Source organism: Euphorbia lathyris, chromosome 1, assembly GCF_963576675.1.
Source record: "Euphorbia lathyris chromosome 1, ddEupLath1.1, whole genome shotgun sequence".
Taxonomy (NCBI): domain Eukaryota; kingdom Viridiplantae; phylum Streptophyta; class Magnoliopsida; order Malpighiales; family Euphorbiaceae; genus Euphorbia; species Euphorbia lathyris.
In genome coordinates, this window is record NC_088910.1 from 67,179,324 (window position 1) to 67,251,412 (window position 72,089).

The 72,089-nt window shown below is 34.6% G+C and overlaps 4 protein-coding genes, 1 long non-coding RNA gene and 1 other non-coding gene across 7 annotated transcripts; 3 read left to right on the forward strand and 3 right to left on the reverse strand.

Moving 5' to 3' along the window:
* Positions 1 to 3,591: 3,591 nt before the first annotated feature.
* On the forward strand, positions 3,592 to 6,139 carry LOC136200700 (protein POLLENLESS 3). The gene is made up of 5 exons (XM_065991125.1): positions 3,592 to 3,956; positions 4,170 to 4,382; positions 4,795 to 4,943; positions 5,039 to 5,107; positions 5,194 to 6,139. Exons 1-5 carry the CDS (start codon positions 3,753 to 3,755, stop codon positions 5,960 to 5,962), a joined length of 1,404 nt encoding a protein of 467 aa, XP_065847197.1. The 5' UTR covers positions 3,592 to 3,752; the 3' UTR covers positions 5,963 to 6,139.
* A 2,972-nt stretch (positions 6,140 to 9,111) lies between these two features.
* LOC136200709 (tubulin beta chain) lies at positions 9,112 to 11,837 on the reverse strand. Its single transcript, XM_065991136.1, has 3 exons — positions 11,367 to 11,837; positions 10,410 to 10,679; positions 9,112 to 10,023 (listed from the first exon to the last, which is right to left on the reverse strand). Exons 1-3 carry the CDS (start codon positions 11,758 to 11,760, stop codon positions 9,353 to 9,355), a joined length of 1,335 nt encoding a protein of 444 aa, XP_065847208.1. The 5' UTR covers positions 11,761 to 11,837; the 3' UTR covers positions 9,112 to 9,352.
* A 4,256-nt stretch (positions 11,838 to 16,093) lies between these two features.
* LOC136209093 (uncharacterized) lies at positions 16,094 to 18,751 on the forward strand. 2 transcript variants are annotated; one of them, XR_010677408.1, is made up of 3 exons: positions 16,094 to 16,201; positions 17,020 to 17,181; positions 18,287 to 18,751. It is a non-coding gene; the product is annotated as an uncharacterized lncRNA (long non-coding RNA). The 2 variants fall into 2 exon arrangements; XR_010677402.1 differs by having other exon boundaries at positions 16,142 to 16,410.
* A 23,676-nt stretch (positions 18,752 to 42,427) lies between these two features.
* LOC136200725 (uncharacterized) lies at positions 42,428 to 44,086 on the forward strand. Its single transcript, XM_065991154.1, has one exon. It carries the CDS (start codon positions 42,591 to 42,593, stop codon positions 43,875 to 43,877), a length of 1,287 nt encoding a protein of 428 aa, XP_065847226.1. The 5' UTR covers positions 42,428 to 42,590; the 3' UTR covers positions 43,878 to 44,086.
* On the reverse strand, positions 43,223 to 45,802 carry LOC136200717 (pentatricopeptide repeat-containing protein At4g14820-like). The gene has a single exon (XM_065991146.1). The coding sequence runs from the start codon at positions 45,683 to 45,685 to the stop codon at positions 44,084 to 44,086; it is 1,602 nt and encodes a 533-aa protein (XP_065847218.1). The 5' UTR covers positions 45,686 to 45,802; the 3' UTR covers positions 43,223 to 44,083.
* A 13,205-nt stretch (positions 45,803 to 59,007) lies between these two features.
* Positions 59,008 to 59,114, reverse strand: LOC136215900 (small nucleolar RNA R71). Its single transcript, XR_010682903.1, has one exon. It is a non-coding gene; the product is annotated as a small nucleolar RNA R71 (small nucleolar RNA).
* Between the last annotated feature and the right edge of the window lie 12,975 nt (positions 59,115 to 72,089).

Consider the following 72,089-nt stretch of genomic DNA (forward strand, 5'->3'; position numbering starts at 1 on the left):
ATAGGGGAGGCCGAGTAATGGACATCCCCTCAGGTAAGATCTGAGTTGTTTGGTTTCCTGGGAGAAACCGAGTGCTATTTTCGCCCATAGTGGGGATCAGCTCAAGGTGGTTAAACCTTTTACAGTGAGCTTTTAGGCTCTGATACCACTTGTTGGTCCCTTATGACGTTACAAGTATAGTTCCAAAGGGGGGGGTTAGGAACTATTTAAAATTTTTCTCTAGGGCAGACTTCTTTTTCTTCAAGAAAAAGGTTTTAACAGCGGCACTGAGTGAATAGCAAGACACTGGCTTAGTCAACTGGTGACTAGGTCAGTTTCTTTACTTGAGTTAGGAGATAGCACTTAGGGTCTATTTCTGAGCTCAGATATTCAATGCGCACAACTCAGCTTGACCTCTTTACTTGGTCAGTTTTGTTTAAGCAAACAATATATATATTAAGGAGTTTAAGGTTAGAAAGATATTACTCAGCAGATTTATCCAGGTTCGGCCTCCAAGTCTACGTCTTGTCCCCGAAACACGTTCCGAGATTTCGAATTCTCTACTGAGCTCTTTAACGGTAGAGCATCAAACCTTTTACAACTTAGAAGCTGAGTATAACAAGAGTACCTTCCTCTATACCTCTACTCACTCCTAATCTCTCGCTGAGTACTATAACCGAGTACTCAGCCTCTCCTTTCTAATCTCTAGAAATGATAAGTGTTTGTCCTAAACAACAATTGCTAAGACACCTTAGATGATTGAATAATCACTCTAGACTTTTACACGAAAGATATGAAATTTGGTGTAAGATTGCTTTGCTTTTTCTTGCAGAACTTTGAGTAGAGTTTTGGTCAGCGTAATGACTTGTTCAAGTTCTGTGTGGAATGAAGCAACTGAAGGGCTCTATTTATAGAGACGTCTGAGACATCGGTCATTTCGAATTTCGAAATAACCATTGGAGGGAAACGGCTTCCTGTCGTTGTCACTCAGTCTTGCTCAGAGCTCTCGGCCAATCAGATTTGAGTATCTTCTGTCCTCGGTCAGTGTTGAGCAGTTTTTAGTCAGCTCGGCAGATTGTCTCTCCATTTATGGTAAGGTCAACTAGATCGCGTTCTGTGTCTTCTGAACTTTACCCAAAGTGGAAACACTTTGTCTGGAAGTTGTTCTTGCTCAGCTGCTGTCTTGTACTCTTTGTTGATTCAACTCAGCAGCTTCGTCCCGAAGTTGTTCAACGAAGGTCTTCTAGATCCTTCTTCCGTTGAGCTGCATTTTGTATATAACGACAGCGTTTTGACATACGCGGGCCGAGTTGCCTTGAACTATTTGACTTGGGCTTTGACTTTCATATTGGGCTTTGGGCCTTTTAATCTTTATGTCTTATAAACAATTTAACTCAACATTGAACAAACATATTAGTAGAATAAATCAAAGCATTTAAACTTAGTGTGTTTAGAATATTTTTAATTACATTTAAACAATTTTGTCAAATCAAAATTATGTGGAAAGATGTTTCAACATATATGTAAATCAACCAAATTAAGCCTTAAATCAACATAATCAAGTAAAATCTGAAATTCACATAGAAGCATAGTCAATAACTTCATTTGAATCATAATTTCATAATAAAAAGCAAAATCGTGAAAAACCCAAGTTTTACAAAATTCCTGCATAACCTTAAAATATCAATTTCTGCAAATTCTTTGATTATATATATATATATATATATATATATATATATATAAAACTCAAAATATAGTTGATAGTTACTTACCTTGGCTATTAATTGAAGAAAACACACCCGTTCAATTCTCCTCTAAATTCTGTCTAAGACATTTCCCTCCAAACACTGCCGAAACTTAAAAACTCTTCGGTTAGGACTTAGATCTATACCTAAGGATGTTATGGTTCCAATTTCTGCAAATTCTTTGATTCGGACGGTCGAATCTCCGTAAATCAAAGAAACGGTGGAGAAATAGTTCAGAGAAAACTGATGAATTTAAAAGGAAAAGAAAAGAAAAAAGAAGATAATAATTCATCGTATTCTCTAGAACAATTTAGAATATATATCCAAATTTAACAAATATCACGTTTGATCCTCCATCTTTCTATAATCTTTTTAAAATTACTCTAAACTTTTAATTTACACATAAAACCATCAAATTAACTCCAAACTTTTTCTATAGCACCAAATAAAAATCACACACCTAATAATTATAATATATATTACTATCAATATATAAATTCTAGAAATTTAGACACGGACGTGACAGTTGTTTTTGCCCTAATTTAGGTTTCTATTTCCTATCTTTTGTTCGTTTCTTGCTGATATTTCTTCATATTGAGTTTTTATGTGTTTCAAACCTATCTCTGTACAAATCATGAACAAACAAGTGAAATCTTTTCAAAACATATACTAAACCAAGCTAAATGCATACATATAAATGTGAATATGCATACGAAAACACGTAAACTTAGTATTTATCAGGATTCTAGTCTATTTAGGAGAAAAATGACTTTGTATTGGAATATAAAAAGGTCGAGAAAGGTGGCTTTCCTCTTTAGATATGCATTATCTACGCGCTTAAGAATTCTTCTCTTAGGAAGAAAATCTTGCACCCGACCTTATACAATGGAATATTTTGGAAGCGCGTCCTAGGACATCTGGTAAGCATGTGAAAGTGATTCGAGTTTGCTCATAACCAAATCTAGTATTTACTTATGTTACCATGAGGAAATTCTTTTACAAAGAATGATTTGGTTACCATTTTCATAGAACCACGTATGAATTCACAAGGTATTAAAAATCCTTCTCCCATATTTCTCCAATGGACGATGAAAATTTCAAATTTCCAATGTAGATGAGTTAATGATTTTTTACTTTAACATTTTCCATTAGTGAGAAACAAAAGGCAACCCCAAATATGGAAGGAGATAAATTGCAATAAAAAGTTGAAGTAGAAAAAAAGTAAATATCGTTACAGAAAGGTAAAAAGCATCATTAGACCTCTGATTTTTATTTTTTGGTTCATTAAGGTCTTGATCTTTTATTTGGATACAGTAAGTCCCTAATCATTTATTTTTTATCTCATTAAGCCCATGATAACAAAAAAAAAAGTAATTTTGAACATAAAATTCAGATAATAGATTGTTATTCATTTCACCTGCATTCGAAATATGCAATTTTCATTGTATGAACGCAGTTTTGGATTGGAAATATAATGTGACTATATATATATAAAAATTGTAAAAACCTTAATTCAAACTGTAAAAAATATATATATATTTTTTAATAATGGAGTTATCTAATCCGTTAAACTATTAAACTATCAAACAATACTTTCACACACTTGTTATAGGAAGTGTATTACATTGTCGTTATCTCACTTATTAAAACCAACAACAATTGATCAAGAGATGTATGTCATGGGTTTAAGTATACTTTTTTGTCAAATAAATTAAAAAATATATTTAAAAATAGCAAAATTTTTCCTTTTTATTTTTTTAGGAATAACACTAAATTGTGAGTAGAAGAATAATTAAAGAAAATGGCGGAAACGGTACGTGTGAAAGGCGAGGAACACACGTATCTAAAAGGCCAACGGCTAGTAAATATAAAACGGCTAGTTGTTGAATTTGTGTCTTTGGAAGTTGCTCTGGAATCATCACACCTCCTCTTACTTTCTTGATTCTCTTTTTCTTTTCTGGTAAAATTTGACAGTAAACGAAGAGTGGAATTACACTTTCTTGAGAATTCAATAACAGGGTTTTGACGATGTGGTCCAACCACGACAATAATTTTGCGGCAAAGGGTTTCTCTACTCCGCCGGCATGTTGGAAATCCCCACATGCATTACCGGTGATGCCAATGTCAGAGAGAAAGAGTAATTTTCCATCTGGCTGCAGACGTGATCTCTTTCATGTCGTTCACAAAGTGCCTGCCGGTGATTCTCCTTATGTCAGGGCTAAACATGTTCAGGCCAGTTCTTGTTTTAACTCTGCGTTTTGGAACTTGTGTTTCTTGATCATTTTCAATGCAAATTACTGTTGTATACTCATGGGTCTGTTTTCTTCAATTTGAACAATTGTTACTTCTCATCCAATCAAATCTTTCCATTCTATGAACTCATTATCATTTTGATTTAGTTAGGGTTTTCTTTATATGTTGATTAAAGTCTTTAATTACTTACAGTTGATAGACAAGGATCCAAGCAAGGCTATTTCGTTGTTCTGGGCGGCTATAAATGCAGGGGATCGGGTTGATAGTGCCTTAAAAGACATGGCAGTAGTGATGAAGCAATTAAATCGATCTGATGAGGCCATCGAGGCTATCAAATCCTTTCGTCATCTCTGCCCCTTTGAATCTCAGGAATCCCTAGACAATGTTCTTGTTGAACTCTACAAGGTAAACTCATGCATGCTTTTGCATCTTTGATTTCATTTTTAAGATTACTTGTTCAATTATAATAACTAGTTTTTCAAAAATTTAATGGCTCTATCTAGTTTTTCATGAGAGAATGGTTAGACAAATCTCACAAGATATAAGTAAATATGAGCATATACTCGAATTGAAGAACAATTGCTAAAGTGAAAGTTTCTTGCTTGAATCTTAGAGGTTTGGTAATTTAGCAGATTATAACTAATGCTTGAGCTGCGTTTCTTATTTGAACTCATAACTTTATCCTGATTGAACATTTATGTCATACTCTGCTGCCTGCTTTTAGAGCATGAAAAACATTGATAACTATTTTCTTACATATAAATGAAACATCCTTTAAGGGAAGAGCAGCATCATATTAATGTGCCTGTTTTAGCAGAGGTCTGGAAGGATTGAAGAGGAGATTGAAATGCTGCACTGCAAACTGAAGAACATAGAAGAAGGCATAGCTTTTGGAGGGAAGAGGACGAAGATTGCCAGATCTCAAGGCAAGAAGATTCAAATAACTGTTGAACAAGAAAGATCAAGGTGCCCTTTTTTTTATTTTCTCCTATTTTCTTTTTATTTTCTTTTTGCTAAAGAGCATTGAACTTTAATTTCACACGGAAACTTAATTGTGGCAGGATATTAGGGAACCTGGCCTGGGCTTACTTGCAGCATCATGATTATGGTTTGGCTGAGAATTTCTACAGGTTAATATTATTATTATTATTATTCCATTGAATCTGATGCATGAAGAAGTTGGTTCAGTTTTGATTGAAAATGTATTGTTCTGCAGGAAAGCTCTGGCTTTGGAGCCAGATAATAACAAGCAGTGTAACTTGGCAATCTGCTTGATGCATATAAACAGAATTCCTGAAGCAAAATCTCTGCTTCAGGCTGTGAAAGGTTCATGTGGAAGCAAAGAGATGGATGAGTCTTATGCTAAATCCTTTGAACGGGCTGTTGAGATGCTTACGGAAATGGAGTTGAAATCAACAGGAGATGATGATTGGAGGAAACTGAATAATTCAAAATGCTTATCATCTGGAATGAATCATGCAGGTGTTTTATACACACAACCGAGGAAAGTTTCTTGGAGGTTTGGTGCAGGAGATGATGAGACAAGGGGAAGATGCAATGAAGATGAAATTAAGATACCATTTCATACTATTCGAAATCTTGATGGAGAATTGCTACATTCAAAATCAGATTGTGCAGCATCAAGAAATGTGGTTTCACCTGGTGAAAGAAGTTGGACTAGTGTGGTTGAACCATTTTCTCAAGCCAGGCAAACAAGTTGTGGCGAAGCAACAGAAAAGAAGAGCTGGGCAGATATGGTTGAAGAAGATGAAGAAAGGAGATTATTAGCAGGAGGAGAAGATGTTAGCCCATGTTTGAATAATGAAAATATAGATTGGAATATGGATCATCAAAGTCCAAGCCAAAAACTAGAAGCATCAAGAAATCAATCAGTTAGGCGTTCTTTATGCTTTGATTTGAACATGAAGAAGAAGAACAGGCTTCAGGTTTTCCGCGATATAACTCCATCTCAAGATAGTCCATGACTTATGTAAATATCATTTCATTGATGAAACTTATTACTTTGTGAATACCACTCTCTGAATCAGTTACATGCTGTTCACTATTTCATTCATTCTTTCTTTCTTTCTCGTAAACCACAATTTAAAGGGGTGTATTTCAGTCTCTATATGCATATAATCAAAATGCACAATTTTTAAGCCTCTTTAATTTACTAGTAGATTTAAACATGTCGTTTTGAGCATTGTTGTCTGACCCATACTGGTTCAACCAGTCGAACCGAAAACCGGCTTCATCTCCAATCTTGGTCATCTTACCCGGTAAGAATTGAGGTGCCCAATGTGACCCCGTTTTTTATTGTTATTTAAAAATGATAATTAATAAACTATTATATTTAATAAACTTTGGATCTTAAGCTTTATTAGTTTCACAATTCCTCAGTTTGATGCAGAAATTATTATAAATTGGTTTATATTTTTAAATTATATATATATATATATATATATATATATCCGATCCGACCATATTGAGTTATTTGGTTGAACCAATTGGCTCATGATCATGCTATAAATACAGTTTGATGTCCAATTTGATTCTAGCAAAATTGGTTTTGAGAGTGGTTAATTAGGGAGACAGGGATAAAGTGAGATAAATTTTAATCTAATTCTAAACTTACGTGGTTAGTTAGGGAGATAGGGATAAGGTGAGATAAATTTTAATCTAATTCTAAGCTGACGTGGCGTTGCTAGATACTTTTGATTGATAGAACATAAAGAGGAGTCTGTTACACAATTCGTTATTATAAAAAAGATGATGGTAACTCCACTCCACCATTAACTATTTCGTTTATAATGGAAATAAAATGCATGTTACTAAACCACCTAAATCACCATGTCATTTATTTAAAGTTTATGTTATAACTTTAGAGAAAATATAAAAATAAACCTTGTGTTATACCTTCTTTTGATGGACATCCTTGTGGTTTAAAAATTTATAAAATGGTATATTGAGATTCATTCCGTTAGTAAACACAGACCAATTTAACTAACGGTGTTAAAAAAAAGTCAAAAATCAAAGAAAAAAGAGTTAATTTTATCCTTATATTTATTTATTTTATAAATTAACCCCCTTATTATTTAATTATCACAAACAAACTCCAAAATAAAAAATAAAAATCAATTATACCATGTTATCTATTTCTCTCTAATTTCTTATTTTTCTTCTTCTACTTTCTCTCTCTTCTCTTTGTTAATTTTTCTCTCTCTAGAATCAATTCAATATAAGAGCAATGGATGTATGTGTTCGGATATAACTATTCTTCTTGTCTGCAGACCATTATTACCTCCACCTCAGGTCGTCTTCCCCTCCATTCACCTGCAACTAGAGGTGTCAAAATGGCTAAAAAGATTGACCCAACCTATTTAATAAATGGGTTGACCCAATCCAACCCATTTAATAAATGAGTTGTAATAACCTATTTGTATAGAGGTCAAAATGACACAACCCATTTATTAAATGGGTTACATGGGTTGACCCATTTAACCAATTTAACTAAATCTAATTAAAAATTTGTTCATTTGAATTTCAATTAACATACACGTAAAAAACTATTAGTCCAAATAATGTAATGTTCTATAAAATAAAACAACAATATAGTAATCATCCAAATCATCAAGAATTTTTGAAATTCCAGAATTTTCAAAATTTCAGAATTTTCAAAATTCCAGAATTTACGGAATTTCTGAATTTTTGAAATTTTAGAATTTTTGATATTCCAGATTCTGAAATTTCAGATTTTGGAATTTCAGAATTTTTAAAATTTTTGAATTTTTGAAATTCTAGAATTCTTCAGATTCTGGAATTCTAGAATTTTTCAAAATTCCAAAATTTCCAAAATTTCAGAATATCTGGAATTTCTGAATTTTTGAAATTCTAGAATTTTCAGATTCTAGAATTTTAGAATTTTGGAAATTCTAGAATTTTAGAATTTTGAAATTCCAGAATTTTCATATTCTGGAATTTCAGAATTTTCGAAATTCTAGAATTTCCAGATTCTGGAATTCTATTGTTTTTCAAAATTCCAAAATTTCAGAATATCTGGAATTTCTGAATTTTTGAAATTCCAGAAATTCCAGATTCTGAAATTTCAGAATTTTGGAAATTCTAGAATTTTAGAATTTCTGAAATTCCAGAATTTTTGAAATTCTAGAATTTTCGAATTCTAGAATTTCAGAATTTTCATATTCTGGAATTTCAGAATTTTTGAAATTCTAGATTTTCCAGATTTTGGAATTCTTCAAATTCTGGAATTCCAGAATTCTTCAGATTCTGAAATTTCAGAATTCTTCAGATTCTGAAATTCCAGAATTCTTCAGATTCTGGAATTCCAGAATTTTTGAAATTCTGAAATTCCAGAATATGAAAATTCTGGAATTTTTGAATTTTTGAATTTTTGAAATTCTAGAATTTCTGATCTATGAAAACATGAAACCATGTGTTTTTTTTAAATTAACCCTTAATTTTATAAGTTTTCTTTTGAGAATATATAATTTAATATTTCATGGAATTAGAGAATATTATTTTTTGTTTTAGACGTTTTGTATGAGAAATAAAAAAATATATTTATTAATTATTAAATAAATGAATGTTTTGACGAAATTATTTATTGGGTTGTCGTCACAGCCTCACATCCTCACATTTTATAAATAAATAAATATATTATTTCAAAGGAAACTATATATAATGAATTGAAAAATCTACTAATATTAAAGAATAAGTATGAAAAGAATAATATGAAGAGAATAATTCTGATTTAGTGGATGAATAATTCAAATTTCATTCAATAATTCAGATTTACTAATATTAAAGAATAAGTATTTGTGGTTGTTTTAAGATGAATAAGAAACTAATGGGTTATTGGGTTGACCCTGCCAAAAACCTATTCAACCCTTTTATTATATGGGTTAAATGGCTCAACCTCTTTATGACCCAGTCCATAAAAGGGTCAATCCTAACCTATTTAAATGATGGGTTAAATGGGTCAATAAATGGGTTATGACTCATTTTGACAGCTCTACCTGCAACTTCCTGTTACTGACAAAGCTTAAGAGCATCGTGAATATCACTCCAAATAAAAGCATTGCCTAGCAAAATTTCAGCCGCCTCCATAATGAAATTCTTCACAATATCAATAGTTTCAATTCATTATATCAATCTACTACATACAACCATCCACCATTGATTTTCATATATGTATATATATATTAAGAGAAAAGAAAATCAGCCACAAAACCCCTCTCTAATACAAATAATACACATACATACATACATCCACATACATGAACATGGCAAGCCAATTTGACCCTTGAACAACATAATCACTCAGACAGATACCTTAAAAGAACATACAAGGTGCCTCAACCAGCAATCTCCTCTTCTTCCTCCTCGTACTCCTCTTCATCAGCAGTTGCATCCTGATACTGCTGATACTCAGCAACCAGGTCATTCATGTTGCTCTCTGCCTCAGTAAATTCCATTTCATCCATACCCTCACCAGTATACCAGTGCAAGAAAGCTTTGCGCCTGAACATTGCCGTGAACTGCTCGCTAACACGCCTGAACATTTCCTGGATTGACGTTGAATTCCCAATAAAAGTTGATGCCATTTTGAGACCCTTGGGTGGGATGTCACACACACTAGACTTCACATTGTTCGGTATCCACTCAACGAAGTATGAAGAGTTCTTGTTCTGTACATTTATCATTTGCTCATCAACCTCCTTGGTGCTCATTTTTCCACGGAACATGGCCGAAGCAGTTAGGTAGCGCCCATGACGTGGGTCAGCAGCACACATCATGTTCTTGGCATCCCACATTTGTTGGGTCAGTTCAGGCACAGTCAGAGCTCGGTACTGCTGTGATCCTCTTGAAGTCAAGGGAGCAAATCCAACCATAAAGAAATGAAGACGAGGGAAGGGGATCAGGTTAACTGCAAGCTTCCGAAGATCAGAGTTCAGCTGCCCAGGGAACCGAAGGCAGCAGGTAACACCACTCATGGTAGCAGATATAAGGTGATTAAGATCCCCAACTGGGACATAGCGAAACATGCAAAATGGTTAGATAATACTAAAATGATGGATCAAGAATATGTCATGGTAATTTTATGCAGGGAGATAAAGGAAATTAGGGTTGTCTAGATTTGTGTTTGGAATATGAGTGAGAGAGACCAAACCATGTGAAACTTAACCACCAATTAGTAACAAGATTAACAAGCAGCACATCCATTTTTAACTACCAGTGAAAGTGACTAGATACCTACCAATGCCATGACCATAAATTTCATCAATCTTTGCATGCAAGATACCAAACAAGTAGGTAGATCAGTTTATCCTATTGTTATCTTAAGTTTCAGCCTAAAAGGGGAACACATATTCATTAATTATCAATTTCACATATCGAGCAGGCGTAACTTACAAGTTGGAGTAGCAAGCTTGAGAGTCCGAAAGCAGATGTCATACAAGGCCTCATTGTCCAAAACCATACATTCATCAGCATTTTCCACAAGCTGATGGACAGAAAGTGTGGCATTGTATGGTTCAACAACTGTGTCGGATACCTTGGGAGAGGGAAAGACAGAAAATGTCAACATCATGCGATCAGGATATTCTTCTCTAATCTTGGAAATAAGAAGAGTTCCCATGCCAGAACCAGTACCTCCACCCAATGAATGACAAACTTGGAATCCTGTTCAAAAATATAAGTGACACCTAAGACGCAGGAAAACTTAAACTGTAACATTTATATGCTCAAAAAAATTCTGAGCCATAAAAGGGTTCCAATTACACGACCAAGAATAATGAACCAAAAAGATTCGATGAAATTAAAAAGTAGAAATCCATCATGAAAAGAGAAAGAAACAACCAATCAAAACAAAAATCCTTACATTATTAACTATAAGCATCAATAGTATATATGAGATGCTGAAACAAATTGCATAAGACATTGTCCTCTAAAATCATCAGTAAACAAGTCCAGGATGCAAGACTGAATTTGGGGAAAATTTTCTGACTTAGATAAGGAGCTAATGTAGGGGAAAAAAGAGAGAGAAAGTATATATAAAATTATAATATTCAACATTGAACAACATCAACAAAAAAACAAACGATATACTAGTATCAGCTCAAAGGCAATTCCGAGTAACAACGTCATATACATTTAGAATAAATTACAAGAACACAATTAAAGGGGATCCAAATTCAAACGAGCTCGAACAATATGTCCAACAAACACCAAGAAAATTAAAGTATACATAACGCAAAAAGAGAGTAAAATCGATCCTGGGTGGGTGTAAAGATATGAATAAGCAACCATCATTGAAAAAAGCATGAGAATCGAACAAAAGAAATATAAGTAAAAACAGCATCAGAATACCTTGCAAGCAATCACAATTCTCAGCCTCTTTCCTGACAACATCAAGCACGGAATCAATCAATTCAGCCCCCTCAGTATAATGACCTTTAGCCCAGTTATTCCCAGCTCCAGACTGACCAAAAACGAAGTTATCAGGCCTGAAGATCTGGCCAAAAGGGCCAGATCTAACGGAATCCATGGTACCAGGTTCGAGATCCATAAGAACAGCACGAGGAACGTATCTGCCGCCACTAGCCTCATTATAATAGACATTAATTCGCTCAAGCTGGAGCTCGGAATCCCCACTGTACTTTCCAGTATGATCAATCCCATGCTCGTCGCAGATCACCTCCCAGAACTTAGCCCCGATTTGGTTGCCGCATTGGCCGCCCTGGATATGGAGAATTTCTCTCATTCTTTAAGATGGATAATCTGTTGTTGTTTTTTCTCGGGAAAGAAAATGAATTATGGATGGGAGTAGAAAAGAGATGAAAGTAGTGTATAAATAAGGTTGTTGATGATTGGTTGGGTTTATTTATTTTATTTTATGTTTCACTTTCGCTGTTGTGTTGTGACTGGGGTAACTCCTAAATAGAACACCTCAAATTTACCTTCATCAAATAGAACACTATTTTTTTTTTTTTTTTGAAACTACCATTACACTATTCTCGTACCTTCTTTTTCTTATATATATATATATATATATATATATATATTTTGTGGATAGCGTTTTGTAATTAATTAATTGTTATATATATTTCCCAAGTATAGGATCCAAACTATACTTGCCCGTCCAAGCGATTTCTTATCAAACATGAGAATTGTTAGTGTTCCAACTTAAATATTTAAGTTAGTTATACTCTTATAATGAAAAAAATATTGAAGCTAGTTTTTTAATATACTTAAAAAGATTTTAATTAAACTCTCTATTTATATTTATATGTTGTTAAGGTTGCTATTCGGATTTTAGAGTATTGTCTTCTTACCAAGTGTTTCTATCTTTTTGGAATTGTGTGAGCACGTCATTAATTTTATAAAAAAAAGTTAAAGAACGAAAAGTTTAAAGGTTCGAAATTAAAACCGTAAAAAAAATTTACTTAATTAATATGAAAGATACCGAATTGAGAATAAACGTTTGAATACTTGAAATTGAGACTGAAATTGAAGGGTTACAAATATAGGAATTGAATTGTAGAACGTGAGATTAAAGAGAAGGTGTAGAACTAAGGATTAAAAATTAGAAATTGAAATTGGCAGAGACTTGATTTTTGAGTCTGATTTTGGTTGATTGTTGTTGAACGTTTTTTTTTTTTTTTTTTTTTGCTGTTGTATTTATGCTGTCAAAATTATGTAGGCAAGGAAGTTTCACATTTCACCAAGAACACTTCACGTTTCAGCAAGGAAGTTTCACGTTTCACCAAGAACGCTTCATGTTTGAGCAAGAAATTTATGTAATTGCCAAGGATACTCTCAACTGCTCTCCTCCACTATCTCATGTTCAGCTCCACTACCTTTTCTCCAACTTCCACGCTAATTTTGTTTCTGATGTTTGTGTTTTTAATTGTCTAATTATACATTTTAGCCAAATTTTTTGGTAAATTACCAAATTAGTCTGAAACTTCAAATGATACATAAATTTTGATGGAAAGAGTAATTAATAAAATAATTACAAATTCAAGCCAGATTACTTGGTAACATTGCCCAATAGGTCCGAATTTCACAAATTACATAATTCATACGAAAATTGGCTCAAATTAAAATAAGGATGAAACAATTGCCTCTAATCAGTTTAATTTGTGAAATAAATAAACACGTGATGATGAATTGAAAAAGAAATTAGAAACTCAAGGGAGGGAATATGAAACCCATCATGGTGTTGGAATTCTTGATCAAGCCTTTTTTAATGCTAATTGTATCCAAAACAGTAGGTGCTTGTTGGAATCTTCTCTTAAATGGGTGCATGTTTTTGTGGTACTCTTCCAAATATTGTAGCTCCAATGGACGTTAGTTGACCTCTAGCAAGCATAGGCTTGAGAAGTTTAACAGCATCAATTTTCCCATTTGTTCGACCAGCTCCAAGAACAGTATAACCTTCCCCTTTGCCTCTTCCACTTCTTTTAATACAATATTCAACCATTCCTCAAATTCCCCTCTATATTTCGCACTAGTAACCAATGCACCCATTCCAATGCAATAAACCTCACTTCAGTAATATTAATTGGCACATTTTACTTCATTTGGCCGGAGATTTAGAATTTTTCGGCCAAGCTTCTCTTATTTCTCTGTTCTTTTTAGGTTAGGGACATAAAAACATAAAACTAACAGTCGGCTATAATTAACCCTTTATTTTTCTTTTTTCCCAACATGCTTTTAAGTAATATCTTCAAACAATAAAATATCCATTGGTATTTGCCTAGTCCAAATGAATAAAGAATCATAAATATAAACATAAATGCAGTACCTTAGAACCAAATAATGCACATTTGTTCCAATGGTAACTCACATTTAAGGATGCCCCTGCCTCAAATGAATACTAAGGATTTTTCTTAGTGAGATCCTCCTGCTTCTTCTTGGGAAAATTTTTTATGGGGAGTTTATGTTCATTTTTTTACACTTGAACCGATATCTCAAACCTGCTTTCTCCTACGCGGCTTGTATTTACATTGTTCGGTTCATTTTTTTGACAAAGGAGCGGGATAACGTTCCAATCAGGAACTGCTATGAATTTCACCAACACCCTTTCTTTATTGTGGTTGGTTAAGCACTAACAGATGTTGATTTTCTTCTAACACAATTCTGAATTGTGTTAAGCATAAGCTAATGACATCAACATCATCCAAATCATGTTTAAAACATTATGACATCTTGCTTTTAAACTGCTCCTCCTCATGTTTCATTTGTGTCAAATTCATGGCATTGTGCGCCATTGCTATGACCGGAGAAAGTTGCCTAACATGTCCTTTTTTTTGCATCTTGCGACACAGTAGAACTTGATTTCTTTATAAATTCATAATTGAGTGATGGCATTCTTTCAGTTTCACCAAGCGTGTCAAAATTGTTTTTGCCTTTTTGGAATTATGCGTGCGTACCAGTAATTTTGTAGAAAAATTACAAAAGTGTGAAATCTGACTTCTAATCAAAGACTGTTTAAAGCTAGAGTACGGAAAACTTAAAGTTTCGAAATTAAAACCGTAAAGAATAATGACTTAATTAGTATAAACGATGTCGAATTGAGAATAAACGCTTGAATACTTGAAATTGCGACTGAAATTGAAAGGTTACAAATATAGGATTTGAATTTGTAGAACTTGGAATTAATGAGAAAGGTCTAGAACAAAGGATTGAAAATTAGAAATTGAAATTGGTAGAGACTTGATTTTTTAGTCTGATTTTGGTTGATTGTTGTTGAGCGTATTTTTTTCCAACTGATTTCTATATTTATGCTGTCAAAATTATGCAGGTAACTTTCCAACATGAAGTTCCACGTTTTAGCACGAAAGTTCTATGACTACCAAGGATGCTCCCAACTGCTATCCCCCACTATCCCATGTTCAGCTCTACTATCTTTTGTCCAACTTCCACGCCAATTTTATTTCTGTAGTTTGTTTTTTAATTGTTTAATTACACATTTCAACCATAACTTTTGATAATTACCAAATCGGCTAGAAACTTCAAATGCTATACAAATTTTGACGGAAAGAATAATTAATAAAATAATTATAAATTCAAGCCAAATTACTTGGTATCATTGCCTAATAGGCCCAAATTCCACAAATTACATAACTTAGACCGAATTAAATAACTAATTATGAAAATTTATCCAAATTAAAATAAGGGTGAAACACTGGAAGATCGTATTATCTCAATAAAAACCCTTCATGTATATCGCATTATCTTCATTATATTCACACTAACCTTCTCTAGATATATGTCATGTGGTCTATGCCTTCCAACTATCAATTTCTACTATATCTACCATGCATTCTCGCCTTCGAAGAACTTGGAACGTTACCACTTGGTTGTTTGTCGGATGTCTTGACATCCAGTTCCAAAACATCCTTATGCTGCTTGCCAGTCTGTATCGAAACATTCTATAAGGATCTTTATGACATTCGGACAAGACTTCCTTGAGCTAACCTAAAAAGTAATATTCGTATGTTATCAAAAGCCACAATTAGAAGGAAAACATCTTTTAACACTTTATTGACGCTTCGATTTTTGTGCCACAACTGTCTTGACTATGATTTGACAGAGGTGACCTTAAAGCATCTTGAATGCAACCAACTTCAAAGGTTGTCAAAACTTAACACATTACTCAAAAATATAATATTTTATTTTCTTTCTCATCCACATCATTTTTAACAACTTCTTAAAAAAATATGCTCCAATGTCAAACAACTTTAAAAGTTGTCATTATGATCTCACAAATCATTGTTTTATATATAATTTATTTTTATTATAAATATTGTCATAAAATTCCACCAATAGTAGACAAGTAATCATATTTTTTATATTTAAAAAAGAAAAAGTAAGAGTGCAAAAAATTGGCAATATTGCCATAATAATTTAAGAAACAATTGTTACTCCAATACAAGATAATCTTTCGAGCACCCTCCATTTCAAGCACCTCCTATTGGAGATGCTATAAGGACAAAGGAATATGCGATAAGTGTAGGGTGCATATGAGAGAGATTCAAGAGTCATTTCTTCAGACTGTATTAATTGTCCTCTTCATTATAAATGGGAACTAACCATCATCCCTTTCTTCTTTCATGCTATCTTGATTTCCCAAATTCTTCTACAACTTTTCTCTCTTATTTTGCATTCACCGGACAACCAGATCTACATTTTTTCTGGTGAGTTCTTTGATATGTTTTTAATTATATTTCAACTCACTTCCTTATTTTTGTTCTTGAATGTGGCTACGAAGCACAATGCAAACACACAAGGTTTTGAATTTTCATCGTGGTCGATGGTGTGTGTGAACTCTTCTCAAGATCAAACTGTCTTTCAAGCTTTTTCCAAGGAATATGACTACGAACCTAATGATTCTAAGAAAAAATGGGTAATTGTAAATCCCACTCCTAGAATTGATGATATGGCTTCTTCGATTTCTCACTTTTATATCAACAAACGCTAATTATTTATAGTTTGATAGAATGTCAAGTATATAATTCCATCTTTTGGATGAAGAATGCTTAATCCTCCTAATAGATACTTCTCCACCTATATTGTCTAGATAGAAAGTGAATTTACTTATCACCTTTGAAGACCCATTAAGGCTTACAATTTATGTCCCGACCAACTTCACCTGAGTGCCTTGATGGATCCGGTATGCCTCCATACCAGACGTGAGGCAGAGGACCATTCCAATTTTTTTTTTTTTTTTTGAATAAAAAGTAGTCTTCAAACTTTCCACAAGGACAAGCCCTCGTGTTAAAAATAACAAACGCACAAGCGAGAAACTAACCCAACCCATGGGGAAGAGGCCTCCATACAACAAGTTTATAAGATAAAGGCGTGCTCCTGGAATAAGCCCTTCACTATTATGGATACCAAAACTATGTGTCTTCTCCACTTTCACAATCGTGACTTGTCACTTTGATTTTCATATTTTGTTTTTATTTTTCTGTGGGGGATTGCGGCTCACACTTTCTATGTCTTGATTTTTCAGCGCAGTGTAGGGCAGGGAAGAGAAGGATCACTCTTTATGCAAAGGAGGAAGTTGTGCTTTTGGATAACTCTAATTAGAGGTAAATGTGTCCATAAGGCTGGATGTTTCACAAACCATCGAGGATGCAGATGTCCTCACCTTAGCTCAAGGGAGCGATTAGAGGTGCGTCCAACTTCCACGATCTCCTCCTACTTTGTTGACAAAAGACCTCTAGAACTATCCCTAGTGGACCTCTAGCCCCAACAATATGGGCAAGAGGTTCAGATATCAGACAATGGAATAATTCGATATGTCCAAAAAGGTTCCTTGCTCGAGATTACGCACTCTAGAGTTTTTAGAGTTTACACAGCGAACACAATGACATCACAGGGACCAAGTCCTCCCACGACTTGAATCAGTGACACCGTTCAGGGGGTTTCAAACCCACTCTCTAGTGGAACCTCCACTTTTCCAATTAACCATATTATTCAAAACCGAATGGATCATTTTTATCAATTATTATAGTTTGAATATGGTATTATTTCATTAATTACTTCTTTCCGTCAAAATTTATGCAAAATATAAAGTTTTGGGCTGATTTGGTAATTTATCAAAAGTTCTGACTGTATTGGATAATTATCCAATCAAATATACACAAATATCAACAGCAATTTCGTGGAATTTTAGGCAGAAATTATTGGAGCTGAGACATGGGTTAGTGGGGAAGAGCAGTTAGGAGCTACCTTGATTAGGAGTTACATAACTTCCTTGCTGAAACATGGATCTTTCTTAATGGAAAGTTTCCTGCATATTTTCTACAGCAGAAAAACATAATTTAGCAGCAAAAAATAGTAAGTGGAGGAGAGCAGTTACGGAACTTATTGGAACTTCTTTGCTGAAATGTGGAACTTACTTACTGGACAGTTATCTACTTATTTTTACAGCATAAATACAAGTTTTGGCAATAAGAAAAAGGACTCAACAATCTCAAAACAAAAACTCTCAACAAGAATCAACCTTAATTTGTGAATTTCTTTCAATTTTTACTCTTTTGTTCTACATTTCCCTTGTAATTCTTAGTTCTACGTTCTTTTCAATTCTTAGTTATACATTTTCAATTCCTATATCTGTAACTTTCAATTTCAGCCTCAATTTCGATTATTCAAATATTTTTATTCTCAATGCAGCATCGTTTTCTTCTATTAATCTCAATCAAGTAGATTTAGTTGTGAATCTTAAGCTTTTACACAATCTTTTGATTTAGTAATCAGAGTTCCTATTTTTGTAGGTTTTCTACAAACCTTCTGGCACGCTCACACAATTCCAAAAAAGGCGAAACATTAAATGGGACGCCTGGCGGGACTAGAATGATGCCATCAGAAAAACACAAATTTAAAAGTGAATTCGAATTCTGTTATGTCTCATGATGCAGAAAAAGTACTTGTTAACACAGGACAAATCTCTCCAGTCAAGGTCATGGCGAAAAATTCCAGAAATTTGACTTAAAAGAAACGCGATGAGGAGCAGTTTATAAGCAAAGTGTCAGATTGCTTTAAACATTTGGATAATGTTGATGGCATTACTATGCCTAAAATAATTTCAAATTGTTTTAGAAGAAAATGCGCATATGCTAGTGCTTAATCAACCTTAATGCACCCCTTTTTCAAAGGAAGAGCCGAACAATTCAAACACAAGCCGCGTGGGAGAAAGCAAGCTTGAGGTATCAGTCCTGGTGCAAAAAATTGAACAGAAATTGCCCACAAAATATCTCTCCAAGAAAAAATAGAAAGATCCAGCAAGGAAGAAGCCTAATGACTCATTTGACTCGGGGGGGGGGGGGGGGGGGGGGGGGGGGCATTCTTGAACCAATTGAATAGAGGCACATTTTGTTGGTTCTAAGGCACATTTGGACTAAGCAAAGACCAATGGATATATAATTATTTGAGGAGATTACTTAGAACTTTGTTGCGGAGGAGAAAAATAAAGGGTTAATTGTAGCACTATTGTCAAACCCGACCTAAATTAAGATCAGATAAGACGGTGAGACATTACCACTGACTTATTATTTAATCCAGTAGCAGTATCTCTCAAATAAGGCGAACAATATATATATATAAAACTCAAAATATAATTGATAGTTACTTACCTTAGTTGTTAATTGAAGAAAAGACACCCGTTCAATTCTCCTCTAAATCCTGTCTAAGATGTTTTTCCTCCAAACGCTTCCGAAACTCAAAAACTCTTCGGTTAGGACTTAGATCTATACTTAAGGATGCTATAGTTTAAGTTTCAAGTGATTTGGACGGTCGAATCTCTGTAAATCAAAGAAACGGTGGAGAAACGGTCGAAGAACGATGAATTTGCAGAGAAACAGAAAAAGAAGAGAAAAGCAAAGAAAGAAGATGATGCTCGACACATTCTGGAACTTTGGGATTTATATCCCAAATTTGACCAATATTCATTTTGGTCCTCCATCTTTATATAATCTTTTAATAATTACCCTAAACTTTTAATTTATACATAAAACCATCAAATTATCCCCAAACTTTTCCTATAGCACCAAATTAATTTCACACACCCAATAATTATAATATATACTAATATCAATATATCAATTTAGACACGGACGTGATAACTATGTTAGTTTTGTTAGTTCTATATTTTTATTTCTAGGTTTTTATTTCCACAAACTAACAAAAAGTAGAAAAAAGAAAAAGGAGAATATTGCAAATGTTATGGATTCGTCGGGAGAGATGGAGAGTTTGTGATTGAGACCAAATGTGTACATATACACCATTTGCAGCAGAGTTATATTTGGAAGGAGCAGGAGCACTATAACAAAAATGAGCAAAAAATGTATTTAAAAACAAGGAAGAAGAGTGACGTATTATTGTTTGAGCCATTTACGCAAAAATATCAATCGGTCCCTTGTGTTTTTTTATTTTTCAATTAATCATCATGTGTTTATTTATTTCATAAACTAAACACATGGGGCAATTGTTTCGCCCATATTTTAATTTGAGCCAATTTTGTAATTAATTACTTGACTCGGTCTAAATTAATTTCATAATTAATTACTCAATTCGGTCTATAATTTCATGAGATTCGGGCCGAATGGGTAATTTTATCAATTAGTCTGGTTTGAATATGGTATTATTTCATAAATTACTTCTTTCCGTCAAAATTTGTGCAAAATATAAAGTTTTGGGTCGATTTGGTAATTTATCAAAAGTTCTGGCTAAATTAGATAATTATCCAATCAAATGTACACAAATATCAGCAGCAATTTCGAGATTACTCGGTCAAGTTAGGGCTCATTCATTATAGTACAGAAAGGGAGATTCTCCAAAATTGATTCTACAGATTCGAACCCATTCTCCTCTATGGATCACAAAGGGGTTTTTTAATGCGTGCTCCTATTGAAAAAGCACCTAAAAAGGCGAACAATGGTAAAAGCTCCTTCTGTGGTAGTAAAAATCATGGGTGCGAAAAGGTGTTGTCAAAGATACATTCAAAGGTTTACTTCTTATTCGATATAATGAGAAGCACCTTTATTGAACAAAAAGCCCCCAACCTTTTCCGCAACAATATAAGGAAAAACAAATAGCATATTCAGCACTACATTACTTATTTTCGAAAGCGAAAGAAGTACAATGGTCCTCCTTTTTTGTTTTGTAAGTGGAAAAGTCTTGTTAGCAAACCGTAAACTACTTATAATGAAAGAAGATGAAGCAAATCATTCTCATTTTCAGACAAAGAAGACGTGACTATTGATCGAAACGAAAAATCTTAGAATGGGGCAAAGCTGCAAACCTTGAAGGTAATGGCATTAACAACCCTTATGTAACGACCCGGTCCGAAATGGGCGGCGCTAGGATAGAAGGACTGAGCAAGGAGCGGCCCTAAGGGATAGCGATGGGGGCAGGAATGAACTGAATCCCACATCGGAAACGGAGAGAGAGAGAGTGATTGAGGCTTATTAGTAAGATGAGAATCCAATACATGCAGACGCGTTTTAAACCCGTGAGGCCCAAGGTGTTGGATTTGGGCCAAAGCGGACAATATCTACATGGTATTGGATCAGGGTGTTACAATTGGTATCAGAGCCGACTCTCCATGTACGATATGTGGTTTAGGGACGAACCAGATGGAAGCTGGTGGGCCTATAATGACTCGGTCCGAAATGGGTGGCGCTGGGATAGAAAGCATGAGCAAGAAGCGGCCCTAAGGGATGGCGATGGGGGCAGGAATGAACTGAATCCCACATCGGAAACAGAGAGAGGGTGATTGGGGCTTATTAGTAAGATGAGAATCCAATACATGCAGACACGTTTTAAACCTGTGAGTCCCAAGGTGTTGGATTTGTGCCAAAGCGAACAATATCTACATGGTATTGGATCAGGGTGTTACACCTTATATACTCTTTAATGGTTATCTTTTTCGGGTAACTCAAACTTACCTTTTTTCATTGAAAAGGATTTTTGCGCTGAAAAAGCTTTTTTAAAATATTAGTAAGGTATACATAAGTAAGTAAAGAGTGAGCAGCCCATTCATCATATCATATATATGATTAAAAACCGGGTAGGCGCAGATGATTTCTTAAAAACATTTCCTGTCTTGACCTTTGACTACTCCTGAGAGATATAAGAATTAATGGAGCTGAAACATGGGTTAGTGGGGAAGAGCACTTAGGAGCAACCTTGATTAGGAGTTACAAAACTTCCTTGCTGAAATGTGGATCTTCCTCGTTGAAACGTGGAAGTTTCTTGGTGAGAAGTTTCCTGCATATTTTCTTCAACAGAAAAACATAATTCAACAGCAGAAAATAGTTAGTGGATGAGAGCAGTTACGGAACTTATTGGAACTTCTTTGCTGAAACATGGAACTTACTTGCTGGACAATTACCTATTTATTTTTACAGCATCAATACAAGTTTTGGCAGCAAGAAAATTGACTCAAAACTCTCAGAACAAAAACTCTCAACAAGAATCAACCTCAAATTGTCAATTTCTTCACATTTTACTCATTTGTTCTACATTTCCCTTGCAATTCTTAGCTCTAAATTTCCCTTTTCAATTTTTAGTTATAAATTTTCAATTCCTATATATGTAACCTTCAATTTCAGTCTCAATTTCGATTATTCAAGCATTTTTATTCTCAATGTAGCATCATTTCCTTCAATTAATCACAATAGATTTAGTTGCGAATCTTAAGCTTTTTAGTCCTTTAAGGTTTTTCACAATATTTTGATTTAGAAGTCAGAGTTCCTAATTTTTTTTTTACAAATTTTCCGATACGTTCACACAATTCCAAAAAAGACGAAACATAGTCAAATCCGCTTTTTCATAATTTTTATAACGCATGGCTAAATTTGATTTTTCTTAAAAAAATTAAAGTTAAATTTAATTTAATACATTAGGTCTAAATTTGAATTTCACCAAAAATGTTAGGATTAACTCTGTTTATTTAAACCGGGAGAATAATTATTTTTTTTTCCTTTCAAGTTACTCGAATTGACTGTCTATTAAATTGCATATTTCTCCCTTTTCTTTTATGGTTAATGCATGTTCAACAATTAAAAGGTAGTTCCATTCAATTCAAGTGGAAAAAGTAAAAAGTATCTTATAAAATATCTTTATTTTTTTTTTGGTAGACACAAATATCAAATATCTTAACATTTACGTAGTCTTAAAAGATATTTTTAAAGAAAGTAAGCTAAAAAAATATAAGCTTTATGCATCAATCAACAGGTGCCCACTACCCTCACTTCCTTTAAAAATAAAGTAAAATTACTTTACCATTTTTAAACCAATGACATAGAGACAAGTCACATGTTATTTTTTAAAGCTTTAACGGATCAACTTGCTACCTTCCCTTCCGGTCTCTTCCAATTTTCCTTTCTCCTCTCTCTGATAGTGGCGAAGTCGAAGAAATACATACTTCTTCTTCTGAACTAAACGGAATTCTTATCCCTACACCTTCATCTTTGACTTCGAGTTCACACCTCAACCTCTCCATCCTTTACATTCAGACTCCTTAGCCAATTTCTATCATTCTCAAGTTTGAGCAGCAATAAACAAGGTGAAAAACAGTAAGAGCTCCTTCTGTGGAAGTAATAATCGTGGGTATCTTGACTATTGATTCAATTGCGACAAGAGCACATTCGATAGCATCCTCTTCTGTAATTTCAGCGTGAAAAGGCCCCTTCCATCATCCTGTACTCCAAAAAGAAGGTGAGAAATCTGAGCAATTGATTTTAATCTTATGGGATTCATTTACATTGAATTTGAATGTACAATTAGGCTTTAATTTGTTAGGAGAACAGATTTAGTAGGTTCTATAGGGCTTTTTAGATTGAAATTGAAATTGAAGGTTAAGTAGGGGCTTCAAATAATGTGGATGACTCTATCTATAGGAAAAGGCATTTGATCGAGTGCTTTCATTTGCTTTTCCAGTTGCTCTAAAACAGCAGTTTGCCTGAAATTCTGTGTTTTTTCGGCTTGACAGTCCACTTTATAAAAGGCCTCTTCCAACTTTCGGGCTTCTTCTAATTCAATTATTTTCTTTTCGAACTCAACGCCTAAAGATTTAGGAAGTTCTTCATATAGAAGAGCAACCTTTTGTTTAGCTTCAACAAGCATCCTTTTAAGTGAATGGGATGACTCTATCTATAGGCTGCTTGGAGTGAAAGATTCATTACCTCAAGCTTGGTTTTTAGACATACCTGCTAACCTGCCAGCCATATCGTCTCTTCCTGTGAGAAAACCAAACCAATTCCTGGGCCATCCTTTCTCTTTTCCTAAGGCTAAATTTGAGCTAAGCTAAGATGTATGGCTTTAAAGCTTCCCAGACATATCATATGGATTTGTAAACTCCGATCAATTCAAATAGATGTCATAACTAAATAATCATGCCTCAATACCAGAACAATCAATGAAAAAATGAGACTGAGCGCTTACCGATGACATGAACATTATTGCGTGTTTTGTGGCTCATAATCTTGTACAAAAGACCAATCCCAGATAAGCCAGGCATAGCCACCTCTGATAGGACAAGGTCAATCTGATTATTCATATCTGCTAGTATCTTCCACGCTTGTAATCCATTTTGCTGCTTCAGTAACTGACACAAGAACAATAATGAGAAGAACACTTATATCATATGTAAAGATAAAAATATTAGAATTCATAAGACATTGTACATTTATTTTGTATGTGAACATATTGATGTCAAGAGTAGATAATCGCCCATGTTGAGTCAGCTTAACACACCATATCATATAGCCTAATCAGATATTCAGATCAAATGTGCACATCAAATCTTTACTGGTTGGACTTTTAGCAAACAGAGTTTGGGTTAGACAAAAGATAGGAATTAGAAATAGAGTTTTAATTCATAACGGTAGGAATTAAACACCTAATTGAACCGAACTTGAATAAAAACAGGGACCAAAATAAACTTCGAAATTTTAGAGGAATGGTTGCGTAATAATTACTTAGAAGTAGGAAAGAAGCAATACCTCATCATGGAAAATGCCTAACACCAAGTCATGAAGCAATACCTGATCACGAAGCAGAACAAACAAAAATTCAAAGAGAGAGTTGTATATAGTCATGATCTGGACAGGCTTAGCAAATTGGTTATTGGGTAGTATGTTCCCCTTATAGTATGAGGGAGGGAACAAGTGCTAGATTTCAAACCCAGCACCCTAGGAATCGAAACCTTGCCCACTTGATCAAAGATGCTCTGATACCATGTCATGGAACCGTTTCAACTAAAAGCTTAAGCCCATAGTTAAAGGTCCAATATCCGACAATAACCAGTAGCAGCATCAAATAAATTTGACAATAAAAGCAGCTATTATCTTACTCAAGCAGTGAAACTGTTATTCTTAGATCTTTCTTTTTTTTCAGCTTCACTTTCTCTCATTCTTAATCTCTGATGAGCTCATTCTTCACAGTTGGTTAAAAAAAGCATAAAATAAAGATTGAGAAGGAATAATGAGCTCATAACTCTGTATGCATATCTGTATTTTCATTATAATCATTAGCTGAACAAAGCATAAACTATTCAGTCACAATGAGTCAAAATCCAAACCTTCATAACTGCAATTGCGAAGCAGGGCAGTGATAACATGGTGTGTAGAATAATCATTTTCCACCAACAGAACCTTGAGGGTTCTCAGATGGAGAAACCTCTCCCAACAAACTATTGACCCTTGAGACTGCTATTGCTGAGATATTTGCAGTGAAGTTGGAGGGGATGCCTATCTTTTATTTTATCTGCTGCAGTGTCATGGACTTTAAAATCATCCTCAACTGTCTTGTTCTGACCCTGCAATTGATGATCCAGTCCCCTCAATTTGTCCCCAACACCATCAACGCTCATCTACAATCTCTTTGTCAATCAGATTCAAAATAGCCTGATAACATCAATAATAAATAAGGCATAGGCTCAGCAGTGAAAACCCTTCTTCAATCCACAAAATGAATGGTGCATAGCTTCCTCTTCTAGAACCTAACCACCACAGATCCAAACATTCTAGAAATCACCTACTGGGCAACAAGACATATCATGTATCCATAAGCAAACAAAGTGCATCACTTAAGATAAGACTAATTGTGTAGAATCTGCTTAAAGTGTTCTGAATTTACCCTGGAAGAACCTAGCACGATACCAACTCATCCAGATGGATAACCACAACAGAGAAGTAACCATATCTTCTAAAGAAAATGGTGAACTTTGGTGATGAATCCTGAATAAGTTCTTAGGCTCTCTCATGGCAAGGGATTGGTCATCCTTTGTTATCCTTCCTTGAGATTTTTTTCCCTATCGCTCTTAGATCTGAACAATGCATCTGGTGCAATTTTTATGTCTAAACTTCTTTCCTATCATTTGAAAGACCTCCCTTCTCTGTACAGCCATGTAATTTGAAGATGAAATCTGCATATAGAGCTTTTAGAGTGCTTTCTTTGGCAGAATCTTGGCTAAACTGAAGAATGCTTTTGCATTACCCAATGTATTGTGGATTCTCCTTGAAGTGTGTAATTACTAATTGTTATTGAGCTCACTAAGTTCCATGTGATGCCATAATTACTGATAACTCACCTATAGGATACGAATTTTTGCAGCTAACTCCAAGGTTTATGTTCTGATTCTACGTTACTTGTATGCATTTCCTGATCTAATGAGGTGACAAATGGATGAATTTTTGATGTCAAGTGCCCTGGGAGTAGATAACTAAAATACTACATGAAGATATGTTTTCATATTCTTGAATTGTGTGGCAATGAATTGTTATTATTAGGTTCGTCGAAGAATTTAAACATTCTTTCTCCTGATAAATGTTAATACTTATTATTTTTTTATTATTATTTTTAATTTATTGCAGTTAGACATTTCAGGTAACTGAGACCTGAAAAACCTGCTGCAAGGAACAACTATCTCTTGGTTAATGAGTCATCTTGGAGGCAGCACTACCCGATGGTATGTTCTAATGTAATGTTTATATGCCTTTGATCAGAAAAATTTGTTGCACATGCTTAGATGAGAGAGGGAAAAAATTACTTATTGTGTCAGATAGTCTTTCTTTCTTTTTCTCTATGTGTTCCTTGTTAGGAATCCTTATGCTTATGCTGCAATTTAACTTATTGACTAATGTGCGCCAGAGGGTTCCTAATCTCATTGGAGGTAAATTTGTTGATTCACAGTCTTTTGCATCAATGGATGTTATAAAGCCTGTAAGTTCGGATAATTCCCTCTCAGGTTCATCAGTCTAAACTTGGTAAATGCGTGGATCATTACTACATCAATTCTGTTTTTGATGACATCCTTTTACATTAATTCTCAATTTCTGAATTTTAAGCTCCTTAGTTGGTTTTCATTATTCTTATGGCTTATATATTTTCGTCTTTGCTTTGAGCATACTTGGTTTTGATTACTTTCTGAAAGAAAGCTGCTATTTAATACTTCTACATTAAAGTTGAAAAGAAAGCTATTGGGAGTTCAGTCCTGATCCATCTTATTACATAACACTGTTATGTTCTAAGGTACCTGTGAAACTTTCTTGTTAGTTATCTATGTTTTTAAGTCTTATAACTGGTGTGTAATTTCGTTAGTGTTCACATTTTGGAGCTTTTCAGTATATGTTTACAATAGGACACATTAGTCAAAGATTCTTTCCACAATAAGACTTCACACTAAAATTATTAACATTAACTTCCTGGTTTACAATATAATGACAAAGTAAAAGCTATTAGCAAGTCCTAATTTTTTTTCAAATTGGTATTATAATAGGCGTTTGCTGCAAATGCTTGCTTTGCTCAATGCAACACTAGGGTGCATAGGAAAATATAAGGTCCTTCCGATAATGAAGTCCCATAGATGTATCTTCGTACTAAGAAGTAACTTCATGTATTAGGAATATTAAATTTTGATATCAGAAAACTTGTTCAGGCATGTGCACTCATTTTTGTGTTGCCCTTATTATATTTTGATATCAGAAAACATGTTCAGTCATTTTTGTGTTGGCAAATGACTACCGATACACTGATACCTTTCTGGTGTATGTTAATTTTGGTAAAACATGGATGCAAATGACGGACATAAGCTCATTGCAACTAATTCGGTTGTAGTTAGAACCCCTCTTTCTTGTAGTGGTTATAGTCAGTTGAAAATGAATGTATATCACAAAATTGAAAAATCTGGGTCATTGTTTCAATCGAGATTCTTAGCTATTTTCACCTTCATTAAACCAAGTTTATTTCAGTCGAGATTCTCAGCTTCAAATCTATAAATTGAAGTAGTGGTGAACATGGGTAGTGATTTTAGGATATCACAATTTTAAATAGAGCTTCATTCTTCATCTTTATGGCATTATCAAAATCATTAATCTCAATCCATCAATTTCATATTCCAAGCTTTCAATCTCATTTCTTACTGTTTAAACAATATTCATTACTCAAATTTCCAACCATTACGTTATCTTATAATTGTTAAATGTATAGTTTGATATACGGGAATATTATGGAGATAGAGAGAGATAATTGATAACACAATAATGGTTTGAATCACCTTAGTGATTATGGCTCAGAGGCCTTGTATTTATAGTGAGCCAATAGTAGTTTGTATAGGAATACAATACACAAGTATAATCGTATTAGAACTCTACCTAGCTAGGGTTATAGACAAATTGAAACTCTAACTAGATAAGAATCTATTTATAGAGATAATAGGAACATTATCTCTAACACCCCCCCTCAAGCCGATGGCGGGCACGAACAAAGAGGCGAGAGCGTAGCATCGTGAAGCGAGCCGGAGCTAGCGGCTTGGTGAGTATGTCTGCAACCTGATCATCGGTGGGAATAAATCTGACACTGAGAAAACCTCTGTGAACTTGTTCATGAACAAAATGATAATCTAGCTCAATGTGCTTCGTATGGGCATGGAACACTGGATTTGAGGTGAGATAAATTGCTCCAACATTATCACACCATAGCTGAACCGGGGTGGGTAAGGGAAATCCGAGATCCGAGAGAAGAGATTTGAACCATAGGAGTTCCGTTGTGGCATTTGCCACTGCCTTGTATTCACTTTCTGTTGAGGATCTGGCTATTGTGGGTTGCTTGCAGGTCTGCCATGATACAATGCTGGATCCAAGGTAAACACAGAAGGCACCCGTGGATCGTCGATCATCAGGACACCCTCCCCAATCACTATCTGAGTAACAATGGATGTGCTGTATTGGTTTGATGGACATGACTATGCCAAAGTCTGATGTGCCCTGAATATAGCGTAAGACCCTCTTAACTCCTTTCCAGTGCTCATCAGTCGGACAGTGCAGAAACTGACCTAATTTGTTAACTGCAAATGCAATGTCAGGACGAGTGAATGTTAAGTATTGAAGTGCTCCCACAATGCTTCGATATTCATCTCCAGAGGTTAAGCTGGTGCCTAGCTCCTTTGAAAGTGTTGGCGTGGTGGCCATGGGCGTTAGTGTGGGCTTGGAGTCAATCATCTTCACTCTGTCTAGGATGTCAGCCACATACTTGGCCTGGCACATGTGAATGCCATCCTTCTCATATCTGATCTCAATTCTGAGAAAGTATTCAGCCTTGCCAAGATTGCGAATGGGAAACCCATGTTCGATGGCTGCAATAGTGTTGGTGATGTGTGCAGGGTGGTTACTTGTTATGAGTATATCATCAACATAGCACAGAATGTAAGTCTTTTCAGTGTCGGTGCGTCTGATGAACAGAGAGTTGTCAGCCTGTGACATTTTGTACCCAAGGGAGAGGAGGAATGTTCAAAGGCGTGTGAACCATTCTCGCGGTGCTTGCTTTAATCCATAAAGACTCTTTTTGAGAAGACAGACATGATCTGGTCGGTCACTATCCGGAAAACCCTACGGTTGTTCCATATATATTGTCTCTGATAAGTTTCCATGAAGAAATGCATTAGAGACATCCAGCTGATTGATGAACCAGTTGTTTGCTGCTGCAATGGCAAAGACAGGCCTAATGGTTGTAGCTTTGATTACTGGACTGAATGTTTCTTTGTAGTCAATCCCAGCTTTTTGAGTGAATCCCCGTGCTACCAAACGGGCTTTGTGACGATCAATGGTTCCATCAGACTTCTTCTTTGTACGAAAGAGCCACCTGGAGGTGATGACATGCTGATCATGTGGTCTCGGTACAAGTTGCCATGTGCCATTGTCCAGAAGAGCTTGAATCTCTTCAGACATTGTTGTACGCCATTCGGGTTGTTTGTTGGCTTTACTGAAGCATGTGGGATCCACTGTGCCATTTGGATATGTAGCTAAAAGTCCCTCAAACCGTCCTCTTGAGTGAAGAGACGACTGTCGAAGTTGCATATAATGTTGTCGTGGACCAATCAGCGGTGCATTGTGAGGTCTGGGCCTTTCAGTTTGAATAGGACCAGGTGGTGCAGTTTCAGGAGGAGGAGAATCTGTTTGTGGTATGATGTTCTCTTCATGAGGTACTGCATTATGTACTTCCGGTGTGGTGATGTTCACAACATCAACTGGTGTGCTAGGATCATTCTGAGGAACAGGTGTTGATGCAGCAGTGACCACTGGTGACAAACATTGACGTGGAGCTAATGGAGCAGTGTTTGTGGCTTCAGAGTCAGGGGGAGTAATTGGGGTACCGGGATGAGGTCTAGAGTGGACAGGTGTGATGGATTGGGAGCATGGAACTAAGTTAGAAGTAGATAATATAGGATTGTGATTAGAGAAATTACCTGGATACGGGCCGAGTAAAGATGGTAGTTGACACGATGTGCTTACCCCCGAGTTGCTAGATGAAGGTGATGATGCAGTTACTGCTGATGCAGGAAATACTTCTTCATTGTGCTGCACAAATTTGCAGATGTATATGCGTCCGGTGGCATACTCAAGACAAATATCCCCAGAATGATTTTCTGATGGACCAAGGTAGACACATAGCTTGGAGCAAAAATCAAATTTGTGCTGGTTGTATGGACGAAGAAGAGGATAGATACCACTGCCAAAAATGCATAAGGCCTTATAGGCAGGCTGTTTCTTGTAGAACAAGAAATATGGTGAATTGTTGTGCAGGATTTTGGTGGGTAAGTAGTTGATTAGCCTAATGCTGTGTATCATGGCATAGTTCCAAAATTTTAGAGGTAAAGATGCATTGGCTAGCAAAGTAAGGCAGGTGTCAACGATATGTCTAATTTTTCTCTCAGCTATACCGTTTTGTGCATGAGTGTGAGGGCATGCAATTTTGTGTATAATGCCATGTCGTTTGAAAAAAGGTTGTAGTTTTTGAAACTCTCCCCCAAGATCAGAGTAAATATTCTTAACCCTTGCACTATACTGATTAGAGATCATGGCATAAAAATCACAGAAGGTTGAAAAAACATCACTCTTATTCTTTAAACAGAAAATCCATCCAAATCTAGTGAATTCATCAATGATTATTAAAAAATAACGGTGACCAAGACAAGAAATAACTGGAGCTGGCCCCTAAACATCCAGATGTAAGTTCTAAAAAATAAATGTGCTAGAGCGACTAATAGAGGGTAAAGGGCTTCTAGCAAGCTTGCCTAATGGACAAAAAGAACAATTGCTAACTGGTTTTGAAGAGGATAGATTGTTTCCTTTGAGAACTGAGCTGACTGTCTGATTCTAACAATGTCCAAGCCGTGCATGCCACCTTTCAAAAGACACCTTCTCTCCAACTAGCGCCTCCTTCAGGATGGGTGTAAGCACATAAAGCCCATCTTTACTCGGGCCCCGTAACAGGATTTCCCCAGTTGTTTGGTCCTTCACAAGAAAATGGTTAGGCCAAAATTCAAAGAAACATGAGTTGTCACGGGTAAATTTTTGAACATATAGTAAAGATTTGGTAAGCTTAGGAACAAGTAGGGCATCATTAATTTTCAAATTATTGATATTTGAGTTTCCAAAGTGAGAAATTTACAAACCTTGACCATTGCCAAACTGAACCGTATCATATCCTGGATATGGCTGCATTTGATGAAGTTGAGTCGGATTTGCCGTCATGTGATTACTTGCTCCTGTGTCAGGATACCACGACCGATTAGGACCCATGAATGGATTTGGTGGTTGTTGCCATGCCATGTGTGCTTGTGGTCCAGGATTGTAGTTTGATCTTGAATTGTTCTTTGGTCTTTTGCACTTATCAGCTCAGTGACTTGGATCACCACAGTTGTAGCACTTGCCACTTCTTCTCTTCTTTGGATTCTGCTTCTTTGATTGATTTGTTTCCATGGTGGATACATTAGCCTCCCGGTGCGCTGATATACCGTCGGATTGAAGCAGTGTAGTCTTTCTGGTTAATTGGATCATGCCTTCAACTGTTTTCAGGCTGTGCAAGATCTCCTGATAATTGATGTTAGTACCGCGCTGAGTGACAAGATTCTGGACAGTGGAGCGATACTCTTCTCCCAAACCCTTGTAAAGAACTGACGGTAGTAAGTGCCGAGGGTAAGGGTTCCCCGAGGCAGCCAGATCATCAAGAATAGACTTCACTTTTTGCATATACGCAGTAACTGACATCCCTCCTTGCTCAAGTTCATGCAGTTTGACTCCCATCTGAAACTGCTTGCTTCCTGTAATGAGCCCATAGGCTTCTTCCAATGCTAGCCAAATGTCATGTGAGTATTTGAGATAAGCAATATCAGGAAACACCTCTTCGGTGATTGAATTTAGGAGCAAAGTCCTAACCATATTTTCTACATCATCCCATTGAGAAAAAGATGGATTTATGATTAAATCCGCAGTAGATGTCACAAAACCTGTTCTAGAAATAAATTTGGGTGGAGGAGGTGTTGAACTAAGGATGTGAGAAAGAAGATGATAGGTTTGAAGGGTAGATTCCATGGACATTCTCCATGCTTTGTAGTTGTGAGGGGTTAATTTGATGTTAATGTTGATATTTATGGGTGGCTGTCTTGGTTGTTCAATATGAGTGGAAACAGGTTCTGGATGGACAGGATTGTTTGTAGTAGGAGGGATGGAGGAGGAAATAAAATTGTGTCTAACATTATTAGACGGTGCATCAACAGTATTATGAAACGAATTTGAGAAGAAAGATGGTGAGGGATCACGGGTTAATTGAGTATTGTAACAAAATGGTGAAGTATTAGATTCAGAAATAACCTGATGTTTGTTACTGGCTTCAGCTGCCTGATACGCTGCTAGGGCAGCAAGAATTGATGGAGAAAATAGAGTTGGAGGTGTCGCGGATTGTTGCAATTGAATAGATGGATGCTGAACCGAAAGTTGTTGATTCCGAGGAGGCGGAACAGCCGCCTGATATGCCGCAATGGCGGCTAGTACCACGGCGTCGGCGGCGGACGCTGTCGGTATCGCGGTTTACACAAACCGCTGATCGCATGCTGCTGTTGCGGTTGGAATGGGCGCGGGTTGCGCAAGGACAGCAGACGAAAGAAGCGCCTGGGCAGCGGCAGCCGCGGCGAAGGGCGCAGGAGCCGCGGCAGAAGGTGCGGGAGGCGCCTGTGCTGCAGATGGAAGTTGCGCCGGGGCAACCAACGCGGAGAAAGTTGGCGCAGGACGCGCCTGGGCATTGGCTGCCCTTGCGCTGGCCACCTGGTAGGCTTCGAGAGCCGCGCGAACCTCCGGCGGGAAGGTATCACCGACTGTGTGCTGTGGAGGTGCGGCTGCCGTGGCTGTTGGTGCGACAAGGAATTCAGATTCGCCGGTGATAAATGGCGAGGTGAACCGCCATCCCGACGATGCGAACGATCCACTGAAGGCGTCGTTCGTGTTTTGGGCAGCCGCGGAGTTAGAGGCGCCGGTGGATGCGATCTGTACGGCGACGACGCCGGTGGCGGCAGCGGCTTTGAATTGTGAATAGGTGGGTGATTGAGGATGATCAGAGGATTCGGAGGATGCGGAAGTTGATACTACTGATACCATGTTAAATGTATAGTTTGATATACGGGAATATTATGGAGATAGAGAGAGATAATTGATAACACAATAATGGTTTAAATCACCTTAGTGATTATGGCTCAGAGGCCTTGTATTTATAGTGAGCCAATAGTAGTTTGTATAGGAATACAATACACAAGTATAATCGTATTAGAACTCTACCTAGCTAGGGTTATAGACAAATTGAAACTCTAACTAGATAAGAATCTATTTACAGAGATAATAGGAACATTATCTCTAACAATAATTAGTTTTAGTCTTCTAATTTCTTTTGTATTAGTTCAACAAATATAATGTGTTTGGCTCATTCCTAATTATTCACTGCAATTTGGACTTCTCATCAGCTTGCATCATTAAATGGAAGTCAATCAGTTTGCTGTTATAGTTTTGATTATTTTCTGAAAGATGCTATTTAATACTTCTACATTAAAGTTGAATACAAAGCTATTGGGAGTTCAGTCGTGCTCCTTAATCTTATCCATCTTATTACATAACATTGTTCCGTTCTAAGGTACATGTGAAACTTTCTTGTTAGTTATCTATGTTTTTAAGTCTTATAACTGGTGTGTAATTTCGTTCAAGTTGTTTGTTTGTTTATGGGATAAGGTACCAAAATAGGTCTAAGGTTTTTGGGAAAGTATCAATTTAGGCCCAACGTTCAAAATAGCACCAATATAAGCTTAACGTTTACAACATAATATCAATTTAGGCTTAACGTTTACAATATAACATCAATTTAGGCCTCACATACAAAATAGCACCAATATAGGATTAACATTTACAAAATAATACGAATTTTGTAAAACGTTAAGCTTAAATTCGTATTATTTTGTAAACGTTAAGCCTATATTGGTGCTATTTTGTACGTGATGCCTAAATTGATGCTATATTGTAAACGTTAAGCCTAAATTGATATTATGTTGTAAACGTTAAGCCTATATTGGTGCTATTTTGAACGTTAAGCCTAAAATGGTGCAATTTTACCCCTAACGTTTATAGCCAAGAGCAATTTTACCTCTAACGTTAATAAATTGGGACAATTTCAGACACTATTATAAAAACAGTCTTTTTTTCATTGTTTTGCACCAATTGCATATCAATTCGTTCTAAAAAAAGATATCATGTTTTTTGTAATTCGAATAATAAAAATGGAGATTAATATTTATAAATTCGGTGAATTTTTTGAATTTTTTTATCTAACTCGTACAAAAGACAATTTATTTATTTATTTATTTTTATTTTTTTCACATTCCAACATATGTTTGTGATTTGTTACTGATAAAATAACGAATGCGTGAAGTGTATATGACAAGATTCATAACCGAGAAGACAGTTTGATGAATTATTTCTCAAATTGACCCAATTTATCAACGTTAGGGGTAAAATTGCTCTTAGCTTCCAACGTTAGGGGTAAAATTGCACCATTTTAGACGTTAGGGGTAAAATTGCTCCTGACCCAAATCGTTAGGGGTATTTTTGCACCTTAACCCTTTAAACAAATAACACGTCAAATTGCTCAAGTGGAATAAATAACTCATCAAGTTGCTTATTTAGAACAAAAAACTCCTAAAGCCTAAAAAACATTCAACATAATGTTACATCAGAAATAAAAGAATTCAAAATATTGGTTGCTACATCTAACTAATCTACTTATACAATAACTAAAGCGCACAAAAAAAACTCCCGAAAAATTACTTTACGTAAAATTGTACAAATGTTACGGAAATTTGTAAAGATTTTATGGATTTTACGTTAAGTATTGCAATTTACTTAAAATAGTTTAGTGGATAGAATTAAAATTATTTTTATTCATATTTTACGGAAAAATAATTGCTTTACGTAAAATTGTACAAATGTTACGGAAATTTGTAAAGGTTTTATGAATTTTACGAAAATTAGTGTCAATTTACGTAAGGTGGTTTGGTGGATAGAATTAAAATTATTTTTTATTAATAATTTAACAAAAAAAATTACTTTACGTTAAATTCTAAAAATGTTACGAAATTTGTAAACGTCCTATGGATTTTATACGCAAACTTGTTATTTTACAAAAAATACTTTACGTCGAGATAGACATAACATACGTAAAGTAAGATTAAATTTACATAAAGTTGTTATTTTTAAAATATTACTAAGTTCCCAAATCGAGTTTCACGTAAAATATTTGCCTTTTACTAAAATCATTAAGTGTTGTTTACTAAATTTATAAATAAATATAAATTAATTAATAAATCATATTCTTTTTACTAATAATTTAAGAAAAAATAATTACTACTTTACATAAAATTGTACAAACGTTAAGGAAAATTTGTAAAGGTTTTATGGATTTTACGTAAAGCAGTGTCAATTTATACAAAGTGGTTTGGTGGCTAGAATTATAATTCTTTTTTTATTAATAATTTAACAAAAATTTACTACTTTACATAAGTTGTTCAAAGGTTACGAAAATTTGTAAAGGTTTTATGAATTTTACGTAAAGTAGTGTCAATTTATATAAAGTGGTTTGGTGGATAGAATTAGAATTCCTTTTTATTACTAATTTTTAAAAAAAATAATAACTTTATAGTTTGTTTGTACAAAGTTTACGAAAAATTGTAGAGGTTTTATGGATTCTACGTAAAGTGGTGTCAAGTTACGTAAAGTGATTTGTTGGATAGAATTAAAATTATTTTTTATTAATAATTTAACAAAACTTTATTACTTTACATAAGTTATTCAAGGATTACGGAAATTTGTAAAGGTTTTATAGATTTTCCGTAAAGTAATGTCAATTTACGTAAAGTGGTTTGGTGGATAGAATGTAAATTATTTTTTTTATTAATAATTTACCAAAAATAATTAATTTACGTAAAATTATAGAAATGTTATGGAAATTTATAAAGGTTTTATAGATTTTCCGTAAAGTAGAGTCAATTTACATAAAGTGGTTTGGTGTATAGAATTAATATTATTTTTTATTAATAATTTACCAAAAATAATTAATTTACGTAAAATTGTACAAATAATACGGAAAATTTTAAAGGTTTTATAGATTTTCCGTAAAGTAGTGTCAATTTATGTAAAGTAGTTTGGTGGATAGAATTAAAATTATTTTTTTATTAATAATTTAACAAAAAAAATAATTAATTTACGTAAAATTATAGAAATGTTACGGAAATTTATAAAGGTTTTATAGATTTTCCATAAAGTAGTGTGAATTCACGTAAAGTGGTTTGGTGGATAGAATTAAAATTATTTTTTATTAATAATTTACCAAAAATAATTAATTTACGTAAAATTGTACAAATATTATAGAAATTTATAAAGGTTTTGTAGATTTTCCGTAAAGTAGTGTCAATTTTCGTAAAGTGATTTGGTGGATAGAATTAAAATTATTTTTTCATTAATAATTTAACAAAAATTAATTAATTTACGTAAAATTATACAAATGTTAAGAAAATTTTAAAGGTTTTATAGGTTTTTCGTAAAGTAGTGTCAATTTTCGTAAAGTGGTTTGGTGGATAGAATTAAAATTATTTTTTATTAATAATTTAACAAAAAAAATAATTAATTTACGTAAAATTATAGAAATATTACGGAAATTTATAAAGGTTTTATAGATTTTTCGTAAACTAGTGTCAATTTACGTAAAGTGGTTTGTTGGATAGAATTAAAATTATTTTTTATTAAAAATTTACTAAAAATAATTAATTTACGTAAAATTATACAAATATTACGGAAATTTTTAAAAGGTTTTATAGATTTTCTGTAAAGTAATGTCAATTTTCGTAAAGTGGTTTGGTACATAGAATTAAAATTATTTTTTTATTAATAATTTAACAAAAAAAATTAATTTACGTAAAATTATACAAATGTTAAGAAAATTTTAAAGGTTTTATAGATTTTCCGTAAAGTAGTGTTAATTTTCGTAAAGTGGTTTGGTGGATATAATTAAGATTAATTTTTTATTATTAATTTATTAAAAAATAATTAATTTACGTAAAATTATAGAAATGTTACGGAAATTTGTAAAGGTTTTATAGATTTTCCATAAAGTAGTGTCAATTTACGTAAAGTGGTTTGGTTGATAGAATTAAAATTATTTTTTATTAATAATTTACGTAAAATTGTACAAATATTACGGAAATTTGTAAAGGTTTTATAGGTTTTTCGTAAAGTTGTGTCAATTTACATAAAGTGGTTTGATGGATAGAATTAAAATTAATTTTTTATTAATAATTTAACAAAAAATAATTAATTTACGTAAAATTATAGAAATATTACGGAAATTTATAAAGGTTTAGATTTTCCGTAAAGTAGTGTCAATTTTCGTAAAGTGGTTTGGTGGATAGATTTAAAATTATTTTTTTTATTAATAATTTAACAAAAAATAATTAATTTACGTAAAATTATAGAAATGTTACGGAAATTTGTAAAGGTTTTATAGATTTTCCGTAAAGTAGTGTCAATTTACGTACAGTGGTTTGGTTGATAGCATTAAAATTATTTTTTATTAATAATTTACCAAAACTAATTAATTTACGTAAAATTGTACAAATATTATGGAAATTTGTAAAGGTTTTATATATTTTTCGTAAAGTAGTGTCAATTTACGTACAGTGGTTTGGTTTATAGAATTAATATTATTTTTTATTAATAATTTACCAAAACTAATTAATTTACGTAAAATTGTACAAATATTACGGAAATTTTTAAAGGTTTTATAGATTTTCCGTAAAGTAGTGTCAGTTTTCGTAAAGTGGTTTGGTGGATAGAATTAAAATTATTTTTTATTAATAAATTAACAAAAAATAATTAATTTACGTAAAATTATAGAAATGTTACGGAAATTTATAAAGGTTTTATAGATTTTCCGTAAAGTAGTGTCAACTTTCGTAAAGTGGTTTGGTGGATATAATTAAAATTATTTTTTTATTAATAATTTAACAAAAAATAATTAATTTATGAAAAATTATAGAAATGTTATGAAAATTTGTAAAGGTTTTATAGATTTTCCGTAAAGTAGTGTCAATTTCCGTAAAGTGGTTGGGTGGATAGAATTATATTTTACCTTATGTAACTTTAATTTTCCATATTTAGTGGTAACCTGTAATAGCAGGTCAACTTTTAATATAATTTATTTAATTTTAATTTAATTTGATATGTGTCGCAATCCTATTGGTTATTGAAACAAAGTAATTTACTTTGTTTTTAAACCAAGTGACCATAGCGGGCACCTCAATCAACAGCCTCCTAAACTTAACTAAAATAAATTAATTCGTATCTTAAACTTATAAAATGTCACGCTAATTTCCTCAATTTAACTAAACAATTTTATTGATCATTCAAATTTGTTTAAAGTCACTTCTTAACCTTTTAAATTTATTTAGAATAATCTATTAATCTTCTAAATTTATTTAAAGTGATATACTTTTCAATTTATCAAATTTATAAAAAAAAAAATCAAAATCTAAAAAATAAAAAAAATAAAGGTATAATTCGTGATTCTAAATCTTCAAAACAAATTAAATTTCCTTTTTAGACCTTTATAGTATTTTTTTATGAATTTAAATAGTTAATCTTGTCACTTTAAATAAGCCCAGAACGTTAATAAGACACTATATAAGTTCGAGAGTTAATCAAACTTTTAAATAAGTTATGGGGCAAATGTCGTATTAAGCAAAGGAAGTACATTGAATAGGGAAAAATCATTCTGACGGGTTCAACATTCTATGGTAGATTGAGTTTTCGATTTTTTATTTTAATATAGTAAACATCGAATTTTTTTAAGTCATATTACAAGTTAGTTTTGAAATTCCACCTGTGAAGGTCACTTGGTGGCATTTACAGCCGGTCTCAAGCCCAGAAAAATGAGGAGGGTTGCGGTAGGTTTGTGGCGGCCAGCGTAAAACTTAGCCAGATCTTATGACATGAACCAAAATATAGGGGTAGACCTAAGCAAACTTGGAAGAGGGTGATCGAGAGTGATATGAGTTTATTAGGGATTGATGAAAATATGGTAGTGGATAGGACAGAGTGGAGGGAGAGAATTTGTGTCGCTGACACGACTTGATTGCACGGTTTCATATAATGGTTCATGTTAGTCGATCCCGAATCATTTTCGTTATAATATTCATGTATTATTTTCCTTTTGTTTATATCAAAAAAGTCATTGCAAGAAAATTCCTAGTGAAAGTTTTTCAGCGACCGAGTACTAAAGAAAACTTTTTGTCTATACTTATCGGTATATTTTCCTACATATTAATGACGAGATTTTTTCTGCTATCAACACAGAAAGATGATATCGGAGATAAAAATTGTTCGGTGGTATCACCAACAAATATTATATATTCATCAACAAATTATATATCGGTAATGATGAGATTGAAAAAACTAAAATAATTAGGAATAAATATTTACTGTTCATAAAAATTCAATTAAAAAATGAAATGAAATTAAATGTATAAAAATTGTCTAACCCTAAAAAGAAATAGGAGTTTCGGGTACAAATAGTTGGGTATAATTGAATTATATGGTCCTAAATAATATTGTCAAAATTATAATAGAGAAAAATATTTATATTGTCTCCAATACTCTTTATCAGTAATATAAGAGATAATTTTATATTAATATGTATTTATACAATATAATTAATTTCAACTAATAAAACATGGGATAATTTTAGGGAGAAATCAATTTAAAAATCAATTTAGTTCCTAATTAGGCATCGAACTACAGTGATTCATTATGGGTCAGCGCTCGGCGGGGAGCACTTCTGCGAGGTGCTCAAGTCCCTTTGTTGCCGTCTCTGTGGGGGGAACGGTTCCTGCAAACACTCTGAAGCTTAAGACAGTTAGAGGTTCTAAGCGAAGTGCACAATTAGAATAGTCGAAGTGTCTATCTCTCTATGTGCGTACCTTTAGTGGAGAAGCCCTCAGGTATTTATAGACCTTGCTAACGGGTTTGGGGCCTCCGAGGGGCCTTTAACATATGTGGACCTGATGGGCCGTATTCATATTCCGGATCAAGTAGTCCCCTCCCCCCCGAAAGTCACCGGACCAGTATTCCATGCGAGGTGTGATCGATGCCCGTTTTGCATCGGGTTGCGCAAGAATGTGCGATCCGACTGTTCGTGCGGGATTAATTGCGCTCTTTTGCCTCCCACACGTGCGTCGCCATTATCATTGTGCATTAAATGCCTTCAATAAGTGTAATTTCCCACGCGCCGTCAATTTTCAGCCATTGGTTCGTTGAAACGGTGCGCTTAATGCTATAAAAGGGGCTAGGGTCATTCTCACTCCTTTTTTGTTGCGTTAGACTTTTCTCCGCCTCAATTTACTTTGTTTTCCCACTCTTGTTGCCTCGATCGTTCCTCGTGTTTCTGTTCGGTATCTTCCCAGAGTTTTTGTTGGTCGCTGGTGGTGCGAGTAGGTGCGGAAAGACCGTGTCGTGCCATCGTCGCAAAGAGCGAGGTCAGTATCGTCTCATCCTCGTCATTTTTGCTTTTAAGTTTGGGGGGAGAGAGGATTATGTCGGAGAAATCATCGCGAGGGACGTTAAAACGGTTGCCCCTCGTTGTTGCAGGTGACTTCGTCCTTCGAGACGCTGTGCACAGTCGTGTGCCGAAGCGGAAAGTTTGAGTAGAGATAGAAGGTGAGGTCGAGCCTCAGGTTAAGAAGGTGAAAGCCCGTCGACCGCCGGTACCGTGACCTGAACCCAACGTAGCGCGACCCTGTGGTGGTGTTGTAGCGGGTATCCACGAGGTGGTTGTCGAGGTGCCCGACGGTCTAATAAAGGAGGGAGAGACTTTAGGGACCTTGTACGATAGGATGTGGGCCAAGGTATGGTCGAGGGTACCTGGTGCCTTTGGATCTGATGGTAAGCGTTTCGACAAATCTAAGTGACCCAAGTTGTCAGATAGTTATGTCGTCGAAGATGCGTATAGTATAATAGTAGCAGCGGACTTAGCGTCGCTCTTGGTGGCCTATTGAATAGGTGAGCCTTACGAGCTGGTTGCCCTCAATGCCAAGGTTCGGGCTTGTCATGCGGGGGAGGCAAACGAGCTCGTTGTTTACGAGGAACAACTTGAGTCCAGGATATGGCTGCCTATGCTACCCTTCTTTGTAGAGGTGATGAAGGAGTTCGACTTGTGCCCTGGTCAGATCCACCCGAATGGGTGGAGATGCTGGTGGGATTCTACTCCTTGTTGCCTCGATCATTCCTCGTCGTCATCAAAGATAATGAAGTCCTGTCTTCATCAAAGATAATGAAATCTCGTGGTGAGGCATATTAGCCACCACCACATGTGGGGCATATGAATAATATGCCTCCACCACAGGTAGGGCATATGAACAATACGCCTCTACCTGTGGTGGGGCGTGATGTTCATACGCCCCATTTGTGGTGGATGCATATTATTAATATGTCCCGATACTGAAAAATCGATTTTTAAAAAACATTCGATTTTACTATAAACAACTGTAAATAAAACAAATTTTCAAACGAAATTACGTATCATTAGTCATTTTCTGCGACCGCTCTTCCATCGATCCATGTTTTTCTTTACCAAATCAGTCTGGATTAGATTGTAGATAGTTTTGGGTTTTTGAAATGATTTGAGAATTTAAGATTGAGAATTTAAGAGGATTAGTAAATTTATTAAAAGGACAGTTTCGTTTAGATTAAGTGTAGAAACCTAGGCTGGATATAGTAATTCACTAGAAAAAAAATGTAGTACTAGACTAAAAATTAATGAATATGCATAAATAAAATAAAACAGTAGTAAAATTAATTGATGAATAAATAATTACAAACTTTTCCAGCTGTAAAAGCTATGAAAAAATATATAGTGAAAAAAAAGAGAAATTGGCTGGTGAAAACAAATAACAAAAAGATCCAACAAAATCATGTCCCTCGCAATTTCCTGGTTTTAATAAAGTTTTCAACAACCACGCGGCTCGCAGTTATTTCTTCACGTTTTCTGTTCTTTTCTCCCTCTCCCTTTCTGTCGCTCCTTCTCGTCTTCTTCCTTTTCTTTCTTATTAGGGTTCTTCTTCTTATTCTTCTACTTCACTTTCCTGGCCCGGGATTCTCGATACTTTCTTGTCTTTTTTTTTTTATATATAAATTCCCTTGATCAATTAAAACAACCATGCCGTTGCCATGGAAGAAGGCCAGAATTTCACGAATTTCCCGTTTTATGGCGGATCTCCACCCAACTAAACCCTGCAGTTCCATGGTAGTGCAGACCGGCTTCCCTACCTCGCTTGTTGATCTTTTTGTAAAGAATTCTGATCGGTTAAAGAAACCTATCATCAAGAAGAAGCATCATCGTCATCATAATACTCACCATCAACCCCAGCCGGTTGAGGACCTTTCTGTCTCTGATCCTGTTTACTCCTCCGGTGCCAGAGATTTTCCAGGGGAGGATCCTGTTAATTTAAATAACTACCAGTTTAAGACCAAGGATAATTTAGATCATCCAAAATCTGCCGGTAGATTTGAAATTGATCATGAATATGACGAGAGTAATAGAGATCAAAGAGGTGTTTTATATGCAGTTTTCATGGTTTTTCTTGTGGTGATTTTGGCTTTAATAAGCATCAAAATCCTTACTCTTGGGATAACAATGTCCGCTTGTCTACTAATTTTTCTTGAATATATTGGGGGACATATCTTCCGACCATGTTCCACGGCCAGAATTGTTTTCCAATTTCCTTTTAGCTTATTGGTATGCAACTTTGTGCGATTTAAGGCCGCATTTTGGATGTTTTTATGTAAGGAAGATAAAGGAGAAGTCATGACAGAGAGAAGAGAAGAAGGAGAAGATGATGAAGATGAAGAAGAAGACAGCATTGAATTGAATTCTCCTGCCCAAGAAATAGAGGTAGCTGAAGCTAGATTTGATGCAGTTGCGAGAGCTGAAAGAGATAAGGATGGAACAGGTTTGAATTTAATAAGCGGGAGATGGGGGTATTCAGATATGGAGGTAGAAGAATATGAATGTGAAGTTATAAGCCATGAAAAAGAGCATAGTCATAGTCGGCGTCGTAGAAGCAGTAGAGAATTCATGAAGAAATTGGTGCCGAAGAAATGGCGTGCAATAAAGAAGGGGAGAAAAGGAAAGGAGACGAGGGAAGAGTATGAATTATCCAGTCATAATGGCGAGGATAAATTACAAGGCAGAAATGAAGAGCTATACAATTCGGACTCAAAAGAAAGTTGTAGCACTGAATTAGAAACGGAAAAGGCTGTATTTGTATTTGAGAAATCAGCAGTGGTAAATAAAAAAGAGAGAAATAGAGGTGGTTGTGGTTTTCTGCTTCTGGTAGCTCTTGCTGGACTTGTAGGGGGTCGACTTCTAGCTCTTGGGCTTACTGTTGCCTCCTGTCTGATCATACAATTGGTTAAGAGAGCACCAAAGCAGACCCCCCTTTGATCAACCCTTTTCTGTGTGTGTTTTAGTTCTGACTCCCAATTCCCAACCTTTTTGTTGCTATTTTCAACTTGAGGTGTTGTATTCTAAACTGTAAATTTACAGATACTATCACAAATTATATATACATCTCTTCTTAAACTGCAATTGTATTCTAGTTTTATTGTTTTCAAGTGAAATGCACATACAATATCTGGGTAAATATTGAGCTACACAGAACTAACTCCAGCCTGCTTTCCTACATTTAATCTTTTCATTTTCATGCTTCTTCTTGTTTTTGCAACTTTTGTCCATTGACCTGCCACAGCATACAAGTTGGATACCAGAATATTTGTTTCACAACTCAAATCTGTAATTTGGTTTGCAACCTTTTTGCCGACATCAAATTCAGAGTAGTTTATGCAAGCACTAAGCAAAATCTTATATGCTGTGAGTCTTTCATCCATCCTTAACAACTCAATGAACTCATCTGCCTCATGTAACAGTCCTGCTCTGCTCAAAGCATCAATTAAACAACCAAAGTGCTCAATATTTGGTTGCAGTTTGTACACCTCTGCCATTCTTCTAAACAATAGACAGCCTTCTTTAACCAAACCCGAATGGCTGCATCCTGTTAAAACAGAAATAAATGTTGCTTCATTTGGGTGAATGCCTTGTTCCTCCATTCGATTAAACAAACTCAAAGCTTCCTTTCCATATCCATGGGTTGAAAGCCCTCCAATAACAGCAGTCCAGGTCACAACATCTTTCCGTTCCATTTTGTAGAAAGTAACCAATGCTTCCTCCACACTTGCGCACTTGAAATACATATCAATGAGAGCGGTTTTGAGATGAACATCTTGATTGACATTGTTTCGATTAATGAAGACATGAAGTGACCTTCCATAATTGAGGTCTGATAAGGTAGCAGAAGCTGCAAGCAAGCTTACCATTGTATTTTGATCAGGCATGACATCCATTCTGTTGAAAAGTTGTAAGGCATCCTTGGGACGTTTTGCCTTGATATAAGCATGAATCATCAAGTTCCAGGAGACAATATCCTTGTGAAGAATCTGATGAAAGATGTGAGCAGCCAAATCTATGAAACCCATATCCACATACCCATTAATCAAAACAGTATATGAGACAACATCTTTCCTGGAAGCCAAATCATAAAAAAGGATTGATGCTGCATCCATTAGTTTGAACTTAGAGTACATGTTGATGAGTGCATTAGTTACATTTTGTATGGATACGAAGGCGAGTTTGATTGCACAAGCATGGATTAGTGTTCCATACTGGAGTTGGGTGCAAGCAGACAAGAGAATGAGCAAAGTGATGTGATCAGGTCTAACACATCCATCACGCATCAAACTAGTAAAAAAAAGCATAGTTTGAGGCCAAGTTTTATAAGCAGGCATGAGGGAGTTCCAGGTGGCAATGTCTCTGTGGGGCATTGTATCGAACAATAGGCGTGCATGATCAAAGCGAGCAACAGAGGTATAGAAATGAATAAGAGAATTATGGACATAAATATGAGAAAGTAGACCTCGTTTGAGTATATGGTTATGGAATTGTTTGGCGAGAGAAAGAGAAGACAAACGGGAACAAGCCTTGAGCAGAGGCGGGTAGGTGAAGTGATCAGGAGGGATGGAAGGGAAACGAATGTAAAGAAGAATGGAATTGGTAGGGGAAGAGCATCTAATCAACAAGTTGAGGTTGAAGTTGAAGTTGAAGTTGAGAGAATGAGTGATAGTTTGGGCAACAATTTGATCGACAAACCTCACATTATGGGATGCTTCTTTTAGGGACACAATTATTTTATCAAACATTTTGGCCTCTGCCTGTGCCTGTGCCTCGTATTTCGCGTTTCACCACTCGAATTTCTTCTCTCATTGTGAGAATTGTCATATTTATTTTCTACTCTCTTTTGCCCTAATTATAAAGTTATTTCTATAAAAAAAAAAAAATTATAAAGTTATTAACTTTTACTTTAGGCATACTCATTTAGCTTCCTAAGATTTCAAAATTAATTAGTACCTTAAATTATCAAAATCATCAATCAAATCTCTAAAGTAAGCAAAAATCATAAACTCTGTTTCATTCTAAACCAAAAATCATCAATTGAGGTCTCATTAAAATCATTTGATTGAATAGTTTCAGACCCTCCTCCTCAAACCCATTTTGAACCAATACATAGATTGTTACAGTCCATATTAAATAGTCACAATTTCTGATTTTAGGATAAAGTAAGGACTCAATTGATGATTTTTGCTTAGTTCATGGACCTGATTGATGATTTTTGATAGCTTAGGATCCTAATTGATTTCGAAGCTCTAATTCCGGAAGCCAAATGAGTGTATTGCCTTTATTTTAATCAATTCCTTAATTTTTTTTAATATATATATATATATATATGGGTGAGATCCAGTGAGACAAGTGATTCTGGCGTAGCAAGGAGCTTACTGTGTGACATAACAAAACTACGTAATTTTGATGATAATTGAAAATGGCAAGGTGGTAAATTTGTAAATAAAAGGAAAGAGAAGATAGAGAAAATTGTTTTTTTTTTTCTTTAAAATACATTTTTCCGATCTTTCTAACCTTGTTTTTCGAAATTTTTTTATACTATTAGACTGGTCTAAATTAGACGGTCATTTTGAGATCCCTGAAACTCATGTAAAAAAAATTCCGGTGAACGGAATTCGGGTGGGCGTTTTCTGGCGAGAAAAAAAGTGCCCAGAAAATGTAAAACATTATTCTGAGAAACTTTAATTCTTGAGTCGAAGCGGGATTTCTCATGGTTTAGGCCCAACAAAACTTTTTCCTTAATTTTATCCATTTTACATGCTTCAACAATTTGTTGGGTCAAAACCGTAAGGAATATCGCTTTGAGCCAAGAATTAAAGTTTCTTAAAATTATGTTTTACATGTTTTCGAATTTTTTGATAATTTTCTGGGCACGTTTTTGGTCATACCTTTCAGCACTATGTGTTGAAAAACCAGCACATACTGCTAGACGCCAGCACGTAGTTCTAAATCAGTGTACAAATTGGTCTAATTAGTGTACTAATTATTTCAATTCAGTGTATCAATTGTTCCAACAAAATAATTATATTGTTCCAACAGAATTCTTAAATTATTCCAACTGAATATTTACATTGTTTCGACATTATACGAAATTGTTCCAAATCAGTGTACCATTTATTCCAACATAATACTTATATTGTTGCAACAGAATAAATCAGCGTACCAATTGTTCCAACATAATAAATCAGTTTACCAATTGTTCCAAATCAATTTTATTATCTATCGTCTTCAATTTCATTTTTGTTTTTTAGTATTTAATATAGTATCTTCAAATTTATATTAGTTATATTATTTAGAAAAAAAAATCTAATTCTTATATTCTTCCAACAGAATGAATCTGCGTACCAATTGTTTCAAATTAGTGTACCAATATTTCCAACAGAATTGTTATATTGCTCCAACAAAATATTACAACACAGAGTGCTGAAAGGTATGACCAAAACGTGCCCAGAAAATTATAAACAAATATCAAAATATATAAAACATCATTTTAAGAAACTTTAATTCTTGGCTCAAAATGATATTCGTTACGGTTTTGACCCAATAAATTGTTGAAGCATGTAAAATAGATAAAATTAAGGAAATTTTTTTATTGGGACTAAACCGTAAGAAATCATGCTTTGATCCAAGAATTAAAGTTTTTCAGAATAATGTTTTATATTTTTTGAGAATTTTCTAAATACTATTTTGTTTCTTGCCAGAAAACGTCCACCTAATCGCCAGATTCTGTTCATCGGAATTTTTCTCAAAATTTATTATCTATCGTCTTCAATTTTATTTTTATTTTTTTAGAATTTAATATAGTATCTTCAAATTTATATTAGTTATATTATTTAGAAAATAATTTCAATCCTTAAAATTTATTGAAAATAAAAACTTACCCTTAAAAATTAATAAATTATTTTCCTTAATTTTATCTATTTTACATATTTCAATAATTTATTGGGACTAAACTATAAGATATCTCACTTCGACCTAAGAATTAAAGTTTCTCAGAATAATGTTGTACAAGTTCTGGAATTTTTTTAGAATTTTCTGGGCACTTTGTTTTTCTCGCCGGAAAACGCCCACCTAATCACCGGATTCCATTGATTTTGGACTAAACCGTAAGGAATCTCACTTTGAGTCAAGAATTAAAGTTTCTCAGAATGATGTTTTACATTTTCTGGAATTTTTTAAAAATGTTATGGACATTTGTTTCTCACAGAAAAACAGATCATCGGATTCTGTTCCGGAAATTTTTTTACCCGAGCTTCTCGGATCTTAAAATGACCGTTTAATTAAGAAAAGTCCAACGGTATAAATTTTTTTAAAAAACGAGATTGGAAAAGTTGAGAAAATGCATTTTAAAGAAAAAAATAAAACAATTTTCTCTTTCCTTTTATTTAAAAATTTGCCACCTTCCCCTACTTAATTACAAAATTGGTCTTTATCCCGCCATAAAAAAATTTGTAACACTGGATCTCTTCTATATATATATATATAATTGCTCTTAGTTATAAGAAATAAATAAGTGATATCAGACTAAATAATGTGACATGTGTGATATCATCACTATCCTCATTGCAGCCCAAGCCTAAGCGTTTTAAGGGTCCAAACACCTTTTCTGAAATTTTTTGTCACCTTCAAAGGGGGAGATTGTTGAAACTCAATTTCCATAGAGTTTTTTATTATGAAAAAATAATTATTAAGGAATTAGATCCCCCAAAATATTTAATTTCAGAATTGAATTAAATTGTTTTAGTTAATGTGTTTGCTAAGTGTTGATTTTAATTAAAGTATAAAATCAAAGACAACTTAAAAAGGCCTTAAAAGCATTAAAGGCTCAAAGCTCAAATTTGGCCCAGAACCCACAGAACCCAGAAGCCAGATCCGGAACCAAAAGCTTATTGATAGACAAGTTAACTTAAGCGTTCCCAAAGAAGCAAAACGACAGAAGACCATGTCATACAAACGTCTCTCTCTATTACCCATTTAAGGAAAGATTTAGACGGGAAGTCTGCAACGCCTGAAGTCAGATGGTTATTGACGTGTAGCGCAATGGTCGACAGAAGCCTGATTTCATCAACGACACTTTCCTCTTATGAATAAAACTGGCACATTAGACAGAAGTATTTTAGAAGACCGAAGAGGATTTTCCCTCCAATGTCTTTTTTTTTTAATTTCAAACGGTCTTCTCCAAATGATCCACTATAAAAGCCAAGTCTAGAGTTCATTTTCACAACCGATCTTCACGCGAAAAAGAGATAAAATCTTCAAGTGAAAAACTAGAGCAAGATTGTAATACACATTCAATTTCATATTTGTGTAAATCCAATAGAGAGATAGTACTTCAACTGTGTTCTATATCAGAACCAATTTTCTATTATAAATTAGAAGGTCTATTATTTTCTTTGGTTATAAGCGAATAACTAAAGAGATAGATATTTGAGTGTGAGTGTAAAGGAATGTATTTTACAGAAGCTTCGTCTATTGTTAAAATGTTTATGCTTTACCCGTTAAAAAGTGCTTTAGTGGATTAAATCTCAGAAGAAGATATTCTGAGGACTGGATGATAGATGTGTGTCATTGTAAAGCCACGTGTAAATTGATGTTTTTTCACTTAAACTTTCAAATGATATATATTTAGAAAACTGTCGCTAAAAATAATGAGATGTCACGAAAAAAAATATCTATCATATATCTTGTGTCATCTGAATGAGAAAATAGCATAGTGATTGATCAGCCAATAAATACATCAAAATTAATGTGGCAATAAAACCAAATTGTGTGGTCTTCCTATTTTCTCGAATCTAAAAACACACTTCAATTTATTTTTCTACAAATACCCCATTAGGATGTAGCAATCATGACCATTTGACAATATTATTAAATAACAATCATTAAATTAGAACTTGAGAGACAAATCAGAGTACTAAAGGGGTATTTAGTTCGCGTAGTAGTAACGGAATAGAATACGAAGGGAAATAAAAAGAAATGAATGGAATGACACTAAATTATCTTGTTTGTTTATTTTGGTTTCATAAAGAAAATGATATACATTTGATTCCCTTTGTGACTGTTTGGTTCAAAGAGATAATAAATCAGAGTTGTGAATTTTTTTAACAACAATTTATATCATACATGTTATGTACTGATAAATTAATCGCATGTAAATATAGGAATTAAAATCAATTACTTCAACCATTAAAATCAAAAGATGTTGAAACAAATGAAACATAAATAAAATTAATCAAAGAAAATACATACACCATATTTTAATAAGAAATAAACATTTTAAAATAATTGAAAATAAATATTAAAACTTAATAATATGATAAAATAAAAAAAATGGTCAAAATTATTTTTCAGGGCCAAAAAGTAAAATTAAATAAGTATAAGGATTAAAAATAAAATTATTCTACGAATAAAAATGTATAACCAAATAAGTATAAGAACCAAAAAAAAAACTTAAAAAGTAAATGTGGTCAAAAATATTTTTTGAGGAGAAAAAGTAAAAATATATAAGTACATGGATCAAACGTGAAATTAATTCAAGGATAAAAAAGTAAAAATGAATAAGTATATGGACTAAAACAAAAATTAAAAGTATAATAGATATTAAATTGGAGTTTTATGAGGAGGATAGATATGCAAGGTGGTAAGGAAGAAAGGAATAGAAAACCTCAGTGGGAGGTGCATAATAAGATTATAAGAGTTTGAGTTAAACTCTAGGCTAAAATTGGGTAAATCGATTGTATTAATAAAACAAACACCAATAAAATAATGAATGAAATCTATCTTTCTCTTACCCTTTCCTCAAACCCCCAACCTAAATGCATTCTAAGGATATAATAATAAAATTCACATAAAATTTCGAGTCTCACATAATGTTAAATTTGAAACCTTAACTTTAACTACCATTGGTCAATAATTATACACATGTGGCATGAATCAGATGTTATGATATTTTCTCATTTACAAAGAAGTAAATGCATGGATGGATCTCAAGGGGGCTTGAGCACCCACTTCGTTGGAGCTTTTGACTTTTTTTACTAAATCTTGATCAAACGGCACCGCTTGGGAGGTATATAATGCACAATAACTTTTGTGAATTACTATACCTAGCCTTTGATTTCCACACTTTACCTCGGGAATAGACTGGAATACCCTTTGTATAATTTTGAAAAATCTCAAAACCTCTCAAACACCCTAAAGTCTCTTCGATCAAATCCAGACTAACTTATCAACGAAAAAATAGATCGGGGGAGGGGCGGCAAAGGAAAAGCACTAATGGTACGAATTAATGTTTGATTTTGGTGATTTTTGGTTGTTTTTGTAATCATTTTGCTGATATTGGGGAATCCGGAATCGGGGGGTGGGGCATGAGCCTATCACGCCCGCACCTATGATGCGGCATATGAATATTACGCCGCACCATAGGTGCGGGCGTGATAGCCTCACGCCCATGTTGGAGTTTAGTGTCCTAAAGAAAATTGTTTTAGGAATAAATATTAATGAATAAATTATTTATTTAGTCATTTGTTTAATCAGATATATAGCATTAAAATGTAACTATATATAAAGGCACTAATCTTTCATAAAGAAAGTAATCCTAAGTTTGTTTAAGTAATTATAAAGTGTTCATACAAGCATAAAGTGAGACTGTACTTTATAATAAGATCAATAAACTTAAAATCAACCCAAGTCAAGTAATATGTTATAGGGGTTGGCATATTATTGTTGAGACTTGCATGTAACAGTGTTTTCTATCGAGACAGAGAGTTGATCTCACAAGCTTTAGATATAGAGATATCTAGACAGTTACATGAATCTGGTGAAGGAGTTCATTAGGATTGGGAACCGACTTGAGATAACAATATGGATTGATTTATCTAATGTGTCAACTGTTTATCTCATTGGTATTAGTAGGTATAACTAATCCTCAGACTCAAACATTCATTAATTAGTGATTTTGGATTATGGAGTGTGATACTTTGATTCTGTGCGAGCACGATCCACTACAAGTGAGAGCCTGGGGTGTGTGAGAGCAGGATTGGGTATCACATAAAGTAATTGCAGAATAGTTAATGTTAGATTGAGCATTCGTCACTCCTGATAAGTGAGAGATATATCCAAATGGCCGCTTGTGGTGAATTGACTGAAATCCTTGCAAGGTGATACAATTAAGAGTAGAAATAGAAATTTCACTTAACTTATCTTTCAGAGTAAATTCAACATGTACAAGTAAAACAGACTTTTCGTTATATGTAATCTTGACACGTTCCATGGTTATAAGGAATTGACCAAAAGGACATAGTTGATTAAGGATCATATTATACTGCACCTAATGCGGAAAGGTTAAGATCAGTTATCAACCTGACTTCTTATTTGGTCTGGAGGAATATCATAGGTTCTGCTAGTAACAGCTCGCGGCGATATTCCGATATATATATGTTGGAATTAATTCGGATGAATTAATTTCAAAGGATATATACGGCTAGTAGCAATAATGAACCTAATGGGTCGCATATGGGACTTGGAACCAGAGGACAAAACTATAATTAGCGGGACACACTATATGGGCCGAAATTTGCAGATTAATTAGGGATAATTAATTTAAGGGATAAGTACAAAATGCTTGTGGTATACACTTTTTGCAAACTTGAACCTGTGGTATTTTTTTTGCAAACAGAGGTATGCGTTACATGCCGTTAGCAAACAGAGGCTAAATTGACTAACAGTGTTAAAATTCAAAGAGAAAAGAGTTAATTTGGTCCTTATATTTATTTATTTTATAAATTAACCCTCCTAATTATCTAATTATCACAAATAAACCTCAAAATCAAAAATAAAAATAAAAAATATCATCTTTTCCATCTCTTTTTCATTTTTTTATTTTCCTTCTTCTTTCTCTCTCTTCTTCTTCTTTTCTTCTATTTTTTTTTCAAAATTTTGATTCCAGAATTTCTGGAATTTTCCAAAATTCTGGAAAATTCCAGAAATTCCAGAAATTTTCCAAAATTTCTGGAAATTTCCAGAATTCTGGAAATTTCCAGAAATTCTGGACGTCTGAAATCCAGACGTTCATCACGTCTGGATTTTCCAGACGACTTTTTGATAATTTCTGCCCTTATCTAACCAATCATGGCCTTGGCCCTAAAACCCATAACCGCTCTCAATCATGGTACCGTTCTGATCCTCTTATGCTTGAGGTCATATTTCATCGTCGGATGCTTGAGTATCCATGTCTCACTCTCGATCCCAATCTCGCTGATGTCGTCTACTTGCCTTACTATGCTACAATTGATGCTATAAGGTATCTTTATGGTCCTGATGTGAATAACAGTATGGAACATGGCCTTGAATTGTACCAATTTCTTCACCGGAATGATCCCAGTATATGGAGGAGAAGAGATGGGTTTGATCATTTTCTGGTAATGGCTCGTCCTGCTTGGGATTTCTCTCAGTCTGTGGATATTGATCCTCCGATTTGGGGAACTTCATTTCTCGAATTGCCTGAGTTTTATAATGTTACTGCTTTAATTGTTGAGGGTAGGTTTTGGCCATGGCAGGAATTGGGTGTTCCTTACTTGACTTCATTTCATCCCCCAACTTTAACCCTTTTGGATTCATGGATTAAACGAGTTAGGAATTCTAAAAGAACCACTTTGTTGCTTTTTGCCGGCGGTGGAGGTGTCGGAGCCACCCCTAATATTCATCGGAGAATTAGGACCGAATGTGAAAACGTTAGTGACAATAATTTTCAAGAGAAGAAGAAGAAGAAGAAGAAGAAGAAGAAGAAGAGAATGAGAGAAGAGAGAGAAAGAAGAAGGAAAATAAATAAAAAAAATGAAAAAGAGATGGAAAAGATGATATTTTTTATTTTTATTTTTGATTTTGGGGTTTATTTGTGATAATTAGATAATTAGGGGGGTTAATTTATAAAATAAATAAATATAAGGATCAAATTAACTCTTTTCTCTTTGAATTTTAACACCGTTAGTCAATTTAGCCTCTGTTTGCTAACGGCCTGTAACACATACCTCTGTTTGCAAAAAAAAATACCACAGGTTCGAGTTTGCAAAAAGTGTATACCACATGCATTTTTTTTTTGTACTTATCCCTAATAATTATAATTAGATTATAGTTGTAAATTAAATTAAAGGATTATCTGATAATATTAATTAGAGGTTTTAATGTGATTATAACTCTAATTAATTATCCATAACATAAATTAAATAACTAATTAGATTAGTGATATTATCTAAATATAATTAGTTATTATTTAGATAATAATAAGTATTTATTTAATTATCTATTAGTAATTCTATTCCAAATAAAATTCTAATTAATTAATTAACTAATACAACTAGGGTTAGAATTTTGAGAAGTCTATAAATAGACTTCTTAACTGTAAATTTCGGCCAACACAGATAAGGGGGCTAGAGGAACTGTTCCGAAATCGTCTCGGCTAATTTACAATCTTTCTTACTCTCTCTTTGATCTCGTATCGATTCTGTTAGAGGTAGTCATTGTGATTGCTAATTATTAAGGCTGATTACTAATAGTTATTGTTTTATGTGTTAAACAAATCATTCGTCGCTCACGGATTAAATATAAGAAGTTGTGGACACTTCGTTTGCAACTGTAGATAGTTCGTCAGACAAGGTATTTCATTCTATCCCTCTTTGTATGAAATAACAATTAACAGATCTTGGAAAAAGGAAATAGATAAAATAGATAAAATTTTATTATTCCGATGTGCCTAGGCTTGTCTATTTTCCTACAACCCGCACCTATGGTGCGATATGATATTCATACGTCGCACCATAGGTGCGGGCGTGATAGCCTCACGCCCTCACCTATGTGAGGGCGTGGGCCATCCCCTATATTTATTTTTATTTTTATTTTAATTAAATTTAATTTTGTTTAAATTTTAATTATTGTTATTTTATTTTATTAATTTGATTATAATTTTTATTTTTTGTTAAATTTGTATGTTGTAAATTTTATTTTGTTTAATTATAGTTAAATTTAGTTGTTGTAGATTTATTTTGTTTAATTTAGTTTTGTTATACGGTGTCAGAGTGTTCCTCCTGCACACTCGCTTATTGGATGGCGGGCTTATCTTGGGTATTTGCTGACACATGATCAGCTTCAGTTGCACGACTGTCAAGTTGTTTCTCATTGCAGTTTGTGCTCGTTAGATACTGAAACGTTGGACCACCTTTTTGTCTCCTATCGATTTTCCAAATTTATTTGGCATGGTGTTAGCTCATTGTTTGGTAGACGAATTAACACGGACTCGACTCTTAGGATTCTGGTTGATCATGCTATTATTCAATGTTTCAGTACTCAAATCGCTGATTTGTGGGCGGCAGTAATTATTAATACGATTTGGGCTTTATGGCTTGCTCGTAATAGGTCCATTTTTTAGGATGAGAGGGTTGAAACTTCGGTCACTCTAAGACGGATTTGGGGAGTTGTTCGTGATTCTGCTCACACTGGGCGGGGCTCTATTTGGAATTCGCTAGTTGAACTTTAAATCTTAGGTGAGCTCGGGATTGAAAAGCGTCTTGCTAAGGCTCCGCGTATTACTCTGATTTTTTGGCAACCACCTCTGAGGGATTGGATTAAGATCAATACTAATGCGTCTGTCATAGGTGCTCCTGGTCCTGCGGGTTGCGGAGGTATTTTTCGCTCGCATACTGGCATATGCCTTGGAGCGTTTGCCTTTCTGATTGAAAGTTCCTTTGCTTATATTACTGAACTATATGTTGTTGTTTACGCCATTGACATGGCTATCAGCAAAGGTTGGCGGAAATTTTGGCTTGATAGCGACTCAATGTATGTTGTGCAGATGTTCAAATCTAAATCTTGTTCGGTTCCTTGGTTGCTTAGACAAAAATGGTTCAATTGTTTAAATCATATTGATTCTGTGGCTTTTGTGGTTTCTCATATTTTTCGTGAAGTAAATCATGTTGCGGACTCGCTTGCAAATTATGGGCGAACAACAACAACATCGATGGGATGTTGTCCCAGATTTTTATGGTTCGGTCTTTTTTCATGATCGTGTAGGACGTTGCGTTTTTCGCTTTTTCTAATTCTTTGGCTTCATTTTATTCTTTATTCTTTTTGTTTTATGACATTTTTTATTCCTTTAATAAATTTGGTTCAGGGCTTTTTTGGGTCTGTGGTGCGGGTGCCAGCATAGCTGAGATGTTCGCCGCTTACCTTCCTCGCTAACCAATCTATAATCAAAAAAATTTAGTTTTGTTAAATTTGTATGTTGTAAATTTTATTTTGTTAATTATAGGTAAATTTAGTTGTTGTAAATTTTATTTTGTTTACTTTAATTTAGTTTAAATTTTTATGTTGTAAATTTTATAATGTTAATTATAGGTAAATTTAGTTGTTGTAAATTTTATTTTGTTTAATTTAATTTAGTTTAAATTTTTATGTTGTAGATTTTATAATGTTAATTATAGGTAAATTTAGTTGCTGTAAATTTTATTTTGTTTAATTTAATTTAGTTTAAATTTTTATGTGTAGACGGAGCGGGAGACTGTGGCGGGGAAATCTATCCCGTCAGCAGCTAGGCATTTAGATATGGAGGAGATGGAGGATACACCATGTCATACGAGACGGCGTGGTATTGATGTATGAGGCCGTAGACGGAGAGGGACTAGGACGCAGCAGGTGCGGACGGCTTCGATAGAGCATGCTGTGTTGGATCAGCCCGAGTTTGGGGGAGAGGAGGCGGATGATTTGGGAGACCGAGATCCTGGTCTTCACTTTGTGGATGAGTATTTTCAGGAGAGAGCCGAGGCACAGCGACGACCGAGATCTGATGGTGATGATTGTTAAGCCCAAAATACACCTATAATATCATCAATAATTACATCAATATTGCTACGAATTTATGCTATTTATACCTATTTAGAATACTTTTACTTTCGAATATGTTACTTTCATGTAAGGTACATAAATATTTGGTAAAATCCAAATAGGAGTAAAAAGAGCTCGAAAATAGAAGAAAAACCCTACAAAAGGAGCCGAAGACGACGGAAATTAATAACGCCAAGTCGAGGACGCGAATGAGGGCTGAAAAACGAAAAATGCTCCGTGCCGCGACCGCGGCTTTCCCTTTTCACGGTCGCGACACGCGTCGTCAGTCACTTTTCCCCTTCGTCTGAAGTGCATTTGATGCTCCCCCATTCTCGGTAGTGAATTTGATAAATCTCGGTACGAGCAGGAGATTTTAGAAGCATGTTACACACTTTCGTTTTCTACGAAACGCGTTCGTTCGCGTGGATAAAGACGTCCTTTCACAACGGATACGTCCTTTCACAATGGGTACGTCTCTTCACAACGGACACGACACTTCGATCAAGACTCTTCAACATCTATAAATAAAGAGTTGATGGAGAGTTGAATATAGAAGAAGGATATAATGTTATATGTGTAGAAGAAAGAGATTAGTGTAGAATTTATGCAGAAATTCCGAATCAAGTGATTCAGAAGTTAGATTTAGATTCTGTTCAAAAGCAATATGATGTACACACATTGTTTACAAATTAATAACAAATTCAGTAGCGTTTAGACATTTTTCCAGTTTAGTTTTCATTTTGGTAGTAGACCGACCCAGTCTCTATTACGAAGATTCAGCGAGAAGATTGAGTAGAGGATTCGCCCCTGAGCCTGACAAACTCGAACGAAACCCAAGGAAAGGATTGACAACCCGTTCATTTGCACGCCGTCGAAGAATTCAATGCTCCATGTTCTCTGTAAACTTGTATCAATTTATATTTCATCTAATAAAGTCCGTTCTATTCGATAGATTCTTATGCAGCACTTTGGTAAATGAGCCGAAGTGGATTGATGCTGGTGTTTTCATTAAAACGTATTTAATCCAAAATCTTTACAAGGAAACTTTGTTGAACACTTAGGCAAATTATTATCTCGGTAGAGTTTTAATTTGGTTAAGGGCGATTATCCCGGATAAGGGTTTTGTCGCGTTCAAAGCCAATTAATTAGAGGTTCCGTCATTTATTTCATCTTTATAATTCGTACAAAGTTTAAAGTTGTTTCTTTGCTTAATGCAAACAAAAATACTTGTTTACTTTTCTAAAGTACTAAAACGTTCCTGTTTTGCAAATTCATTCTTAAGTCAGATATTTTCTAACATCTTCATATTCTAATCTAATTCTCATTCTAGCAATTTCAAAACCAAAACCGATTAAACGATTTTTTCATATTATAAACCTTAAAGTAAATTTAACCGATTATAAATAAGTTTTGTTTAAAAAAGCGTTCCCTGTGAGATCGATATCTTTTATTACTACAAGCGTATGTCGTGCACTTGCGGAAATCGCTCAACAAGTTTTTGGCGCCGTTGCCGGGGATACGCCAAAATTTTTTTGACAAAATTTTAAATTTTTCGTGTTTTATTACGAATCTAGGTTTATTCATACTTATTCAAACTTTTATATTTTATTCATTTACAATTACTAACATATTTATTTTTCAAATTCTGTTTTGTAGGTAGTTTCTATTCGTGCGAAATTTCAAGTTCATGCGCAGTTCTCGAAGTTCGGGCACGTCACCAGATCCTATTGACCCAGAAATTGAAAGAACTCTTAAAAAGAACAAGAAAGAAAAGAAAAAGAAAAACCAAACCCCAATAAAAACTAAAATTACCGAGCCAGAAGTTATGGCCACACTTATGGATTACGCTAGGCTAGGAGTGGCCGGTGTAACAAACAGTATAGTTAGACCCCAAATCAATGTAAATCAATTTGAAATTAAGCCTGCATTGCTTAATATGTTACAAAATAATGTAACGTTTTACGGGTTACCTAACGAAAATCCTAACACCCATTTGACAAATTTCTTGGAAATTTGTGACACTTTTAAAATATCTGATGTGACTGCAGAAGCAATCAAACTTCGCCTTTTTCCTTTTACTTTGAAGGATCGAGCCAAAGAGTGGTTGACTTCTATGCCAGCCGCATCAATTGAGACTTGGGAGCAATTAGCCCAAGCATTTTTATCAAAATTTTTCCCTTTAGCAAAAACCGCAAGAGTCATTAAAGAGTTAACATCTTTTTCTCAAAATGATAATGAAACTCTTTATGAGGCTTGGGAACGTTTTAAAGAACTTCAATGCTTATGCCCACACCACCAATTGCCCGCTGAACTTTTAATGCAAACATTTTATAATGGACTAAATCCTACAACTAGAGGTTCATTGGATGCTATGTCTGGAGGGTTATTCATGAAGAAAACATCTGTCCAAGCGAGAGAACTTTTGGAGGAAATGGCAATCAACAGCAGTATGTGGCCCGCGGAGCGTGGACACCTACCGTCAGCGAAACCATCATCCTCAACAACATCATCAGTTAAAGGTATAGTGAATCTTGATCCAGTAGCGATGTTGCAAGCCCAATTTTCTGCCTTGTCGCACAAAATTGATAGGTTTATGGCACCGTGTGATCCTAATGGTCAACCAATCCAAACGGATGTGGATTACGAAGGTATGAGTGAAATTGAACAGGTAAACTTTGTCCAAGGGCAAAACCAAACTAATAACCCTTATTCCAAAACATATAATCCTGGATGGAGAAATCATCCTAACTTTAACTGGAGAGATAATAACAATAATGTTAATGCTAATCAAAATCGTACTATTAATTATCAAAATCAATCAAGAGATACGTTTAGCACCTTATCTTCTAAAATCGACAAATTCATTGATGCGATAAGCGGAAAAATAAGTAATCACGACGATGGTTTTAAACGGATCGAGAATAAATTCGATCAGCTTATTAAAAACCAATCATCTAGCATCCATAATTTGGAGATTCAAATTGGACAACTCGCTAAATCAATTCCATCCCACAAAGAGGGAAGTCTTCCAAGCCATACGGAAGAAAATCCGAAAGAGCATGTTAAGGCTATCACTCTTCGTTCTGGGAAAAATTACTCAGGCCCGGAAATGCCCGGAAATTCGACTTTACCTGGAACTGATTTACCAAAACCCAAAGAAGATACATTAAAACAAAAAGATGCACCGATTGACTTTGGTACAAATAATTTTGTACCCAAACCACCTTTTCCACACAAAGTCCGCAACAAGGACTATGATAAACAACTTTTAACATTTTTAGACAAACTTAAGAATTTGCATATTAATTTAACATTTATGGATGCAATTACGCAAATTCCCAACTATGGAAAATTCCTCAAAGATTTAATTTCAAAGAAAATCAGTTGGGAAGGAATTTCATCCATTTCACTTACTGAAGATTGCAGTTCGATTGTGTCAAGCAATTTGCCCACAAAACTCAAAGATCCCGGATGTTTTACCATTCCGTGTAAATTGGGAGATATAGAATTCCCAAGTTGTCTTTGTGATTTAGGAGCAAGCATTAACTTGATGCCATTATCTATATTCAATAAGTTAGGCTTAGAAGAAGACATCAAACGTACCAATATGGTTTTACAATTAGCGGATCAAACCACTAAAAGACCATACGGTATAATTGAGGATGTTTTAATTAAAGTTGACAAATTTATTTTCCTACCGATTTCGTTATTTTAGATTTTGCTTATGATGTAAATTGTCCGCTAATCTTTGGTAGACCGTTCATGAACACGGGACGTGCTCTAGTTGACGTGTCGGAAGGGAAAGTAGTTTTACGAATAGGAGATGATAAGATTGAGTTTGATATGAATCAAGCAATGAAATATCCTATGGAGGATTTCGCTTGTATGAAACTTGATTTAATTGAAGAATGTGTAAATGACATTGTTCAGAAAGAAGAAATAATAGAACCTATAATGAGTGAGGAACTAGAAGATAAGGACCCAGAACCTTTGATTCGAGAAGATGGACCAGTTCCGCCTTCAATTGTAGTTCCACCTAAATTAGAACTTAAAGAATTACCAAGTCATTTTAGGTACGCTTTCTTAGGCGAAGGCGATTCTCTACCTATTATTATCTCTAACAAATTAACACAAGTTCAAGAAGAGAAATTGAAAGAAGTTGTTAGAAATAGGATAGGAAGTATGGGTTGGCAAATTTCTGACTTAAAAGGTATTAATCCAAGTATTGTAATGCATAGAATTCACTTAGAAGAAGATAAGCCACCTAAAGCGGATAGGCAAAGACGCCTAAATCCGAATATGAAAGAAGTAGTAAAAAATGAGATTACTAAACTTCTGGACAATGGAATCATCTACCCTATCTCGGATAGTGAATGGGTTAGTCCAATCCATTGTATACCTAAAAAGGGAGGCATAACAGTTGTAAGGAATGAAGAAGGAGAATTAATACCTACACGAACCACCACTGGTTGGAGGGTTTGTATAGATTATAGAAATTTAAATAAAGCAACTAGGAAAGATCATTTTCCTCTTCCTTTCATTGATCAAATGATCGAAAGGATAGCTGGTCATGCTTTCTACTGTTTTCTTGATGGTTACTCCGGATTCTTTCAAATATACATTTACCCGGATGACCAAGATAAAACAACCTTCATATGTCCTTACGGAACATTTGCATATAGAAGAATGCCCTTCGGTCTATGTAACGCACCTGCAACATTTCAACGTTGTATGACTGCGATTTTTAATGATTTCATTGAAGATATCATGGAAGTTTTTATGGACGATTTTTCAGTTTATGGAGATTCTTTTGATTCATGCCTAGAAAACTTGGATAAAGTTTTGTCTAGGTGTGAAGAAACAAATTTGGTATTAAACTGGGAAAAATGTCACTTCATGGTTGACGAAGGAATTGTTTTAGGTCACAAAATCTCTGAAAAAGGATTAGAAGTAGATAGAGCAAAAACCTCAGTAATAGAAAAATTACCCCCTCCAACTACTGTTAAGGGAGTAAGATCATTCTTAGGACATGCTGGTTTTTACAGAAGATTTATTAAAAAAAATTCTGTAATTTCCAAACCACTTACTAATTTACTCATGAAAGATTCAACCTTTGATTTTAATGAAGAATGCGTTAAAGCTTTCGAAACATTGAAAACTGCTTTAGTCAGTGCACCTATTATTGCTAAACCTGATTGGGATTTACCCTTTGAAATTATGTGTGATGCAAGTGACTTAGCTGTCGGATGTGTTTTAGGTCAAAGGAAGGATAAGAAACTTCATGTCATTTATTATGCAAGTCACACACTGTCTGGTGCACAATTAAACTACACCACAACAGAAAAAGAAATGTTAGCCGTAGTTTTTGCATGTGACAAGTTTAGGTCATATTTATTAGGTTCGAAAGTTATTATTTATACTGATCATGCAGTATTAAGATATTTATTTGCTAAAAAGGATGCAAAACCACGTCTAATTAGATGGGTTTTATTGTTACAAGAGTTTGATATAGAGATTAAAGACAAAAAGGGAGTAGAAAACCTTGTCGCCGATCATCTATCGAGACTTGAAGATGAAAACGGTCCTATAGGTGAAACTATCGGTATACAAGATGATTTCCCTGATGAACATCTCTATCAAATGAAAAGTTTTATATCACCTTGGTATGCAGATATTGCTAATTACCTCGCAGCCAATATTGTTCTGGAAGGATTAAATTCCCACCAAAGGAAGAAATTTTTCTTCGACATTAAACAATACTTTTGGGAAGATCCTTTTTTGTTCAAAACATGTGGTGACGGGATAATTAGGAGATGCGTTGGTGAAAATGAATTTGAATCCATAATGTCAGAATGTCATTCTAGCTCTTATGGAGGACACAATGGAGTTAACAAGACAACAGCTAGAATATTTGAAAGTGGTTTCTTTTGGCCTACGATGTTTAAAGATGTCCGTTCATTTATTACTCGTTGTGATAAGTGCCAAAGAACAGGAAATCTAGGAAGGAAAGATGAGATGCCCCTCACAACCGTATTAGAAGTTGAAGTCTTCGATATGTGGGGAATAGATTTCATAGGACCTTTTCCCCCTTCCAATAGTAAAACTTACATATTAGTTGCCGTTGATTATGTTTCAAAGTGGGTTGAAGCAATTGCAACCCCGACGAGCGATTCTAAGGTTGTCGTTAATTTTCTTGACGACATATTTTGTAGATTTGGTTGTCCTAGAGTTATCGTTAGTGATGGCGGTACTCATTTTATAAACAAGAGTTTTGAAACGCTTATGAAAAAATATGGAGTACGCCACCGTGTATCAACGCCATACCATCCTCAGTCAAATGGTCAGGCGGAGATATCAAATAGAGAACTCAAATGGATTCTCGAGAAAACTGTTTCATCCTCTAGAAAAGATTGGTCTTCTAAACTTAATAATGCGTTATGGGCATACCGTACTGCATTTAAAACACCAATAGGAATGACTCCGTACCGTTTGGTGTATGGTAAGGCATGTCATTTGCCAGTCGAATTAGAACATAAAGCCTATTGGGCTATTAGAGAACTAAACTTTGACTTACATCAAGCAGGTAAGAAACGTTTGCTCAATTTAAATGAGTTAGATGAGTTACGTCATCTATCTTACGAAAATGCAAAAATTTATAAAGAAAAAGTGAAAAAATGGCATGATGCCAAAATTAAAGTTAAACACTTTAATGTTGGGGATAAAGTGCTGTTATTTAATTCACGACTTCGTTTATTTCCAGAAAAACTTAAGTCCAGATGGTTAGGACCATATTTAGTCGTCAAAACATTCGATTATGGTTCTTTGGAACTGGAAGGTCCTAACGGAGCTCGATTCAAAGTTAATGGTAATCGATGTAAAATCTATTACGAAAATATTTCACAAATAGGAATTGAATTCGTAACAAGATTATCTGACATATGAATTACTCAGTTTATTTTACACAGTTTATTTTTGTTTTTATGATTTTGTTTATTTTATTTTATTTTATTTTATTTTATTTCAAAATGCCATTTTTATGATTAGATGACTTTATGTTGTGATTTAAATACATAAAATATTTATATTTCATGATTTTAGATTTAATTTTTAGGAAATTAGGATGATTTTGTAGTTTAAGGCAATTCTCTGCCGAGAATTGGAAATTCCCTGCCGAGAATACTCTTTTTCAGAATTGTCTAAGTAGATTCGGATTTCTCTGTTCATGCCGAGAATTTTTAAATTCTCTACCGTGAATCAGAAGGTTGCTTTAATGCCTGATTTTCGCAAGAAAATCAGCGTGTCGCGACCGCGGCTTTGCCATTCGCGGTCGCGACACGCGTATTTCCTGCACTATCAGGCCTGAAACACTCTCACCCTTTCGACGAACCTCTTGGCAATTGAAACATTAAGTTTCTTCATTACCCGAAAGGTACAATTTATACCTTTTCATAATTAAAACAACACCTCTTTTCATCCTAAACTCTTATAAATTAACCCTAAAGGTCTCAGGTTCTGGTACAATTCTTTTTCATCTTTGTCAGAACTCTGATTTTTCTTCGCAAAACACCGTTCTTTGCTAAAGTTACACTAACTTTGCACCATGCCTATCAAATACAAATCACATAGGCACAATGCTGCCTCAATCAACAAACGCCCAGACTTATCTTCAACCACGATGAAGGTAGACGTTATTGGAATCACCGTTACAAATTCTTCACTGGAATGTTGTATATGGATGAATTCCTTAACAACCAATTAGGAATTACTGATGACATGAGCCGCTATATGGAGCGCCTAGGGTGGACAAAATTCTCCCAAATGCGATTTCCAATAAAAGGCGACTGGATACTCGAATTCTTCTGTACCGTGCGTTTTACTAATAAACGACGAGTACGTCTCAGTTTTCGTTGAGAAGGCGAAATCTTCACTTTCGGCTATCCCGAGTTGCATGCTTGGTTTGGTTTTCCCCCGAGGGATACAATCAAACGTCATCCTGGATGAGACATGACATCCTCGGACATTTGGAGAATGCTTACAGGATTCTGGCGATTCAATTCAAAACTCGCCTATAATCACTCTTTTCGCTCCAACTCCATGCTGTATTTACATAAATTTCTGTGTCACAGTTTATTCGGGCGCACATTCAGTAGTGTGGTCCATGACACAGATTTGTATGTTCTGGGAGATATATTTCAGGGCAATGCAGTGGATTCTTCCAAAATTCTGATGGAAGGTCTTGTCGCCGCTTCTCGATCCAAAGATAAGAAGATTGGGTTCGGCAATATAATCTGTGGAATAATTCTCGGTTCAAAGGGTACTATTGATGTTCCCTGGAGTGATGATGAATTCTTCCCGACAATTGACTATGAATTTCTCGAGCGCGAAGGACTTGTGAAACGTGTCTTTCGAGTAGGGCCTCAATTTTTGTCTGCACCGGAACGTGAAACTTTCGTGCAGTTTCAAGTTGATCGTATTAAGGCCAGAAATATCCCGTTAGATAGGGATGAATATGTAGAATAGTTTCTGTTTTTTTGTATATATTTTGTTTTGTTTTGATTATTGGTTTGTTTTCATTATTTTGTACATATGTTTATATAATAAAAATCTTATTTAGTTTAATTCTTGATTTTTATCCATTTGATCCATTATCTATACTTAGCATATTTCATATGGGTACTTTCTAATTTTTCTTACTCAAATTAAGATAAAAAAGATTCACTTGAACTAAATATGTTTTTTCTATTTTTCCACACATTTATCCACGTTTAATTTTATTTTGTAACTCAATTTATTTTTAATGAATTAAGTTTACATTTACTAAATTCAATTCATGTGTTGCATATGTATTAACATGCACTTATTATGCATTTAATATGGTTCTCTTAACTTATATGCATAAATGAACATTTAAGTTTCATTAATTACTCATAAATCAATTTATTATACTTTAATTCAATTTATTAAGGTAAAACCTTTGGTTTTCCTTGCAATTAATGTCATTTATTTAAAGTTTTTAGTACAGGAACAATTAATATTAAGTTCAGGAACCATTTTCACAAAAACAATGCACAAACCAAGTCAAAAGGAACCAAAATTGGCCATTTCAACTAATTCTCTACCGAGAATTAAGAAATTCTCGGTATGAGCAGCAAGTTTGGACCGATTTCAGGGCAAAAATTGCCTGAAAGTCGCGTGCCGCGGCCGCGGCTATGCCATTCGCGGTCGCGACACGCGTAAAAATTACCCTATTAAATCCGATTTTGCCACCACTTTTGCCTATTCCTATTCCTATTCTACCTATTCACCTACCTCTACAACCCTATATAAACCTACCTCTTACACAAACCTCACATCACCTCTATTTTTACCCAATCCCTTACTCTAAACTCTTCCCCAAAAATCTACTTTTACTCTTCCCAATTTATTCACTCCAATTCTATCCTCTTTTCTATTCAATCAATCCCATATTCCAAACCCCAAACTCATCTTCAAGTTTTGTTTTTTCACTTCTTCTTCTTCTTTTTCTTTTTCATACCTTAAGCCCCTAAACACCATCACCATGGTTAGGACAAAGCGTGTTGGTAACAAGCCCGCCGTTACGGAAGCTAATCGCCTCCGGATTCAATGCGGCGCTTATTTTGACATCTATTCGGAGGAAGAAGCCGCTCGTTTCAAACATTTTTCACAAGCCGACCGCCAATTTGTATATATGCACTTCTTAGACTTCCATTCGGTAAGAGTATTAAATTTCTCTACTCGAATTGATGCCTTTATTGAAGCTTTGGGTTGGCAAGAGTTCGTTAATATGCGTTTCCCACGTATTAATGAGTATGTTGTGGAATTTTTGGTCACTTTGTCCATGAACAAGAAGAAAACTTCAATTTCTTTTAGGAATAATGGTATACCTTATACCATTGATTATGAAGCAATGGGAAACATGTTTGGCTTCCCTACTTCTGATTTTTACGATAAGCCTAAGGATTTTGATAATGATGCTGTTTGGCAAACTCTCTCGGATCAAGATTATTTTAATTCCAAAAACACTTCAAGCAAGTTGATTAAGGACAATTGTGTGTTCTTCTTTCATAAGTATTTGAGTTTCTCCTTGTTTGGTCGTGTTGAGAGTTCAAAGGTCCAAGTTCGGGATTTGTATGTTTTGGATAGTTTGCTTAAAGGTTTGAGGATTGATTGCGTTGGTATCATGTTTGACAATTTGTTCCGTGCTTCGAGGGCTAGTACAATTCAAATCCCTCTTTGTAATTTTATCACCGGTCTTGTGTTGGGAGCACGGGGTGAATTGGCCGACTATGACATGTCCACCTACCGTGGGTACGTTCCGCTTTTGGACATCTCGGCTCTTGAGCGAGCTCATTTATTGCTTCCCCAAGGACCTCCCGTCTTTATTTCCTATGCTACCCGTATTGCCCATCTTCGTGGCACTATGGGTGGTGGCGCTTCAAGTTCTCAATTTGTAGGTACCGAAGGCGGCGGAGATGCGGCAGGAGAGGAGGATGCACCACCGGCTCAGGCACAACCCCAAGCACCTCAAGCGGAGGATAATCCGGTAGATTTGAGGAGGATTTTGGACCAAATTAATTCCAACAATCGCTCCATGAATCTACGCATTGATGATTTGGTTGAAAACAATATGGTGATGAATGACAACCTCAACCTTTTGAGGCATGAACATCGATCGACTCGGCATCGGATGCTTTCCTTTTTCCGACGCCGCAATATGGAGACGTCACCTACACCTCCCGATTCACCACCTCAAGCTTAGGTTGTTTTCCTTTCATTTTATTTTTATCTTGTTATATGTTTGATACATTTTCCTTTTATTATGTTTGGTACAATTTTTACTTTTATGTTGAATGTTTCATTTGCTTAATTTAAATCTTTGTTTCGTATGCCTTATTTCGTCTTTTATGTTTTCTCCATTATTTTTGCACCAATGAGGACATGGTCCAATTTAAGTGTGGGAGGAGACATACATATATCAATTTCTACATAAATACGAAATACGAATAAATGCAACAAAGATATTATTTTGCACAACAAATAATAAATGCAACGAATGATATTCATGCAAATGCAACACACATATATATTGCAAAACATTTTTCACAATAACTTAACATTTTCATATATTTTTAGAAAATTAATCATAAGTTTTTATGATTATTTTTAGGTTATCATTATCGTTAGAAATAATATTTCTATACGGGTAATATTTTTTTCAAATCTTTCACAAATCTCCGATACGATTTTAAGTAAAATTGTCTCGAGTGAATGATTTTAAGTAAAAATTCTTTATTCAATCTCTATTTTATATCATGCAATTCATGATACAATAAATCTTATTTTAAATTTTCAATTAGGTTTATAGGCATTAAATTGAACTAACAATTTTAGCTCGGTTTGATTTCGTATTACATTAAAACTAATTGAAGTTTTTAAGGAAACTTTAGCCATAATACATGTTGAATTTTAAGTCAATATAGGATGAATGTGCTATTTTTCTTTTTCCCAAGTTATAATTTTATAATTCATGTTAATTAATCGATTAGTTGAATTCTTAACTTTTGGCCACGATTGAGACCAACCTTATCACAATCGAGGTATGGAAGGAACGTTTTAAAAAAAAACAAGCGTGTATAAGTTTAAAGTAACGATTGCGTCCACCCATGGCATGGGCGGTACCTCTTAAGCAAACACAAAGCAATAAAATACGTATAAGGTTACGGTTGAAACCACTCTTATTTCGGGCGTAACCAAGCAAATAAAATCAAGTACTTATTCATTTTAATATATCTTATATATTAGTTTAGGTTTGGGAAAGAAAATTTTAGTGCTTTGAAATGCCTTGAGATGAAAAACTCAATAACATGCGTTCTTATTTCGTCCCGAATGCTTCAATTCCAAATTGGAAATACAAGACGAATGATATATCGTATTTATACTAAGTTAGTTTGATATTTTTCGTATAAATTTGCCATGCGAAGCTAGTCTTTTCGGCTTAACTAATTTAAAAGGTAATACAGAGATATATGTTTTATTTTCATAAAGAGATTAGTTAAAGAATAAATTCAGTGAAATTTTGCTCGGGACTAGCAAAAGATTAAGTGTGGAGATTTGTTAAGCCCAAAATACACCTATAATATCATCAATAATTACATCAATATTGCTACGAATTTATGCTATTTATACCTATTTAGAATACTTTTACTTTCGAATATGTTTCTTTCATGTAAGATACATAAATATTTGGTAAAATCCAAATAGGAGTAAAAAGAGCTCGAAAATAGAAGAAAAACCCTACAAAAGGAGCCGAAGACGACGAAAATTAATAACGCCAAGTCGAGGACGCGAATGAGAGCTGAAAAACAAAAAATGCTCTGTGCCGCGACCGCGGCTTTCCCTTTTCACGGTCACGACACGCATCATCAGTCACTTTTCCCCTTCGTCTGAAGTGCATTTGATGCTCCCCCATTCTCGGTAGTGAATTTGATAAATCTCGGTACGAGCAGGAGATTTTAGAAGCATGTTACACACTTTCGTTTTCGACGAAACGCGTTCGTTCGCGTGGATAAAGACGTCCTTTCACAATGGATACGTCCTTTCACAATGGATACGTCTCTTCACAATGGACACGACACTTCGATCAAGACTCTTTAACATCTATAAATAAAGAGTTGATGGAGAGTTGAATATAGAAGAAGGATATAATGTTATATGTGTAGAAGAAAGAGATTAGTGTAGAATTTATGCAGAAATTCCGAATCAAGTGATTCAGAAGTTAGATTTAGATTCTGTTCAAAAGCAATATGATGTACACACATTGTTTACAAATTAATAACAAATTCAGTAGCGTTTAGACATTTTTCCAGTTTAGTTTTCATTTTGGTAGTAGACCGACCCAGTCTCTATTACGAAGATTCAGCGAGAAGATTGAGTAGAGGATTCGCCTCTGAGCCTGACAAACTCGAACGAAACCCAAGGAAAGGATTGACAACCCGTTCACTTGCACGCCGTCGAATAATTCAATGCTCCATGTTCTCTGTAAACTTGTATCAATTTATATTTCATCTAATAAAGTCCGTTCTATTCGATAGATTCTTATGCAGCACTTTGGTAAATGAGCCGAAGTGGATTGATGCTGGTGTTTTTATTAAAACGTATTTAATCCAAAATCTTTACAAGGAAACTTTGTTGAACACTTAGACAAATTATTATCTCGGTAGAGTTTTAATTTGGTTAAGGGCAATTATCCCGGATAAGGGTTTTGTCGCGTTCAAAGGCAATTAATTAGAGGTTCCGTCATTTATTTCATCTTTATAATTCGTACAAAGTTTAAAGTTGTTTCTTTGCTTAATGCAAACAAAAATACTTGTTTACTTTTCTAAAGTACTAAAACGTTCCTGTTTTGCAAATTCATTCTTAAGTCAGATATTTTCTAACATCTTCACATTCTAATCTAATTCTCATTCTAGCAATTTCAAAACCAAAACCGATTAAACGATTTTTTCATATTATAAACCTTAAAGTAAATTTAACCGATTATAAATAAGTTTTGTTTAAAAAAGCGTTCCCTGTGGGATCGATATCTTTTATTACTACAAGCGTATGCCGTGCACTTGCGGAAATCGCTCAACAATGATGATGGTGATGGTGATGATGATGATGTGCAGCCGATCCAGGGCTCGAGCAGACATCGCAGGGGTGGTCGCTTTGCTAGTACAAGTATTATTTATAGTTTTAGTATTATTTATAATTTTAGTATTATTTAGTATAGTATTATTTATAGTATAATATTATTTATAATTTTAGTATTATTTAGTATAATATTATTTAAAATTTTAATATTATTTATAGTATAGTATTATTTAAAATTTTAGTATTATTTATAGTATAGTATTATAGTATAGTATTATAAATAATTTTAGTATTATTTAGTATAGTATTATTTAAAATGTTAGTATTATTTATCGTATAGTATTATAAATAATTTTAGTATTGATAACAAGGGAGAAACTTCTGATCGGAGCTCGTCCCTGTGGGGGGCGTCGTTGGGTTCGACGGGGGAAACTCCGATGCCAAAGTCAGTAGAGAATATGAAGAATAAACTGTATTGACAAAGCTTAGAGAATATAGAAAAGTCTGAGTACCTTGATAGCCTAGAATGGTAGGTTATATATAGTTGAGAAGTTCGTAACCTCTAGGTAACTAGAAAGTCCCCATTAATGCTCATTTAATGGCGGTTACAAGTTACTCTTAACCTGGCGGGTAAGACAGTTAATGACCCATTTAATGATCCTTTATGGCCGAGTCGGCGGCCAGCCGTTACCAAGGTGAATGGAGAGATTCGCCTTATAGATCCACCAGCGGATCTCTTAGAGCCAGTCCAGGGAGATCCGCCAGCTGACTTCCTTTGCTACGTGGCCTACTTAAAGGCAAATATCTCTTTTGGTCCTCATGATAATATCTCGATGTTATCAGAAGCCCCCCCTAAAATGCCTTTAAAGTCCTTTAGGGCTTTTAGACTTCCGCGCGCCGTCATATGCTCCATCATTAATGTGCGCTCTGTTCAACGCCATTTGATGGTTGACACGTGTGGTGGCACACTGTCCCAGGTAGGTTCAAAAGAAACCTTTTTCTCCTTCTAATTTCTCTTTCTTCTTCATTTCTTCATCTCTCTCCGTTTTCGAAGCTTTTCCTAGAAGTTTTCCAGAGCTCTTCTTCAACCTTCTACGTTTCCATGTAAGTGCCCTTTCTTTTCATCTTGAATGTTTAGAAGTTCATCCTCGTCTTCTGGGTCGACTTCTGAACTTTTTAACTCGTCATCCCCTCCTAAGATTGAAGTAGATTTTAGTTGGACCACTTCATCACCGGAGGACTCCCAATCTTCTGTAGGTGCGATTAATTCCAGTTTAGCTGAGTTCAATAACTCGGCGCGTAACCATTACCAGACTCGTTCAACCAGAAATCCCTCTTTCTTTTTTCCTGTTTCCGGTGCCATTCCGGCCGGTGCTCGTAACCGGTTTCTGGGTTCCATGGCCACTTCTTCCCTCCCTGCTAAGAAAAAGAATCCTCGAGCGGAGTCCACTCCATCCCGTATGAATGCCGCGGATTTGGCAAATCTGGCGGATCGCTTTCCGTGGATCAAAAATTACGAAACCCAACTTGCTGCTTCTCATCAACGCCCCTCCAATCCGCCTAACGGCTTCTTTACTATATTCTGTAGTCATGTAGAGAGAGGGTTTCGCCTTCCTCTTCCCA

Bases quoted from the DNA above. Each gene is read 5' to 3' on its own strand.
- LOC136200700 (XM_065991125.1), top strand. From the start codon at position 3,753: ATGTGGTCCAACCACGACAATAATTTTGCGGCAAAGGGTTTCTCTACT. The intron at 3,957-4,169 runs GCCAGTTCTTGT...AATTACTTACAG, and splicing joins TCAGGGCTAAACATGTTCAG to TTGATAGACAAGGATCCAAG. The intron at 4,944-5,038 runs GTGCCCTTTTTT...TAATTGTGGCAG, and splicing joins GTTGAACAAGAAAGATCAAG to GATATTAGGGAACCTGGCCT.
- LOC136200709 (XM_065991136.1), bottom strand. From the start codon at position 11,760: ATGAGAGAAATTCTCCATATCCAGGGCGGCCAATGCGGCAACCAAATC. The intron at 10,680-11,366 runs GTATTCTGATGC...ATTTTTGAACAG, and splicing joins GAATTGTGATTGCTTGCAAG to GATTCCAAGTTTGTCATTCA. The intron at 10,024-10,409 runs GTAAGTTACGCC...GCTATGTCCCAG, and splicing joins CAAGCTTGCTACTCCAACTT to TTGGGGATCTTAATCACCTT.
- LOC136200725 (XM_065991154.1), top strand. From the start codon at position 42,591: ATGCCGTTGCCATGGAAGAAGGCCAGAATTTCACGAATTTCCCGTTTT.
- LOC136200717 (XM_065991146.1), bottom strand. From the start codon at position 45,685: ATGTTTGATAAAATAATTGTGTCCCTAAAAGAAGCATCCCATAATGTG.